Here is a 70,708-nt window from a genome sequence, read left to right as displayed (position 1 = left end):
CTCCCGTCGTCGCTCCTGACTCACCTGCTGCAGCTCCGCCTCCATTCAACAATGACTAGTCCTAATGTGTGAAGGAACCCGAATGGAAACGTTGATGGAGTAGGTTTGGGTTTAGTGAGAATGAGAAGAGCTTGAGGGCTCATCTGTAATTGGCTTTCACAACTATGGGAACAGAGAATCAGACACTGTTCAAAAAGTTATTAGCAGGCAGGTTACAAGAGCACGTCCCAGAGTTGTTCAGCAGCTTTACCATCCGATATGTGACAAGCTCTTGTTGTGTATCCTTTTCCAAACCTGGATTGATTGGTCTGAGACCACAGAGGCTCTGCTGCTCACCCCCATGACACCCCAGATGCTGTAGTAACATTGTAGCTACACTGGAGTGACTTATTGTCTCGAGTGAGTGATACAATAATATGAGGTTGTCGTTCCTCAGAGCTACCGGATGAACCAAGAGGGAACCACGGTTCCACTTAAAAAGTGCTGGGGGAGAGCCAACGGGTGTTGTGCAATTCTTACAACTGACACACACACACACAGACACACACTTGCACATGCACATGCACACTCACCTCAGCCTCCCTTTAACGCAGCGTGGTTGCAGATTTCCCCTCACCCGCTGCTGCTGAAATGCCAGTCCCACTGGGGGAGCGGAGGGAGACAAGTGTGAGGGTGAGGGAGGGAGGGATGGGGGATGGGGGAGGAGAACTAAAGGACAGGGGGGAGGTGGGCGACGAGGAGACAAAAAGGACGTCAGGACCGACGGAGACTCAAGGTGACAGCGTCTGAGAAGAGCAATACACTCCCCCTCCCCGACTCCTCGTCCCCCACCCCCCCACCCCCGGCTCCCCTCACCCACTGCATCCCCTCACCCGCTGCATCCACTCACCCTCACCTACCATGACTTGATATTTTATTTCTCCAGCAAACTGGAGAAGCAGGTGTACAAAAAAAAGAAAAAGAAATGGACCAAACATGCCACCTAGTGGACATCCATTGTATAGCAGGGTGTCTTTATTATGCATGCCGACTGTACACACTCTTCTGTTATCGACCACACACTCACACGCACACACACACACACTGCAGATGCATGAACTGATGCAAATGAACATCCTCGTCATGAACCTCGCTTAATAACCACTTGATCCTTCAAACCTTTGCAGAAAAAAAACAACAAAAAAAAAACCTGTCCTCCGTGGCCTCCACGTTTACAAGGAAGAAAAACGATGAAAGAGACTCAACTTGGGATTGCTGCCTGAAATATATGCAGCACAAAAGCATCGTAAAACTCCAGGAACCCTGTGGACTGTGGAGGAGGCGACGAGCCGACCGGGATTTTGTTCTTGTTACGATGATGTTGTTTCCGATATTGTTGTTGTTTATTGCTGTGTCACGTGTCGTGCGGATTATGTTACACTTTTAGTTGCTCTGGTTTTGTTTTAACGCTTGTACAGTAATTCTACAGCAAATATGCTCCGATTGTCATGTTTAGTGCATGTCCAGGAACAACCAGCTGTTCACACGACACACTTGTCTGCAACTGAAAAACTGGGACTGTGACCCTGGTCCATATGCATCAGTTAGATCTCTTAGTCTGCACCGTAAAGCAGGAAGTGTCTGTTGGACATTTTTCTCACAGAGAGACATTGTGTATTTTTGATATATTGAAAAGAGACACTAAAGCAGCAGGGAAGACAGGACTTGATGCAACTTCCGAGAGACTTCCATCCACTGAACAGATGGTTTTAATACATGCAGCAAATTCTTGCAATTCATTGGGGTGAAAAAAAAAAAAAGGTTTATGTCCGCATATCTGTATAAAGAAGTCTATATTATCTGTTCAAAGTTTTGAGGTTTGACTTTGTGTTCTCTCTTGTCGTCTATCGAAACTGGACTGCAGCGGCTAACAACGTGAAGTCACTTCCCCTGACTACTGTGTGCCATGATGTTTGCGATTGGGTGATTTGTAGAGGTCGCCTGATTGATTTGGCAAACGACCGTGGAGATCCACAAGGCTGCGTCCTGGGCCCTGAAATGATTCATTCATTGTCTATATAAATGATATATGTGAAGTCCTCACTGTCCTGAGTGGTATTTTGTTTTGCTCATGACGAGCAGCTACTGTGGTAGAATATGACTCGAAAGTGTTTCTTTTTTACAGTTTGACATGAAAAAATTATCATTACACAAAGGCAAAACAAAATTTATTAACTTTGCCCATAGAAAAATAAAAATACTAATGTATATGACCATCAGTGATATTGAAGTGGAACGAATAAATGAGCACTAAGTATCTAACTTGTTGACATCCTTGTTAATGTTGACAACCTAAAATCTGAATAAAATATCCAAAATAAGCAAATAGTGCCAAAGTATTGTTTGTTTTTATTTGTTTTAGTCGTTCCTGTTGGGAAAAGTGGAAGTTTAGTTTCACTTCGTTAGCTTTTGTTTTTTCAAAGTTAAATTAATTGATTTGCATGCAAATGTCTATGCAAACAATCACATGACAGCAACTCAATGTAGGGCAGCCAGATGATCCAGAAGAGCCACTACAGTCCAAACTGATTATCAGAATTCATAGAAAGGTGAAGTAAGTGTCTTTAAATGCAGCGCTTTGGTAAACATGAGGTTGCTTTTTTTTAAGCAGGAGAGCTGAAGCCAGAAACTAAAGTCTGGAAAAACAGAAGCAGAAGGATTTTTTTTTTTTTTTGTTCATGTCAACGCACTAACCAACGCAAATAAAGTTTTAATAAACCTTTTGGATGGTTGGCAGCTCCTGACGCAGCAGCAACAACCTGATGTCATCACTGCATTTTGCTTTTTCTTTCTTTTTCTTCTTCTTTCCCTCAACATATTTTCTTTTTTTTTTTTTTTTACATGGAAAGAAACAAGGAACAACATCTGGCAAGAACGTGTGCTGTGTTTTTTAAAAGGAGACTCGAACAAACCTGGTTTTGTGGGACTTTGGGTAATAGGTCAGAGAGGCTTAGCTCAGGGAAACTTTGGGCAAATATAAACGAGGCCTTCAAGCTTGAGAAAGAAAAAAACACACACTCATTGCTCAAAAAGAAAAAAGTTTGAGCAGCTTGAAGGCCGGCGGCGGAGCAGCGAGATCGTAACATTTTTTACCAGCAAGCCCCCCCCCCCAACGTTGAGAGGCCATCGGTTGATTGGTGCAGAGCGGCAGTGACAGCTCGGCCTGATGGAACCAACGACAAGAAAAAAAAACAAAACACTGTGGCTGGGAGGGAGACGTCAGTGTGAGGTTTAATTTAAAAGGTTTCAATAAAAGCGGCCGTATTGGTGGCCGACAGCGACAATGTGGCCTTTCTGTCTTCACACTTACCTCAGCGTCGAGCCGCCGCGTGAAGAAAAAAAAAAACAAAAAGGCGTCTTGTTGTTGTTGTTGTTATGGCGTCACGGGCCGAGAGTGACGCGCCGAGGAGGAGAGAAAACACGACCCTGCTGACTCCCTGAAGTGAGTCCGAACTTCCAGAATGTAAGAGTTCACAGTTTATTCGAACTGAACTGTATACATACACCACTGACTTTATATGTTATCATGTATCTATACCAAGTGCAGAAAATGGTCCAGACTTTCAATCACGGTTAAAAACTTGAAGGAATATTTCACTTTCAAACTGTTTTTTATTTATCTATTTGTGCATATCTGCTTACAGTCATGTAAAGACAGTTTAACTACTTGATTTAGAATTTCGATATCAGCTATATAAAGTCCCAACCTCAAACGAAACTAGAAAATAGAAAAATAGAAACTAATATAATTTGAGACTTCACGTTAGACTCACGTAAACCAGGTACCCCTTTTTTTAGTAAGTCATTTCATTTTATCAATGTATCACATCAACCGCAATATTGGTGGTGTATTCTAGGAAGTAGACACACCACATACACTGCGCTCCGATTAGTTATGCAGTTACTCCAATTCGCGAAGCATCAGCTCTAGCTAATTTAACTAAAGAGCCGACGAAGAGTTCAGCTTGAAAGTGAAATATCCCTTTAATCCTAACAATATTTATTGAATTACCCATCATGTGAGCAGTGACTGATCAGAAGCCTCCTAAATCAACATGCAAAACTGCGCCTTGACTTAGTCCCTGCGGCCACAGTGTTCAGCAGGTCCGAGGCGTCGATGTATGCTGATGACGCTCTTGGTTAACACTCAGTTTAACAGCAGCTGGACAGGGACGTGAGCTCCGCCCTCCGCTGAACCCCTGCTTCCATCAGCGGCGCCGTTCGAGTGTCACTCGACTCTGCTTCCTTCCTTCCACTCGCAAACTGATTGTCCTCAGCCAGAGTTCTTGACAAGAGCCTCCCGTCCTCCTCGACTGTGAGAACCTCTGTTTCCCGACCAGGGCAGGGCAGCAATTTAAAACCATTAAAGCAGAACGTGGCCAACGTTGTGTCCTCACCGCTATTAGAGGAGCACACACACACACACACACACACACACACACACACACACATATGCGCGCACGGGAGGATATTTAATAAGTGTGTTTCTGGAGAGCGAATCAAGGCGAGTCTTTGTTCTGTGTGTCTGTAAAGGGTTTGTGTTGGGAGCACCGATCCAGTACTTGGACGCTGGATGCTCTCAGCGGAGTGCGGCAGCAGCCCAGTAACGGGGCGGCTTCAACACTGTAGCCTCTGTCCTGGAGAAAATAATTACAATAATAATAATCATTATAATAGCTGCAGCATCTGGGATGTCAGAAACGCTGGAAAACAAAGGAAGTGACGAGTGAAGTCGCGATCATGCTGCTCCGCTGAGAAACATCCCGGGTTTTATGGGTAGAAAAGAAAGAAAAAACTATTGACTTTTTTTGTGACTTTGTTGGATCTTTAAGGATCAAAAACCTTCAACCCACATGTGGAGTTCTGGTCAAACTGAGGGGCTTTATATTTTTTCAGCAGAAGGAAAACAATAATGGGGTGAAAAATGAGACTTAGTGACCGTAAAAGAAGAAAGTTCCCATTTTATACCCATATACCAACGCCTGGTTTGGGGTGCGGTCACTAACCTGGGAGAGGTATGACAGCACTTTGTGATGTCACAAATGAAAACTCTCAGGCGTGATGAAATAACCGACCATAGTGATCACACACAATGTCAGGAAAAAAGAAAGTAAAATATTTGCATAATATGTGAGTTTTAATATGTCACATAAAAAAATTGAAATCCCAACAGCTAACAGAAGTAGCTCAGCTAACCTAACCGGGTACATGTCACAGCTAATGCGAAACCACTTACTGCCAAACCCCTGAAACCATCACAACAACTGTGTAACTACACCTTCAGAGAAATTATGATTCAGAGAAAAGCGCAAGTGTTTGTTTTGAGTGGCAATAAATGCCGGAATCCTCGGCGGCCGCTGACGTCAGAGCCTCTGCGGGACCTTGAGAGGCGGGCGATTACCTCTGACCTCGGCCTGCTTTTATGGGATAAACAAATGCAAAAGAACAGAGGAGAGAACAAACACGCGAGAGACAGTAGGTCGGTCAAATTCTACATTGAAACCAACGGGAAGTCACAACCAGGAGGGGGCGCCAGAAAGGTTCAGCAGTCCCTGACTAATGTCAAAAGAAGAAGTTTTCTTTTCACAAAGGGTTACCTCCTTGATACCTCTCCCGGGTTAGTGACCACACCCCCTGCCTGGGTTGTCGCCTCTGCCTTCCAGGACAGCCTTTGGATTAGGCCGATCCTCAAGTTCTTGCGGGATTGAAGGAAAGATCTGAATATAATGTGATGGAAGACCTTTAAAGGGTAACAATGTAATATTTGTAGATTTCGAGAAGAAACGGTGACATCAAGTGGTTTTATTTTAGGTTCCAGCGCTCACCCTCTCAACCTACCTCTCCCGCGCTTGCCAGGGAACTACGGTGGCCTACACACACAAACCTGGGCACCTTGTCCACCTTCTTCTTCATTGGTTTATGTGAGGACGTGAGTGTTCACCCTAAATACGAAACGCCTTGTCAGGCGGTATAGTTTGTCCACACTGGCTTCCTTAGAAATATGGTGGTGCAAGTTGGCAGTTAACTGGCAGCAGGACCCTTGCTATATGTATATACCTTTGTAAAAATAAGAACCGTTCTATGGGTAGGAAAACCAAATTACTTTTATTCTACTGCAAGTGTACACATTTGTTAATATATTTATAGGCAGTGAATGAAGCTTTTACTAATATATCATGAATCAGGCCAAATATTACAAATGGGACTTTTAAGATATAGATGGATGTAGTTAGTATAGATATAGTTTTAACATTTTTCCAAGATTTTAAAACTTGGCTGGCCTGGCGTGGTTTGGACATGAAAATATGTTAAAACTAATTTAAATTTCAAATTTTTATCATTTATTTTGATCTCTTTTTGTTCCTCCTCTCCTCCCTGTGTCCCAGTTGTTCGTTTTGTTGACTCCTCTCCATCTGTTGGTCCCAATGGAGCGGCTGAACAGGAAGTGACACGACAAACAAACAAACAACTTGTGTTTTCATCAAATGGAACTCCGAAGCCGCAGTAATGCCAGTGCAGCGCTGGGGCCCGAGCGAAGGCGATACTGAACCGTGTGGACTCTGTTCGCCACCTTGTGCGTCACTGGCACAAAGTCCCGGTTCATTAACCTTACTCTTTTTTTCCTCTCTCTCTCTCTCTCTCTCGCTCTCTCTCTCGCTCACTGTTTAACCTTGAAAACACTACCTGCCGTCCCTCCTGACCTGAGTTTGCTGCCTGTTGCTTCACTTTTTAGCACGTGTTGGCGATTCCACGCAGATCAATTATTATCTCTAAAGTGAAGGATGTACGTGATCCTTAATCAGAAGTGAAAAAAACATGACATTCTGAAATAACTGCAAAAATTCTCAAATGACATTGTGTTTCGACTGCATGCGCTGAGGATTTTACACATGACTTAATCTTGCGCAGTTTGCAAAAATCAGGATGACAGTCCTGTGTCATGGATTTTTCTCCGAAAAAAGATTTAGTTTTATTACTTTGTTGGAGTTTGTTATTGGTATTGGTCTAATTGTCATTTCAATCATGTAATCTATCAATCTGTATCCATCTAAAAAGTGGAAAAGCTTAAATCAGGATTTATGACGACAAGAAGTAATGTTATTTTTGTTGTTTAATGCTTAAATTAGCTTGTTTGACTTCGCAAAAAGCCCTTTCAACTTAAAATGAATATAAATCCCTGCTTCTGAATAACTTGTCTTTGGGTAAATACTATTCTCAGGAAACGTCTCAGACCTGTGCTGGGAATCCTCCAGAGTTCCCAGACAACACAGCAACGCTGCTTCAGATCTCCCCTTTAATAACAAAGTGTGCGCAGCACTGTGCGAGTGATTTTTATACCCAGGAATGAGAGTCGGCATGTGGGCAAAAGGCGACAACGCCTAATCCATCAAATAGGCTGAGACCTGTGGGTGTAACTCAAAGCCAGTTAAGCTGTCTAAGAAGTGCATTAGACGCAGGTAGAGCAGAGAGCGCTGCTGGCAGGTTTTTGTTTTTTTTTTGCATCTGTTGGACGATAATTTATGGGGATATTTAATATCACAAAAATAATTTTGGAGGCAAAGAGTTAAAAAGAACAAACAAACAAAAACCAAATAGTGAAGGTCCGGTGAATTTGTTCTGAACCGCTTTTTTTTTTTTTTTTTTTTTGTGATTCAACTCAAAAATCAACCGGCAGAAATACGCGACACGGTTTTGTTTATCATCGCGGTGCTGTCGTTCAGCCACAGCCTCGTCCCAATCACCCAGTGAACTGCTGCCACTTCCTGTTTACTGGGTGAGGCTTTAAGGCTGCAGGGATCCTGGACGGCTGCTGAGGCTAAAGCTGGTTACAGGCTCAACGCTCACTACCAGAAAAAAAAAAAGAAAAAAAAAAGTTACGAGCAGTTGGAAGGCCGTAAACAAGACTGTGTGTCACTGGAAATGTTCTGCACTTCTTTTCTTTTTAATCTACAAATTTAGTCGAAATCATTGGTTTGGATCAGAAACTTGGACTGTTGTAGAAGTTCCCTTTCTCATTCCTCAATTTTAGTGGCTCTCTAAATGGAACAGGCTTGAAAAATGCACCTGAGATGCAGGCATTTTTTATTGGATTCACCTCGTTCTTTCCCCCCATGCATTTTGCATCATCTGAGGAACATAAATCAATCCGATCCATTAGGCCCATCTGGCTCTTACATAATGCATCATATGCCTAAACGTACGTGAGCCGAGCGGCTCCGAAACCAATTAGAAGAAAAAGAGCCTCTGTGGACTTTGGAGAGACTCGGCGAGCGAGTAATCACTCTAAGCCCCGACATTTCCTCATAATATATCATCCAATTAGGGCTTAAATATAAATCTGGAGACTTGCTGGGAATTGCTCTGGCGCTCGCTAGCGGCTGCAGGATATCAGCTGAGTTACACTGCGAACAAGGTGCATATTGAGATGTGCAAAAGATGTGAATACAGGGAAGTGTTGACGGACTGCTTTAAAAAAAGAGAGGGAGAGAGAGAGAGAGAGAGAGCGAGAGAGCGAGAGAGAGAAAAAAAACCCTCCTGAACAGCAGGGGCAGCGTTACAGGAACAGTGTCTGATTCCCGGCCGCTATCAGATCTTTTGCTTAATGAGACGCGAGGTTTAATTTTGTGGGGAGAGGCGGCGCAGAGAAAACATATTTATGACAAATTTGACGTGTGGCCAGTAGAAAACCTTCTCAATGAAGGCTTTATGTCCTTGAAATGCATTTTTTTTTCTCCACATATCACTACACAGACACACACTTGAATATGAAAGAGAAATTAGTCTTCTGAGGAGCCGATCTGCCGAAACACTTTTTAAAGTGGCTCAACGGTTGAATTTCCGTGAAGGGTTTTCAATTTACATTTTGAGGGACGTTGACATGGGAGAATTTTTAGCAAAAGCAAAATTTGGAAAAACAAAACTCTCTCTAAAAAGTCTGCTCATGGGCTCGGAGTTGTTTTTTACCCTTTTTTTTTGGAAACAGCTGCATTGACAAGCATAGGTGTTTCTTCTGCAGATTGGAATTGTCTCACAGCTTCATCAGATCTGAGTCTCAGTGTCGCCCCCTGCTGTTCATCAGCTTTTCATGGCCTCCTTTGCGATAACATAAATAATTAAGTCGAAAGAATTCCAATTTCAGAATGTTAGCATCCTTTTAAACTGGACTGCTGGTTGTTTTGCACGTAGGCCAGCAGATGTAATACAAGGGTATACGCATATACGACAACCAAAAGACGCTTTCGCAACAAATATTGACTCAGTCAAGTTTAATCCGTCTGTCTTTTAAGAACATGCAAGAGATTTAAACCAGCGTCTTGGCAACAACCCGACGGTGACTCAGCAGCCACGGATGCGTTTTAGCCAGAGCTGGATCAGACATGCAGCCATCTCGTTGTTTAGTTTGGGATCAGCGGACCGACGCAGCAGAAAGTCGAGCTGGCTCGAGAAGACGACAAAGTCAGTGCTCCATGTTCAACGTCTGAAATTGGCGTATTTTAGAAAACTTTGATGTTCTAGTCCAGAAATCAAAGAACAATCAAGGAAACCCACATAAATGTTGAAAACTTTGTAACTTTCAATTGATATTAGTCTTGAGTAGTTACATTTTTTTGTGTCAGAGAAGCGGTAGTTTGATTGCTGGTTTCTACGTTCTGGCATTTCATCGGTTGTTGACACAGAAGAAAGACCGCAGGTCAGTTGTGTCGTCTGGCCACCAGTGGGCACTATCTGATATTTCGCATCAAAAACAGCCAGCGACTCTCCTCTGGCCCGGCCCGGTCCAGCCCGGCTGAAACCCTCCCAGTGTTTACAAGCCGTGTCAGAGTGGACCGCTTGTCCAAGCGCACAACGCTGAGGGTTCTGATCTTAAATCTGCAGGCAAATCAAATTAGGCCGCAGTCAACGAAGCGGCCGGCGGTCCGGCCGAGCTGTTTATACGAGGCCCGAGCTAAACTGTCGCCAACGTTGTTCTGGACTCGTGTAAACAGGCGGCTGAATGGCCGCCCTCATCGGCCCGGCTCAGGCTCCCATTCAGGGAGGTTCACGTGCCGCAGCCGCTAGAAAACAGGTTTTTATGTGTGTTTTAAAAGAAAATACGTCGCGGCAGCATGCAAACCTGCGATAGGCTAACGAGACAAGTTACGAGTGTGACCATCTGGGATTAGGACAGGTGTCGTTTTTTAACGAGGGTTGATTTGTTGTTGTTGCACTGTCGGATTAGGACGCTTCCAGACAAACACAATCAGAACCAAATCCAAGAGGACAACCCAGCGCTTGATCACCTGTTTAGCTCGCCAAGTCAAACGTCTGCGACTCTGTGTTGAACTTTCTGTGGCCTGGCAGTCGGATGCAGTGGCCTTGTTTTTCTTCGGCTTTAGAAATCAATGCATATTTTTTTTTTTTTTTGGGTCACAAGCAGCGGATGAGAAACTGGGACATTCTGTATGAGAGGAAGGAGCTCCTCAGACACAGCTTCTCCGCAGTAACACAGCTGAAGCAGCTACACAGATGCAGATAATGAACGGGACAAACAGACATGTTATGGTAGGCACAAATGTGGCTATAATTTTAACGTTATGCTTTTTATCCTTTATTATGTTTGTGACCGTGTTATTACGACACACACACGCACGCACACACACACACACACACACACACACACACACACACACACACACACACAAATCAATATCATAATATCCCAAATGTCGATCCATTATTGACATTATTTTTTGTAGAAGTCCCACAATTGTTATTTCCCTACAATCGACTCATGCAGGTACACACACACACACACACACACACATACATACTCGCTCTCTCTTTTTCTTACTACTTAACCCCCCCCCTGACCCGCCCCCTCTCTCCCCCCCTGGGCCAATCGCAGCACAGCGAGCAGGCGAGCCTTCATGGTCCTGCCTCTCTAATTTGCCTGCTATAACTCGGGACTCATGTGACGGTTGAACGAATTAGCGAGGCGTCAGAGTGTGTTGGATGGAGTGCGTGTGTGCGTGTGTGTATGCGTGTGCGCGCGTGTGTGTCAGGCAGATTGACAGGGTGTGCGTATGACAGAGGGAGAGAGAGAGTGAGAGAAAGAGAAAGAGAGAGAGAGAGAGAGAGAGAGAGAGAGAGAGAGAGAGAGAGAGAGAGCGGAGGCGCAAAGCGATGCAAGCAGCGCGTCCTCGCGGAGTTTCTCTGCTGCCTTTACGCACGATGACGCACTGACAGTCCAACCCGAGCAGCAGCGGAGCGGGATTTTGGATTCCTCTTTCTGTCCAGGTGAGTGTGAGAGTGTATGCGCGTGCGCCGAGTTGTGTTTGTTTCTTTGTTGTTTGTTGGATTGACGCCGGGGCTCCTTGACAGTCAAATCACGCGTTTAAAAGCGTCATCGTGCGGAAACTTTACCCAGACTTTACTCTGGGAGCGCACAGCGGGCTCCGCGGCTTCCACGTCGCCGCAGGGTTGCCACGACGCCAAGGCGCTCGCTGCTTCGGTCGCGCGCCAAACTCTCCGGCAAACTTTAGAACGCGTGCCCGTGTGTTTCCATGCGCCCGCGGGGTTTTGGCACGCTCAGAGGTAGGTGGCGATGGGGATGGGGCTCCAAGAGCCCCGCGCCCCGACGTGTCACATGATGTTGTCATCATTAGCCGCCGTGTTTTCGGTCCAGTTCTGACCCTCAAACGTCACGTTACATAACAGGACCGAAAACACAGCAGGAGCAGCAGCCGTGGGGACATCCCATAATTATCAGCCTATGCTCTCCATCCTCCAGTGAGACACGTTAAATGAAAAAAAGGGGGGGGGAAAAAAGAAAGAAAGAAAAAAAACTTAATGTAAATAATTAATGTTGTATTATGATTCTGAAGATCACCTGTTGCTGCACCGGGATTTCTCAAGGTTTAAATACAGATGTTCAGCAGTAGAGGGCGCTCCCCTCGGGCCAGTTTCTCTTCTTGAGCTTTTTTTTACACATATGGTCTTTTATTCCTCCGGTCCCCTCCCTCCGCTGCACGGTTTAAAGAGGATTTCTAAACGCAATGTTTTATAGCTCAGGGCCACTCAGGGTGTCAGAAGCCATCTGACAACCCAGCATGCAGCTCTCTGTTTGTAATCTGCACAAAGGTGGTTGCATTGCATAGTTTGTTTAAAAATAGACGCAATGCAATCCCTGCTGAGATGTGCAGCTCTCATGCTGATTTCCATCATAACCTTCGGCATCGTAAGTGGCCTGCAGGAGGAATTACAAAAAAAAGGAAAAAAAAAGCTGGTAGCATTCGCTTTTTCTCCGATAGGAGAAGAACACGTCACCCAATGACACCACGACCATGTGGCTTCAATGCTACACGTGGTGAGAAACTGGAACCCCTGATTCCACATGGTCAGCGTGAAGTCTGAGCCGGCAGCTGCAGCAGTACACACACACACACGCAGTCTTGAAATTCCACATCCTTCACAGCGATTCGACTCCTTTTGAAGTGCCGCCTGCTGTAGCGGCACTCAGAGAAGCAGCAGGTGTAGCGAGGACGCACCGAACCCTTGCCCACACTGTCAATTTTTTACTCAATCCTCTTGTTTTGCTTTTGCGTCACTGAAGTTCAAACGTCAGACCGTCTGCTGTTAAACATTAACCCCCTGCAGAGAGACTCTGTCACAGTTTCTCATCTGTTCGGCACTAGTTGACCAACTCAGGTGCCACTGGGCACCTCGACAATTTCCTCACAATTCATGACCTTGTTTGTCTCTCGCAGGCAGGATAAAGTGCGACATTGCCTCTCGCCGAACAAAGATCCCATTGAAACGTCCTCTGAGCAGCGCAGGGTCCGGCTGCCATCCACCTGCCCAGGAATGGTGGACCACTTGAGGCTCGGCGAGGAGAGCTTCCTGTACTACACTGACTCACCGGAGTCGGACTACACTGCCCATGGAGACGTGTCACCGGGCACCGCCGTGTCTGACTCGTGTGGCTATGACCGTCACTACCATCACCACCACCATCCATACCAGGGGGCCACCCTCTCCTCTTCCGCCCGCTTCTCTGAGGATGACTTGAGCAACTCGTCCAGCCCGTGTTCCTCTGTCTGCTCCAGCCCTGACTCGCCAACGCTCCGGCACATTCTGGCTTCCGGCTATGAGAGCAGGGGTGGCAGCGGAAGCTCCAGCTCCTCGGGCGGGGAGAGCCAGGACAGCCTGCTGGACCTCATCCTTTCACAGTCCTCCCTGGCCACATCGCTGAACTCAAACTCTGGCAGTAGCACTTTGTCCTCGCCATTTTCCCAATCTTCCTCGTCCTTATCGTTCCCACTTCTACCCATGGGCCTCGCTTGGGAATCCAAGAAGAGTGCCGCCCAGCTGCAGCTGCAGCACGTGGCCAAAGAGGACTGCTACAAGTTCCCGGCCTTTCTGGATGAGATGCAGGACCCCTCAGCGGTGCTCTTTCATCCCACCCTGGAAGAGATTGAAGAGTTTCTGGAGGAGAACATGTTGGCGTCGGTCAAGAGGGATGAGGACGGCAGCGACGAGGGCATGTCCACCACATCAGAGGAACCCGAGGGGGAAAGTCTGAGGACGTTAGCGGGAGAGCTTGTGCCGTCGCCGTCGAAGAGTTCGGATCAGACTGTGCCTGTGTCCCCTCCCTCTCCGCTGTCCTGCACAGAGACCAAAAGTTTGCTGAATTGCGAATCTGACTTGGATGGCTCTGGCAGCAGCCCTGCAGCGGGCCCTGCTTCTTGCAGCAGTGGAGCAGAGGGGATTAAGCAGGAAGACTGCGGTTCACCTTCACCAGCAGCGACCGGCGTGCCGGTCATCCTACAAATCCAGCCCGTACAAATAAAACAGGAGCCCAACCAAAGTGCCGGAGCAGATGCTTCCTCCCAGCAGAACCAGCAAAGTGAATCCCAGCAGAGCCAGCAGGGCTCGTCGGACATCAAAATCGCCCAGCTCCTGGTCAACATCCAGGGCCAGACCTTTGCCTTGGTGCCTCAGCTTCTCTCCCCGGCAAACATTGCAGACGGTGGCAGGAAAAACCTGGCCGTGGCCGCCTCCAAGTTTGTCCGGATTGCACCAGTGCCCATCGCTGCCAAACCCAACGGTCATGGGGACGTCGGTGGACTAGGCGGGAGTTCGTCTGCGGGTGTCCTGGCTGGTGGGGGCCAGAGATACCAGAAGAGCACGGTGGCGGACCTCATCAAGATGCACAAGTGCTCCTTTCCGGGCTGCAATAAAATGTACACCAAGAGCAGCCACCTCAAAGCCCACCTGCGGAGGCACACGGGGGAGAAGCCCTTTGCTTGTACGTGGCCTGGCTGCGGATGGAGGTGAGGAGAAACCAAAGTGTTTTTGTTTTTTTTCGTGTAAATGAAATCACTATTGTGCAGGAAGACCTGACAGCCATTGACTAAATAGGAGTCAACTGGGAAACCCTAAATAGATCACAGGCCAAATGAACGAGGGGTATATCTGTGGCATCAATTGACACCATTGTATGTTTATCTGCTAACTCAGCTGGTATTGGATGCCACGGCCTCATAAATGTGCACTTGCCGAAACTTTTGATACGTCTGTGTCGTCTGCGTAGCGGGAGGTCTTTTCATTGTTCACATTACATTGTTTTACTGGAGAGAAGAAGGTTTCACGGGGACATGGACAAGCATAAAACACACGGTGAGATAATAGCAGATAGAGGTTCAACTCAGAAAGCTCGACAGATAGCAGAGGGCACATCCTCGGAGGGTTAGGTATAACTGCCGTCGAGTGTTTGCAAAAAGCGATTATTTGTCCTGTTCCTCGGCTGCGTCCTCGCTATCTGTGTATCCTTGTATACCACGTTAACTTTAGTTGCAGATTAGATAGAGCACAGAGTGTTTGAAGCTCGCAGACTTTGGCCCCTTTGGGCTGTGTCGCCCCCCTCATTTTGTTTGCTCACTGTCTGCAAACTATCTCACCACAAACTGCAACGCTTTTTTTTTTTTTTTTTTTTGCATTATTGCAGAATCAGGTGCAAAGTTTTGCCGCCGTTGAACTTGAGACACACCTCCGGACCTACGAAATTTGTCTGATGATCGGCGCTTGCATCTGAGTTCAAACTCTTCTGACTGAGAGGCATGCATAAGCTTTTTGATCCATAGCTCTTGTGTCAGTGTCAGTGAGTGTGTGTGTGTGTGTGTGTGTCTCAGTCCATACATGGCCGGAGGCAGGGGTTAAGTTAGGGCAAGTGTCACCCTGAAGGTTGCAGCGTGCCATTCTTGGCAATGGGTGCATGAGAATGATGCAGTCTCTATAAGTTTGACTCTGATCTGCCACAGCTTCGTTGCACCTTTTCCAGAGTTCTACACGCCCGACCGCTTCGTGTTTCTTTCACAGTCACAGCGTGCCGGGGCAAACATCCAAGAACAACCTGGGTGTCGACTTACGGTGCACACCAATGACTCAGGTGTTATGTAATACAGTCTTGATGTATGGAAAAGTTACATTACCATTCTGTTTTGCAGAAAGAAAAGGGAAGTTAGAAAAGTAAATGTAATGGATTCACAGCACATATTGTGTTGCTGCCATTGAGCAGTTTCCAGTGGTGAAAGGTATAATTTTGCACTTGGGAAATGCTTCTTGCCAAATATTAGCAGAGATTTATTGGAGTTGAGAGTTTCCTACCTGAAAAGGCAGAACTCGTCTAGGAAAAAATAAGCTTATTTCAGCCTACAACGCGTACTTGTACTATTTTAGGGTTTTAAAAGTGGAGTATTTCATTCTGTCCCGTATTTATAAGACTATAGCTTAGTGTTTCAATATTTTTTTTAAGCAGAAAAAAAGCCACAGTTACAAGCAAACTCATTCACCTGCAGATCATTTTGAGAACTTATATATTCTTATATAACATACACATGGTTTGATATTTGGGTCGGTAATATTTATTTTCTTCATTTCTTAAAAACACAATGGTATCTAAAACAATTGAATACGAAACAATGTTTTACTATACCTAACAGTCATTTAATGTGAAAGCTTTTTTTGTAACTATTAGAAAAAATAGTTGTCTTAAAATGTTTCCAGTTCTACGCTTTGCTCTTTATCCGGAGCGCCTCACCTATGACTGTCAAACTTGTACACTATAGAATCCATGTGCTGCCTGCTTAACCTCACCTCCCTCCCCCTTGGCTCCCCCCACGGGGTTGAGTGGCAGTTCCCTGGCTGGACTCCAAGCCAGGCACCTTTGTGTTTCTCGGCCAAACTCTTTTCACCGAGCCGACGTCTCCATCCTCCTTCCTCTGCAGCGGTCGAGCGTTTCACGGTCGGTCACGCACTCGTGTACAGATCGGAACGCGGTACTATTTTTTTTGGCACCGCTTAAAACCCCAGAAGAGTTTAAATGCAGCGGCACGGCAGCGACATGTGTGGACTGGACATCTGTCATCGGTGACTAGTTGCCCTTGTCACCTGACACATTTATTGGCAGCGGCTGTCCGGCGATAGGGAGAGTTATTGTCTGAGCTGAGGGGTCATGGCAGTTCTGTCTGTCAGTTCTCAGGAAACACCCTTTTATTTTCCGTTTACTGTACTCTGAGTGGCGTAGAGGAGCTCAGACAGGTTGTAGGAAACCAGAGCTACAGTAAGTCAAACAGATCTCGTCACTTGTCGTTTGCAAAGAACTCCCAATTTAGCGCTAATGCCGCCTAAAGAGCCCCGTATGGTTGCTTGCACAAACCCTTTCATGCACTTGATGAGTGGTTTTCACGCACCGCTGTCATTTCCACAAGTGGGACAGAACAGAAACTAAACAGCTCAAAAGACACAAAGGGAAACAGAGATTCGCTTGGTTAATGTCTTTGTTACTGTAGCTTCTCCAGGTGTGTTGGCAACCCTGATAGCCCCACCTGTCAAAGTTGTTTTCACTAGATCCGCGTTTGCTGCGAGCCAGCGTTTAGGGACAAGACAGAACAAAGCCTGCATGTGTGTGTTTTCCCACATTAACTCACACTTAATGTTGCGGCCACGCCAAGCTGCGCCCCAGGGGACTCGAGGTGCGATACCCACGGACTTCAAAGGGATTGGATGCCAGAAAAAAAAAAAGCCAGAACAGCTCTCCACCCTGTAAACTCCGCGACCTCGTCCGGCCGGAGATGTATGGAGGCGAGTGAACATTCTTCAAGGTAGATTTTGAAGGGGGAGGATGGAAATCGAATCGTTAGCACACACGACCAGTCTTACCCAAGAGATGTGTTTCTGACGAACACTTGTCGAGACGGCCTCCCCCAAAGTGCAGCATGACACGTCCTGGCAACGGCCCAGGTTGGGTAAGACCAAAGGGCTGTTGCACGATTTGCATCGTGCCCTGGCTTCATGCTGAGACAGGAAGGCTACAGCGGAGCGACATGTATACCCTCCGGGATGTGATTCATTCAAACTGCACAACCGTATCGTCAAAAGGCACTGCGACAAAGTGTGCATGCAGTTCTTTTGGTTTGTATTTTTATTGACAGCTATATAGACGGAAGAAATATGGTTGGTAGTTTGACAATTTAGTAGTCTGTCAGCTGAACTAGTATTTGCATACTAGTTCTGAGACTGAGCCACACTTTTCAAGTACCCGTTGTACCTTGTGATGGCTTTTTCCCACAAACTTTTGCTTTTGCTAAAAGAGTTGCAAATCACCTGCTATGCTCTATTCTTGGATTGGAACTATGGTCGACACCTGCTCTTGTGACTTTGCACTCAAACGATGAACAAGACCTGAGAGAGAACTCCTGCCAGTCCTTCCTTGTATCAACCAGAGCTTCTGCAATACTGCCATCTGCCTCCCTGGCTTACCCAAGTCCACCAAGCTCAACTATCCTATTGAAGCTCAAACGCAGCCAGATGTGACCTGTTCTGTACCACAAGGATCCATGCATCTGCCCTTGCAAGTGCAACAACTACCGACCCTCCGAGTGCTTTACTATGGCTGGTGACTCAAGGCACCCGCAGCTGCCTGAACTTTACGTTCAAGCGCTGAAAGTATTTTGACAAGCTCCTCTCACAGCGATCAAAGATTCGAAGGGCGCTGAGGTAGCGTGAAACTCCACTGTCACACAGAGCTGCCATAGGCATGAGTTGTCAGAACTTCAGCAGTAAATCTATTTTCAGCCTGCTGTTGCATGGCTTTGTGTTGAGGGAGGTGTCCTTGTGATGTTGCCAACAGCATTTGGCTTCTACAAACAATGTGTTTTAATACATTCCCAAAGGGTTGGGCGTGAAAATGTGTTTTAAAAAAAAAAGAAAAAAAAAAAAGTGTGTAGCTCAATAAAACAACAACGCAGTCGTGTGAGAGGTGTTGTGTGTCATTGACACTCTGGGAATAAGCGTAATATTGTATTACAATGAGGCTTTAGTATTTTTCCTCTTTGATGTCGTAAATCCGACAGGTTTTTGAAATTGTTTCAAAGTATGTGATAATTGGCACTTAACGGAAACCAATGTTTACCCTGAACAGTAAAAGTGATAAGTTAAATGGATTGACTCTGAGTTGATGAAGAGATCATCGTGGAAATGTAGTGATTCTTCCTGTTGTAGATGATACAGTTTTGGCTCCGTAAGCCTCCTGTCTCACTTTTATTAGACCTCGTTAAAATGACGAACGGGGCCGTGTTGTGTAATCCACGTCAAGCGAGGAAACGGTCTGAAATAACTCTGAGTGACGTTTATACGTCCGTGTGAATTATCACCTTCATGCCGCCTGGCCGCCGCTGGAACTGGAACTCAAACTGCGCTGGCAAATCGGCCTGTGTTACAGATTCACTGATCTTAACAGCTTAGCTAATATACACCAGTACATGACACACACACACAGACAGACAGGTAGAAGAACTACTTTATCATCTACTTCACCATTATATTCAGGCTAGCAGAAGTCTACGGAGTGCAGCGGGACGGGAATCGAGCCGGCGAGGATTCGCAGCGCTTCTTTGCCGAGCTAAACTAGCATTTAGCGTTGCACCTCTCAGGCGGACGCATGTGTAACTTATGATACATGCATGCATTTTTAACCACGGAATTATCCTTTTCAATATGGCTCTTTAGAACTTTCACAGTTTCTTACGTTAATTTTTTTTAAATATAGTTTATTCACATTTATGTTCATCTCATTCAGCATCAAAATGTCCTTATGATAAACAGTGACGGTATTACTATTGATAGAAAACTAAACAGATACTCAGCTCTACTAAGCTACTACTAAGCTTACTCGAGCAGACATGAGAAAGATTGTTTTCCAATATGGCTTCTTTTTTTATTACATTCTGTTTTATTTGCTGTTCTATTTACTTTTTAAAAATAATTTTACAATATTTTTGACATGAAACAAAAGATCACATTTATAACTGCTCTAAGAAGACTAGGCTATGCAAAGAGATCACTTGCACAGTCAGATTTGTTAGTTATCTTGAAAGTTCCTTTTCTGATTTCCATGTCCTCATGTAAGAATGACACACAGTCATCGTCGTCTTCATCACTAACGAGTAACGTGGTCTGTCCTCCCCGCAGGTTCTCCCGCTCGGACGAGCTGTCCCGCCACCGCCGCTCCCACTCCGGGGTCAAGCCGTACCAGTGCATCGTCTGCGAGAAGAAGTTTGCCCGCAGCGATCACCTGTCCAAGCACCTCAAAGTCCACCGCTTTCCGCGAAGCAGCAGGACGAGCCGCTCTGCAAACTGACTGCCGTGAACTTCCCACTCATCGCCCTGGCGGGCGGCGGCGGCGTGAGTGGGAGGGGCTGTGAAAAGAGACAGCGTGACACTGTTGGCGGAAAAAAAAAAAAAAAAGAAGAAATTTCCCCCAAAAAAAGGCCCGGTTAAAAAAAGGGCCTGCCATACGTACGTCCACGGTACTGTGATAATTTATTGGGTGGTGAGGATGACAAAAGGAAAAACTTAACGGTTTGGGAGCCGCAGAGAGACAAAACTGTTACTTGACACAAACGCCCTGACGGGGTGGAATAAGCTTCTTCTTTTTCTTCGTCTTCTTCTTCTTGTTGATGAAAACTTTGAACAGTTTCTCTTCTCTTTTTTTTTTTTTTTTTTGTCCGATTCAGATTTAACTGGAAGAATTATTTGCTATTCAGAGTATTTTTACACGTTGATGTGTGCTTTGTATTTTGTCGTCCATTGGAGTCCAGAGCCTTATATGAATAAAAGAAAACATTATCAAGGGGTCTGCTACTAATTCAACCCGTCTACCAGGAGCCACATGTTGTTTTAAGGTGTGTGTGTGTGTGTGTGTGTGTTCAGCAGCTGTGATGAGGCCTTTTCCTTGAACGGTTTGTGCACAGCAGACATTCCTCTGGCTCTGTGTCTCAGGCACGGAAGAAACGTGTGTCCAATTACGGCAACATTGGGGTCATTATGTAATTTGCACTGGCACGCGTGAGAAACGTCCGCAGGTCTTCCCATAAAGCCGAAGAATTCACCGTGTCTCCTGCAGCCCTGTTGTGTTGTGTTGTGTTCTCTCTCGCTCTTCAGCTGTGACACCAAAAAAAAAAAAAAACTGTGTTTTTTGTTTCGTGCAGCTTTTTCCAAAATTAGGTTCATGTTCAGCTTTCCCTCACAGGAGAAGTCATTCACATAAGAAGTCATAGTCATGTTATAAAACATTAGATGAAAAATTTGTTTTTTTTTTTTTTTTTTTTTTTTTACAAGCTTCTATTATGATGCATAGAGCATAATGCAAGAAATACTGTGCAAAGTTTCAGCATTCATTTTTTTCAAGTTTTTGTCCCACAGGATTTCAGAATTTCAGTCTTTCGCCGCCTCAAGATTCAAAAACTCACGTTTTTGCTTTTTCCAAGGCAACTTTCATTTCATTTCAAAATTCACTTAAAATTTCTAAAAGGAAACTCTACCTGCCACAACCCGGCAGACACTAGACCAGACCAAAGACAAGTGCGAAGCATAAAACACAGCGGATCATTGAGTCGAATTAAATATTTATCTAAAAGGGAATCACGCGGCTACGCTCTCCAAACACATCCAACCTGTCCAGCCAATGTTTACCATTAGCGGACGTGGATCATTTCAAAAGCAAACTGTCCCATCAGAAAATGTATTGACATCAGGCGGGCATGTCATTAATGATTTGCACAACTTCTTTTGAGCCAAATAACAACATTGGCAGCTGAACCTCCTGTTAGGAGTTTGTCAAAAACCATGAGAGTGTTGACGTCGACCGTCAACACTCTTCACCGTCGGTCACAGTGAGCCTTTCTGCGAAATTGGTGCTGTCAAACCAAATCAGCCGTGAATGCAAACAGAGACAGACGGCTGTTTCTCTCTGAAACGTCCACAGACGGAAGCGCAAAACTTTCCTGCTCGATTTGAGGGAAAAGAAAAACAAGGAAGAAGAGAATCAGGGAGTGCGTAGATGTCTCCCTTCCTGTCACACAATCAGGTAACTTTGTCAATGGGCTCATGAGTCAGTCCAGGAATGTATGTAAATACTGTTGGTGCGTTTGAGTGTCGATTTCTATCAAAGTTTTATTTTTTAAATATTCAGAAAAGTATGTAAAAAAAAACAATATAATTTTTTTCGATATGTTTTTTTTTTAGGGATTTTTTTGGGGTTGAATCTCCAGCACGCTCACAACTCACTGACTTGTGACGAGGAGTCGGTCAAAATACTTTTTATTGTTGCTCCTGTTAAGGCGTCATATACATTTACGTACAATAAAAATTCTGCAACATGAACTTTTCTTGATTTTTTTTTTCTTTTCAGTTTTGTCCCACAGAAACGTTCCTTCCATTCCAACTGAACCTGAAGTGAAGCTTCGCCTCTTTCTTACTGACCCGTTCAGACGGCTGTGCATGTTTCTGCTGCTGCTGAGTCACGCCATCGGCTCTGGATGTGCATCGCCCCGCTGATTTACGGCCGCAGCGAGCTCTAACTCGACACATCGGGACGTCAACCTCGCTGCGCTGGCTGCTCCTCCCATGTTTTAGCTCTCGCTCGAGGTTCCTTTCCTCCCCCCCCCTCCCCCAGCTCCTGTCCACACACTCTGGATCCCAGGGACCAGTCACTTACATGACTGGAAACCGGATACGCCGCGGTGATCCGGCGGCAGCAGCGCACACGCAGCGTGTGGAGACACGTGGCGTCGACGCATATACGACTCGCCTGAGTCATTTGATCCCGTCACTAAAAGTGACAGCTGAGTGTTTCCGGGATTATTGGCTAACGTTGATAATTGTCAGTGCAAATGAATGCAAAGACCGTTGATTAAAACCATCTGGCTGGCAGCCGGAGCCGAAATCCTGAAAAGTTCCAATTTGAATCATTTGATGCCGAACAGAATTTTGACCTTGACTAATCAGCATGTTTTTTTTGTTTTTTTTCTTGAAAGGCTCAAAAGTCAAGAGCTCCGTTCTGGGATTTTCCTGGGGAACGAAACCGAGCGTAACGGTGTGACGCCATGGCCAGAACTTGATGTCGAGCACGACATTCTTGCAGGTTTCGTTTGGAAAAAAAAACAAAATCTGGATCGGATTCATTTTCAGCTGGTCTCGTTGTGACCAGAACAATCGAGAAAGAGGCCGAAATGAGGAAGTAGCTAGCAAGCTAGCTTGTGAACGACGTCAGCACGGACGCTAAGAAAGCAGCTGTTGTCGGGATGGGATGGTGACATGGACCCACTGTTGGAACCGACTGCTTTTAATGGCAGGAAAGAAGAAGTGGGATTAACTGAAGTTGCTGCTGCTTTACAAGATTTTTATTTGTGAAATATCTCTCACGCGTATATTTAAAACATTCCCACTGACGTCGCAAATGCGAGAACATTACTATTATTCCTATTACGAACACATTTACATTGTGTGTGAGATCCGTAAATTGTGTCCTGATTGTAGGAGAAGTGGCCAGCAATCTGCTGATACGTCAGCAAGTTTTCGTTAACGTTAAAACGTCACATTGGATTCAGCACTGGTGAGGCAAAGGGGTGGACACTTGGTTCACTATAATATATATGTTTGCATAACACCGACCGGGTATTGTAGAAACAAAATAAAATCACATGTTAAAGTCGTGGTGGGAGGGCGGCGCTCAAAGTGTCTCCAGCTGCGCGTCTTCGTCTTCGTCTCCTTTCGCAGCAGCGGAAACAGACGAAGGTCAGAAAGCGACAAACTGCAGCAGCTCCTGCGCCACTCGTCTGACATGTGGCATCAGATTGTGAGCGTTACGCAACTGTGTCGACAACCAACCCTGGGCCAAGTGTGCACCACTGTTTGTGTGTGTGTGTGTGTGTGTGTGTGTGCGCGCGCATGTGTGTATGAAACTCATGAGTTGAGCGAACAAACAAGCTCCTGGGGCAACATCGTTGCTATTATGTTATGACGCAGTCTATTTTTTTGCTGACTAAAAAAAAAAAAATTGATTGGGCACCGGTCGCAGTTCTGTACAGCCCCGCACATCTATGCACACACACACACACACACACACACACACACACACACACACACACACATGCACTGAATGTGCTAGATGGGTCTCCTGGGTACAGCAAAATGCCAGCTCAGTTCATTCGAGTAAATCACCAACTTAGTTTACACACACACACACACACACAGACACACACACACGGAAGGGATGGGGCACAAACTCAACACAGACACCAAAAGACGCCATGCACAGTTTAGTGCACATCAGGATCCCACGTGTAAACACTTGGCAGATTATAAAGTGTTGTGCGTGTGCAACACACACACACACACACACACACGCACACACACACGTGCGATCCTTCTTTTCATCAACAATGGGAGCCAAACGTTCAGACAGCAGTCCCAACAATTAGACTATTCATGCTTTTTTGGGGGGGAGGGGCGGCCCACTGCTCTCTTACATAATCGACAGCGTCTCCAGGCTGATAGCTGACGAGCGCCATGTTTAGAGCCGACGCTAATGTAGTTGAAGCAGTAGTAGCAGCAGTCATAGTAGTAGTAGTAGTGGTAGTCATCGTATTTGTAGCATAATAAGTTATAAGTTACGAGCAACAATAAAAGAGAAAAACAACCTTGAGTGATTTTGTCTTTGTTCTTTCTTCAATGAAAAATAAAATCCCCCCAAGTCTCGACAAAACTTGTATTTTCCTCAGTCGTTAAAAAATGAACCTGAGCGGTTGAGAAAGCCTGTCGTGACTTTGTGCAGGACGTTGGCGAGATGGTGTTTTAGAATTGAGGGGGGAAATGACGGGGAAAAAAAAACAAAGCAAATTTTCCAAGTGAAAGACAAAGTTGTCAGTTGTTTCTTGTCAGAATCGTTTCACATCGTCATCATCATCATCATCATCATCATCATCATCATCAGCGAGCCTTTTGTTGCTCTTTGCCTCTTATGACACACCAACTTTTCCATCTCTGTTGAATGTGTGAAAAGTTTCATTCCGACATTTAATCTTTAAACATTGAACCTTTTTACATTGTGCAGATTTCAGGGTTTTCCGTGATTTTTTTTTTGCATGGAAATGAGCAATAAACAATGAGAAAATAAAGCAGCAGAGTGGAAACCCGTTGAAGTGTTTTGCAAAGGTTACGCTGCTGGCTCAACACGGCGGGAAAAAGAACAAAAAAAAAAAACAACCAAAAACAAGTTATTTTCAGAAGCGAACTAACCTTCAGCTCAGTTTCTTTACTCAGCGAAAAAAAATATCGGGATTGGAAAAGTAGCTCATTGATCCCATGTGAAATTCGTACACAAACCCTCCGCTGGTGTGCTAGAAAAAACACAAAAAATAATCCCACTCGTTTTTGTGTTCCTTTTTTTCATGACACTCTGAATCTTGACAACAGGATTAGGAGGCTTCTCGCTAGTATAAACAGACATCCATTACCTGCTAATGTGGGATGGCAACGTTTCCCTAGCTGGCTGCGGCAGTTTGTCCGAGCTGGGATTTGCTTTGGTTTTCCATGAAGGAGCGATGAAGGGAAGCTCGGGCCGGGGAGGAACTGCAGATGACGGCTTGACCTTCGCACAAATTACAAAATCCTGGCAGATCCGCTTGAAAAAGCTCCCATACACATTGTTTTCAGTGGACAGGAGTAAAACTAGACCAGTCCGAATCCTCGAAGAGGAAAGAAAGTGAGCTACGGCCATGGTTTTGTTGCAACTTAATAACAGGAAGCTCCCGGTAGCTTATCAGCGTGGACGCTGCATGCCAAGATTGCGGTGGCAACATTTACAGTAGAAGAATACAATATCTTCATTGTCATTGTGCGTTTTACAACGAAATTAAAAGTGCTACCCTTGATGGTGTTCAGTCATACGCCATAAAAAAAAAAAATAAATAAAAAAACACAGTACTGAACATCAGGATCCACTTGAGGTTTCTGCATTTTAGAAAAAAAGTTTCTCCTGCAGTTCCTCACCCTGCTCCTGCTCCAGGCCACGTCCACGTGGATGCATCTCTGTCATGATGTGATGCCGTTCAAACAAAGCATTCCTAAAACATGTCTTATATTACTTTGTCATTGGTTTCCTGCTGGAGCCAATAGGAAGCCTCGCACGATTACCAACCAACTCCACTGGCAGGATGAAAACAGGGACAACAGTTCTTTGACGGTTCATCCAATCACTTCCAAATCCTAAATTTCTGATTTTTTTTTCCTACTTCTAATGAATTTCCCACTTTGAAACAAATGGTCATGTGAAAGGTTCTACCACATTCCCCCTATTGAGGCTCAACACTGGGCTCCTGTGTTGCTGGTGATGCATCTGCCGCCACCGTGTTTGTTTACCCCCTCCTGTCAGTTGCATGTGTGCGTGCGTGAGCGAGTGTGCGTGCGCACGCGCACGTGTGTTTTTGTGCCTAACAAACGTCACCATCTGTTTAACATTTCGAGCTGTTACCAGTGACTTACGGTAAAGACTCGGTAGAGAGCAGAGAGCAGAGAGACATTTAATCACTTTGCACCTCCTCCACTCTCTCTCTCTCCCTCTCTCTCTCTCTCTCTCTCTCTCTCTCTCTCAGCCACTCTCCTCCAGTGTCTCTCGACCCGGTGCGTTCCGCTTCATTAGAATCACCTCCCTGGCTGTCAGGGAGCGGCCGGGCAGGAGGCCAGTGAGGCCGACGGCTCATGAGGTTAGGGTTGGAGCGTGACCAGCTGGCCTCGGCCAAACTCTTTCAAAGCTCTCTCTCTCACTCTCTCTGTCTCTCCCTGTCTCTCTTTTAACTACACATGGTCGTCTCAGCGGGGACAGGACAAATTACGCTCTTATTAAAAATGATCTGTCGACCACAGCTATACACGCTGGTTGGGCAATTTGAAAGACCTGCCGCTTGGTTTGCTTTTGTGTTTTCAATCACTTTGCCTTATTTTTACGTTAAGGAGCAAAAAGCACAATCTAAGCCTGAAAGTCCGTTGTCTTTTTTTGTTTTTTTGTTTCATCTCTCCCAAGTCAGTGACCTCACGCCCATTGTTTTAGTCCAACGCAAAACAAGTAAAAGGTTCCGCCAAGAGCAGAAGGTTGTAAACAGAGGGCTAAATATGTTGTTTACCAGAGAAGCTACAAGTAATCACTGTATAAGGACATTCCTCTAGTGATTCGAATACGAAGCAATTACTGTTTTAACTCAGGCCTTCACTCATTCAGTGCAACAGGGCTCCAAACGATAACGCTCGGAGGGAACCTCCCCTCTGGCCACAGCGGTGCGAGTGCCCAAAATTTTAATGCCGTTAATTGCGCCCGCTGATTGATTGTTGATGTTTGCGGGCAGAGAAGTTACTGCCGGGGCCGCTGGGGAAGCTGCAGGCCGGGTTTGGTCTTACGTAATCCGCTGAATGTGTCTGCGCACGCAGAGGGAGCGCGCACTTGGATCTGGCTTGTGTGCAGTATGTACATGTGTATATGTGTGTGTATACACATATATATATATGAACTCCTGTACATGGGAGCTATATAAAAAGCAGCCCACTGGCCAGGCTCCCACCTTCTCACCGCTCGGTATTTACAGGCTGGCAGCTGCTCTGCGGTCGCGATCCACTCGTCCGCGCTCGCTGGAAGGCCGAGACGGCAAACAGAGAGAAGAAACGTGACGCCGCCCTTGTGTCTGCCGGCCGCGGATGCGCAGACGATGGAGATGTGTGGTACGCCGCTGTGTTTGCGGCATAAAAAAAGCGAAGCTAAAACACGCCCGTTTATTTTGTTTGCCTTGCTTGTTCTTAGTTTCTCTCAATTTCGTGAAGATTTAAAGTCGAAAGAAAAACTTGAACGGAAGAAGAAAAGACAGCGTGCGGTCGCAGGTTTTCCACTAACGTGACGAGTGGACGCAATTAGACTTGACAGGAACGCTCGACTCTGGCCACAGACGTGTCATGTGAGCGAGCTGCTTTTAGCGCGGCTGCTGGAGCGCAGACACACAAAAAAGCAGACAAAAACCAAATGACACGGTAATGTGACATACAGGCTAAAAGTGAAGGTCACAGAGGTCATGAATCCTGCCGGTTTTACTGATCCACCGTCACGGAACCACAGTATGTTCGTGCCCCGAGGCTCAAGGCAGGAAGTGCGTTTATGTTTTCCCGAGGTGGAAGTCACGCGTGTGACCCTCGACCTCTGGGCACGTTCCCGTCTTGATGGCGGTGCTTTGCATGCTTTCAAAGAGGCTGGAACCCAGAAACACAATGAGATCCGGTAATCTGGTCCAGAACTTATAAGAAGTCTTCAGAGGAACCACAGTAAAATCAAATTTAAAGGCAGTTGCAAATTAAAATATTTTTTCAATTTCAAAATCCTAATTCAGATTGAGCACCTGATATTTCCGAGATTAAACGATATATCAGTTCTTTTTGGCCATTAAAGGCAAGTTTGCTTTTTTTTAGGCTCTATACACGTGAAACTCACAGATTTAACAGAGAATTTACTTTTTTCCGGCGTTTGGTTCAAAATATCAATATCGCTCCTTCTCAAACCTTTATCGTCATCGCCATGTGTTGCAAAATCCACTTTTTAAAAGGCCCTGGCGTCAGAGGTCTGCACTTTATTTTTTTTCCTGGCTGACTTGGTTCACGTTCATGCGTCATCGGAGTGCGATGGAAAAAAAAAAAACAACAACAACAAAAAAACAAAAAAAAAATGGGCCCCAACACAAGCTTCTTTCATGGAACGACTCGGGAAGTAGAGTTTCCCTGTGTGAGAGTGAGTGAGTGGGTGCGTAGGTGTGTAAGAGAGGGAGAGAGAGAGGGAGAGAGAGAGAGAGAGAGAGAGAGAGAGAGAGCTGCACCTTCCTACACGTGAAGTCGGCAGTCCTGCTCTCACTCTCTCTCTCTCTCTCACTCTCACACACACGCACGCACACACAAACTTGTGGGGGGTAGTAGGAAGAGAGCTTTCTGCCTAATGGGTCTCATCTGGTGGGCTTGAAGCGGCTCCTGTTACACCCCCTCCGTCATTTACTGTAAACTGGTGAGTACGTTACGGTGAAATTTAGTGCCATTTCCTGCAGAGTGCCTCTGGAAATCCCTCTAAAAGGAACCATCCCGCTGTGTTTATCTCTTATTTTAAAGCAGACAGCCAGAGGCCTGCCGACGATCCAAATTCATAAACACCGACGCTCGCGGTGGGACGCGGCCGTCTCTGGCGGCCCGGGATTCGTTTTTTTCTTTCTGTCCGACAAATTTTTGCCAAAGCCATAATCCGCCACGCCAGATGGAATGTGTCGCAAATGCATTTATTTTACATCTCCAGCTTGTAAAAGGAGTCTAAACGTTGTGGAAGGGAGCCTTGCTGTCCATCACGTCCAACGAGGGCCGATCAGATTTCTTCACCCCCAGTGGGACCAGTTGGTAGCAGGGCAACACTGTGGCGCCAGAACCTGAACTGCCTCCAGAGCCAGTCGAGAGTCGAGAGAGAAATAGGAAAAAAAAAAAAAAAAGCCTCGAGTGTCATTCTTTGTTCTTCTTTTAAAGTGGACGGAGGGTAGTTTCACGACCCCCAATAAGAGAAATTCCACCCCGCAAAAACACAAAACAGTCCAAGTCTTAAACGCGGGACACTCAATTAACGAGCGGCAGAGGGCGACGGGTTTTACACCCCAACAAACCTGATAGCAGAGTCTGTGGTGTTGTGTGTGCCGAGCTGCGGGACCTCCTGCACGAGGCCAGCCGGAGAGGAGTGATGGAAGAGAGGGGTGTGGGGGTTACAGTGTAGCTAGACTGGGTGGTCCAGGTCCTGACCAGGTCAACACAGAATTGACCGTGTGTCGCAGCCTGCTTGTGTTAAAAAACCCGAAAGCTCATCCAAACTTGGCTGATACGGAGGATTTTCAGCTATTGAGGATTTTGTATTTGTGAGCGCTTTTGTGTTCTTTGTCAGGTATGTTATGTTGTCTGGTTTTTTTTCCGCTGGTGTCCTGGCAGATCTGTAGGATCGGTTATCACTTCTTGCAAAGGATTTGAGGAGTTGAAGCCGTAGTTTGGACCGGTGACTGGGTCGACATTAAAACAGGGTAATTGGATGTTTTCCATTGGTAAGAAAGTCATCTGCTCTGCCTCGTGTTGAAGAAATATGGGAAAACATTAGCATGCTAACCACTTCCCTTTCCCTCCATTGCCTTGATTTTTACGTTTTCATGTATTCATGATTATACCCATATTTCACGGCAAATGAATATATCGTTTTCGACTGACTCCATTTGTTGACTTTGGATCAAGTTTTTGCCATTTTTTACTCTATAGTGAACTTTTAGCTACAATAAAACCCTTCCCGAGCTATTCCTTGTTATACACGATGACCACTTACCAAAAATCCAAAAATCTATGCTCTTATGATTTGCCTATAAACAAATCCAGCAGCATCCAGAACCAAACTTTACCGTGCAGAAATCCAAACGCGACCCTCTCAGTGCCCTCTGAAGCGTGTTTCTTAAGAGACTAGAGGAGAAGCACGCCACAGTCTTGTCTATAATGCGCCTCTCAAAGTTCTCCACCCGACCCGAACAACCAAAGGCACACTTGTGTTGAGACTGTGTGGTTGGGCTGCTGCCCATGAGTGGACAGGCCTTAATTGATGTGTTTATTGACTGTAATTCAGCCCAGGGGGAAGTAACAGAAAATTGCAGTAATGAAGGTTATTATCAGCATATCAAATTTGGTCAGTTTAATTAGGAGTCAATCGCCTAGGAAACTTTATATGAACATACAAATACGGTATCCGAGTATAGCGTACTTGAAAGCGAAGACACACTGGCACAAAAAAAAAAAAAGCACACAGGAGCTGGTGTAGGTGGGTTAACCTCCGCGTTCAGCAGGCTGCAGGGTGATTTGGAGCAAAAAATGCATGTACATATATATATATAGACATGGAGTAACGACGAGGTCGACCTGCAGGAGCTATTTCTGCACCTAGACATGAGTCCACAACAGGCCTCTTTAAGCAAGAAGCTCTGAGGGAGGAAAATAGAAAAATTCTCTGTGCAGGACTTTGTGAATCCGCCCATGTGTTTATCTACTTCTGGAAGCTTATCAGGCCACTGGTAGCTCAAACATCCAGAGCGGGAAGAGGGTAAACACCAGGCCCTGGCTGTCAGCTCAGGGGCTTGGGGGGGGCAACATCTGAAGACTGCAAACTCTAACGTCAGACTTAGCGAATGGAAAAACGTCAAAGTCAGCAGACCTGGCGGCCGGGGGGTGACGGTGCTGCTGCCTGGAGGTTCAGGTTCCCTTCCTGGCTTCGTCCTTGGAAAAAAAGGACTCTTCAAGTTGGAATTTGGACTTGCCAATTCAGTCCACACCGGTTGGTGTTTCACTTCACGGTTCGACCCAAATATTTGCTCGATCAATCCATCAGGCGATCAATCAAACTTTATGTGAAGAGCCCTAAAGCGCATCCAGGTCGCTCACAATCAAAAAGAGAAAGCAACAGACTGTCGTGTGCTTTGAGCAGTCGGGGTAAATCATGGAAAGAGGAATCAGACAGAGACAGAGAGTGACAGTGGGAATATAAACCGTGATGTTCACAGGTCGTAGTTCTGGTTGAACCAGAACCAGAGCCGGTTCAACCGGTAATTGTTTTTCTCCCGGCTTCAACCTTAAGCAGAGATAAGCGGGAGAGGCTAACCCCCGCATGGCACTGGAGGCGTGTTGTGTTCAACCAAAAAGCTCCACTCACACCGGAAGAAACACTTTTTCTGAGCGAGCTGCTGAGCTGAACAGAGTGTGTGTTTAGTGTGTGTGTACATGACAGTGAGGTGATGACAACCTGGCAGAGCTCCGGCCAACATGCTGGCGGTCATATGATAAAATCTGATCCGTGTGTGTGTGTGTGTGTGTGTGTGTGTGTGTGTGTGCGTGTGTTGTTTTGCTTGTGTGAGCGTGTGTGCGTGTGTGTCCAGATACGGATCCACCACTCAGGGCTGCACCACTGGGAGCCAATAACGTAACGTGACGTGATGTAACATTTCTTAGCAGCTACAGATGCCAGAACCCTGATGGCGACTTCTTCCTCAAAGCTTCGCCTCTTTCCGCACCCTCTTAGAAAAATCCTTCACCAACAGCCGGAGCCGGCATTCAACGCAGGCGGTTTTCTTTTACTTTTAGGCTCATTTCGCGCTACGCTTCATGTCATCACATCGTAGGAAACCTCGGTTTTCCTCCGGCCGACCTTCTCAGCGTGATGTTGTTCACATTTGAAACTCGTTTCTCTCCGCCAGCATCTTTTCCGATTTGACGGAAACAGAACAATTTCATTTGGTTATTTTTCACAGTTATTGCCCAGTATCATAACATCTGCACGTCAGCTCCCGATCATCGGTTGACTTGTGGTCGCTGCTTCTCTCACGTTTTGATACCACCCCAAAAATGCTTTTTGTCTCCAGTTTTCCAGCTGGCTGAAAGCAGACAAATTGATATCACTGGAATTCTGAGGCCATCATTCTAACAAACAATAAAAACATATTTGGACTAAAGTATTTCTTTCAGAGAACATTGATGGGGGCCGAGTCCGAGTCATTCTGACCCCAATTTGGTGACAGCCGTTACACTGTGTAAACAAGTCTCATTTAGTTTTGTTTAAATTTAGAAGTCTGATTTGTTTTTTGTCTATAAGTTCACAGAAATGCATGTCCAAAACTTGTTTTTCCATCTTCCAGTACAACTTCTAGTATCTATTGAACACTTTGTGGGGAGCTGTGATTCCGTTTAGTTTCCTTTAAATTAGAAAATTTGAGGAAGAAAGAAAATAAAACTCTAGAAAATAAGTCAAATATCACAGTACAAAATAGCATACATTTAAGTCATCTCCTACTTTCCCTGACAATTTCATCTGGAATGGGATGTCACTCGTCTGTTCCGACTCCTCCGAGGTTACTGGAAACCACTTTCAGGGTCTTGTCAGTGCTCCTGGGATGTGGATGGAAAAGCTGCCGGGCTGCACTGACAAGCCAGTCCGGTGGTGGAAAACATTTTGGGCACTCTGGCTTGTGCAAAGAGTTGCTCCCGAGAGATAAATCAGCCGCTTTCGTAACTTGCGCGCAGGGCTATAGATACTTCCTCCCACCCACACGCGATCGCCGCTGTATAGGTTTGTTTCTTTCCATCGTCTATTTGCAGTTCAAGTTTAACAGCGCTGCTTCACCAGAGCGCCGGTCTAAAACGTCCCGTAAAGAAAAATAAAGAAAAGGACAGAAAAAGGTGTAAAATCCTCATAAAAGCTGCAGTCCGGGGAAAGCCGTGCACCAAGTCCAGAGCAGGTCGGGTCGTGACAACCACGCCACCAGCGTCCCGCCGAGCGCGTTACAAAAATTCCCTGAACTGAATTTTGTAATTGTGTTCTCTGCTTGAGGTCAGCGGCAGACTGGTGCGGTCTGCTGGCAGCTGGGCCACCCAGGTTGACTGGTAATCACCAGGGCCAGACGGCTTCCGTCTGATTAGGGAGAAAGTGGAAGGCGAAAGATGTTGGACGATGTTTGCTGACAGAGTGGCCAGGATGCATCAACATGTGACGTCACTGCACTGGCGTCCAAAACTGATTTGCATTCATCAGTGATTGAAATAGTCAATTTAGATCAATGTTTGCGCCAAACTTTGTCAAATCAAAGACGGTGAAATGAAGACAACAGTAATACAATGTTTTTATTTATTTATTTATTTTTCTGTGACAGGCCGCAAGGAAAAATCACCATCTGTAGGTTGTGATTTATAAGAGCTTCCCGCCAGGTTATCTGGAATTGCGTTCGGCCTGCGCAGGGGAAAAAAAAAAAATCAATTTCGACTGAGATCTTGGAGGGGAAAAGCATGACTTACATACAGCACATGCACCTAAATTGACAAAACAATGAACAGCTACTGGTTTTTCAACTTTTTTATCTAAAAAATCGTCATGGAATGTGAATAAGTTACATTAAAGAGTATAAGCATGAACCCAGGCAAAACAGGATATTTCTCTACAAAGAACAAATATCAAAGCTAATGATATCAGCCAGTAAACTTCCCGATATTATCCCACTCCCAACTTCTCAATATTCGTAAAGCAAATTCAAAACGTAAAAAAGTCGTACTGGTGAAAAACCTCCGAAGCGGCTGTGGGGCCGGCCGTCCTCCCCGGAGCGTGGACCCCGGCTCTGGGACGGGATCCAGGACTTGACTGGGACTGATTAGAAAGTCATCACCTCCTCGTCTCTAAAACAGCCTGTGGGCTCGCACAAGCGCGGCCGTTCCACTCATTAAAAAAAAAAAAAACACAGCAGTAAATTACGTTCTGAACCGGCGCCATAACAGAAAAACACACAAATGTTGTTCTCAGTTCTCGGCTCTCCTGTCATTATTTTACCATATACATTCAGCCATCTGTTTTCCATTTGCGTTGCGCGGAGGATATGCTGATTGTGTGCTCCTCTCAGCCAAGTTTTTTTTTTTTTTAATTCCTCCTTCCGCCTTTGTTTTTTCTTTTTGCCATTTTCCAGTCCGTTTGGTACGGCGACAGTGTTTAGCTGCTGCCGCTATGCTGCCATCGCCACCTTGCCCCCTCCCATGGCAGAGGAAGCACTCATCAGAACAATCAGATTGGTTCATGATTTCCTACATGAGTTCCTCAAGTGCTCTGACCTCTCCAGGGAAGGAACGGCTCATTAGACTGAATGGACTGAAAATGAAATCCACTGTTGATTGACATGCATGGTCCGTCCCGCCCTCCTCCAGAAACTCTGCAACTCCAGAACATTCGGGTATCTCGTGCAAAAAGCAGAATGAACAAACAAAGAAGAAACAAATGGGACTTGGAACAACACCAAGTACAGCTGGTGCTATACACCAGCGGCTAGTTAAGTGCATCTGGACCTCGAGACTCTCTGACTCATTTGGTGCGGCGACAAAGGAGCCTGTTAGGTGTCAACGAATCACTGGATTCTTCTGGACTCATTTGGATGAGTGAACAGCTGGAAAGTTGAGTTCACCGCCATGTACCAGACATTGCACACTTGCAATTTTTTTGTTTTTTGTTTGTCTGTTTGAAGCGCGTAAGCCTGCAATATAGCGCAAAATGACTGTGTGTGTGTGTGTGTGCGCGCATGCCGAGACCTTCAACTTTTTTCTTCCCGCCAGACTAACAGCAGGTCCAAACGATTTCCTAATGTCATATGTGGAAAACTTGGCCCGGACTCCTGTTTGCTCTTTCCTTAAACAAATGTTAGGCTATGCCTGCTCTTATGTAACCGAGCTGCAAGACCTGCAGTCAGGACGCCGCGTTCAAAGTGTAAAAAAAAACTTTACCCAGAATGCTCTCTGCTGTCCATCGAAATGAAAGGCACTAAACAAACCGGCATTAGCATAAAGAGGGAGAAATAGAAAAATCTTTGGCTACTATGACTTTTCCCACTTTTTGTTCTATTTCTAAACATCATCTCTTGTACTGTTCAATTTTTATTTAAATTTGGTTTTATTTTGGCGGGAGGAGTCAGGGTGGGTGAAAGGTCGAGACATGAGGCATCTGCAGACAGTGTCTGTCTTCACCCATCTCAGAGGCTTTAAGACCAAAGTGGGTTTGAAAGAAAAAGAATGTTCTGTATCCCAATTGCAGTTTTTTTTTTATTCTTTTTTTTTCCAATAAAAAAACGAATGCTGAAATTAGAGCGTCCCGTCTGGATGTTCGACCTGCTGCCCCAGAAATCCTTTTAACTTGATGTGCAAATGTGATTTGAATGGTCTTCTTTGCTGGGCCTTTGGCTGTGGCCGTCTTACAAATTAGATTATTGGTGTTGCTGTTAACTCAGAGACTCGACAGAAAGCAGTCTGTGAGCACAAGAATTACGTCAATGTAAAGCCAGAGGCAGCACAGAACTTTGGTGGGGAACCTGGCGCAGCAGAAAGGATGCATTTCAGTGATAATTTGAGAAATATGACAATCTCAAGTCTCTTGAGAAGCGAAAAATCGGTGAAAGTCACCGTTGGCTACAGCTTTTATTTCTTCTCTGGCCGTCTTCAAGAAACCCCCCCCCCCAAAAAAAAACAAAAACGTGACAGTGTTTGAAGTGGACGCGTTTCGTTTCTTCGACTGTTTACACACACCCACACACACACACACAAAACGCTGTGGTTTATTCAGGACCAACCCCACATACACAGTCTTGGTGGTGGAAATACTCGCTTGTGTTCCAAATGCAGATCGAGCTGTGCTTGAAAACAAGAACCCAACAAACGGCCCATTATATTCCAGAGAAGTTTTTTTTTCTTTTTTTCCCCTCCATTTCTTTCTTTTTAAAAGTGCTGCACCCAGCTGTTTTTGATCATTGGCTCCTGAAATATATGTTTGCGGCTCTCTCTTGCTATTATATTTTTTATAGATGTATGCTTTCAGCACCTACAAGATGTTGGCTGAGACGTTGGGAGAGTCAGAGAGCGGCGAGTGATGTGAGTTATGGACTTTGACCAAAGCCATCGCTCAAGCTCAAAATAATGAAAACCTTCGGGGGGATGTTTACCAGCTGCACTGCATCTGTTGCCCAGTTTTGTTCCTGCTGCAAGATAAACATTCAAATAACAATTAACGTTGTTAATGAGTCCTAAAGAAGAAAAAAAAGAAAAGAAAATCATCAATATCATCAGTCTGGCTCCAAACATTTTCCCATTTTCCCCGCTGCTAATTTTCTAGGAACAAATGTGCAACCATTGCATCATCAGTGCAATCAGTTCAAGATAGTAAACTTCCAACCCTTCAGACGGGAACCTCCAATTTATCTCCCTCATCCCTTTGCTCTCTTTTTCAGGAATACTTCGAATTTATCTGAGGCACCCGGAGTATTCGGAGAGGAAAGGCTAAAACTTCTAACCTTGTCACAGACTCACAGTCTTCCCTGATGCCAACCATTTGTCCCAAATGATGGCTCTGAGGGTAATCCGACAGGGTATATTCTCCAAACTGAGCCCTTCTGATCCCTCCAATAAGCTTTCAGGTTAATCCCGTTCACTTGCGCTTTACTCTTTGTTTAGATCAGGTTTGGCAAACTATAAAAACAAAAACAACAACAAGCATCTTAAGTGAATCCTTGGAGATGATAAATCACACAAGAGGGACTGCGTAAAGAGATTTGATCGTCAGAACATCCTCGCTTCGCCGCCCCAAGGCTTTCCTGGATTTACTCTCCTCAGACATTCTCGGTCTTCATATATCACAACGGGTTTTTGATTGCCTCCTGTCCCCGAGCCAAGGGTTGAGGGTGAGTGGGGCCGAGCGGTTGACCACGACCGGCTCTGGCCAAGCAGTTGTAATGTTATAACAACCGCTGCATTCCTGGAGCGGCAAGCCAGGCTTGAAATGTTACTGCGGCACCCTGAGAGCCTCTACGAACAAAAAATAATAATTGACGTGATTCTGGCACAATCATGGCACTGCAGAACCTTCAGGACGCCGTCCGCATCTCCATCATACCATGAATGCATTCAGTGGGACCTTCATTACCCACCACACTGGGCTGCCAGAAGAGGAAGCCCTAAACCATCAAGTGGAAACAACCTCCTCCACTGTGCTGCCGTTTGTCTTGCACAATGTGTTTGCCACCAAAACTCCCCACCAGGTTCGGTTCCTATGAGGGGGAAAATGACAGACCGCAATCAGCAGGGAGCCAGAGCTGCTGATTGCCAGTCACAGCTTTTTGTAAACCACACAACCAAGATTTAACACTAGCACAGTCACTCCCCTTCGCCAGGTTGATTCTTTTTGGCTGGAAAGATGTTTTACTTTGAATGATTTCTTAATCTGCACAGCAACAAAGTTCCATGGGTTCGATCCCCAAGGGTTTGGATGTTCTCTCTGGGGTTCTTTCAGCTTCATCCCACCGTCCAAGGACATGCATGTCACATGCATGCCATAGGGGGCGAGTGTGAATGGTTTTTGCTCTCTTGATGTGGCCCTGCAATAAACTGGCGACTTGCCAAGGTTGTGACCCCGCCTTTCGCCCAAGAACAGCTTGGACTTCAGCAAAGAAATAATGATTTCATCATCATCATCATCATCATCATCATCTGCTTCTTCGTCTGATTTGGGGGTGAAAACAACAAACCTGGATCCAATTGTCAAAGATCACCCCTCGTATTTCTCCCACACAGGCTGCTCTATTTCTTTTGTTTTATTTTTTCCACCTAGTCAAGTGTATAATCAAATTACTCGCTAAGCCCTTTGAGGCCTCATCAGATTAAAGGCGTATTTGCAGGCCCACAAAAAGTACCGTTTGTGGTGTCCGCCGGCTGAAAGGCCTTCCGCTGGCTACGACACAAGAAGCCCCTTAATAACCTGAGATTTGAACTCAGTGACCCCTGTGGCTACATTTCCATCCAGCCTGATGTGCCAACCCCTCACAGCTTGTTGCCCAGTTGTCAAACAAACTAAAGTGGATTCATTACTGCTGCTGCTGCTGTTGGAACCAACCTCGCAGCATGGCGGCCCCGAAAAGTGGAGATCAGACGGTGGATTGTTTTCAGGAGACTTTGCTGAGGCCTTTCTTCTCGCTCTTCTTTTTTTGGGCTCCTCTGTGACACATTTTCCAGCAGCGAAGGAGTTCTTTGTCGATTTGCTGCTGTAAAACCTTACTTAATCTGCTTTACACGCAAACAAGGCGTAATTTCATGCATCTGCATTTGCATGGAAGCTGGATTCCTTCTAACAGCCGATTCAAATGAATCACCTCTGGATCTGGCTCTGGATCTGAACTGTGCTGGCCCCCCACACCCTCCCCCCCTTTTTTTTTTAAACCTCCTCAATTGGCTTTAGTTTCCTTTCGCGTCGTCCAGATCTGATACTGGAGCCTTGACATTAGACACACTGTCAGAGAGCTGGCAGACACACAACGGCACTCTGTGCCGGTTCTGAGCCTGCTACAAATCCCACTTCACGTCGTATCACTACCGGGTTCCAGCTGCAACAGATCATCAAATTGGTCGCATCTACGTTGGCGACAAATACACACAGTTGTGTCTTTCCAACTTTATCCCTCTGCCTTCACATCATCCCGAAACATCTCGATCCCGTTGGCCAAGTCCTTCTCTCTGGCCACACACTTGGTCTATTCAGCCACGTCTAATTTAATCTCTCTCTCTCTTCTGTTTTTTTGTATAATTGTTACAGCAATGTGATGTGCCAAGTGCTTGTTTGAATTGGACGGAATTTTTACTGGTGGGTTCGCACTAATAGATAGGCCATGTCCCCTTCCCGGTTGGAGGTATCTAATCCTGCGCCCACTCACGACTTTAAGCATGACATTAGAAAAAAAGAGCTTGAACAGATTTGTTTTTTCACTCGTTTGGAAAAACAAACATTGTTTCGGTTTTAGATTTGATAGCAATGTGTTGGTTTTTAATGAAGAAAGGACTCAGTGTTAACGGAGGCTGCAGGATTTGGAGTTTGTTTTTTTTTTTGGCTGCAGTCTTCGGACAATACCCCTTCAGTACAATTGCAACTTCATCTGAACTTGAATTGAAATTCGCATTAAAATTTATTTTTTTTTTAAAAAGTAGTCTTGGAGGAAACTTTGTGATCTCGTTGATATTGAGGATGTGATTTTTGGTTGCATCTACCATTTTTGCTGCCACAAAAGAAGCAAAAGAAGCACGTCTTGAGTCTCCAGGGTTGATTGTGTGAAGCTGTAAATTCACAAATTGTGTGTCTGTTACACTTTTGCGATATGCCTCAGGCCTGGAAACACCGCCTCAAAACTTTTGCACAATACTTGAAAGTTTTTTTTCAAATTGAGGCTTTTCCATTCCCAGTTTATTTTGGGGGTTTTTAAGCAAGTACCAAGAGAGCCATTTTCTTTCAGTACCACCAGGTTGTTTTAAGTCTTAAAGGTGCTTATGGCCAACACCATCATCAAATCTACAGGTCAGTGACTACGACGCCACACTTTCATTTGAAGAAAGACTTTTTGTTCCATCTTTCCACCACTTCTAAAGGGCAGACGCCGCTGGATGTTACTGGTCATTGGGGATCATCGACATACACATGCACCATCTGCACAATACGCACCTTTGTCTGCTGGTAAATTCTTCCCCCAGCCTCTCAGATGGTACTTTCATCTGGAACGTAAGCTTCCACTTTAGAGAGGCCTGGGATAGTGTTTGACTGTCTGGGCATACGCACTCAGGTCGTCAGTGCTGGAATGTACAGAAATGGAGACTTGAGCGTCGGGCATTCAAGAAGGAGAGGCAAGGCAGAAACCCACAAGCTTTAATCCACGTGTGCATCCGCATCCACATGCAGCGGTGGAAAATAAAGACAAGTGCTTTAAACACAACCACATGCCGGGAGTCGACGCTGTGTGCGCGCGTGTTTCTGCATGGCATGTTTGTGAGTTTGCGCTACCTCATCCGATCGTGCATTTGATTCTGGAGAAAGACTTTGAAAAAACTCTGGTCTTATTATGCCTCTGATGATTGACGGTCCGGACCAATTACAGGAGTGATTAGACTGAACTTGGCCGAGGCATAATGCTTTTCTTGCCTGCTGAAAGCCAACAAGAAACACAGAGCCAGAGTGTTTGTCCGCTGCGCTGCTCGCACCACTTACAGAGTGATGCTTGTTACAATGCACAACAGTTCTGCAGGAGGATTATGTAAGAAGAAGTCGTATCGCCGGTCAGAAAATGTGTTTTTCCAGAAACTGTTTCTCCTTATCCAAGATTCCTGGGCAGAATTTTGGGGCTGTCTTCCTCAGCGGTTGTAGTAAATTTGTGTGCACATTTGTGGTTGTCTTCTCTTCTTTCATATCCAGTATCAGAATCCGAAAAAATATCCCACATCTCCATCCAGAACCACAATGGATGCATTAAAAAAAATTGCATCCAGCACATCTTACTAGGCAGCGATCTTTGTTTGATGTATCTGGCCATCAATCCATCATCTACCCAGTCCAGGATCATGCATGTATATGTATATGTATAAGAGCTGTATATAGAATAGTTGTCATATTGTGTGCTAAAAGAAAGCTATTTTGTTCATCCTCAAACCTACAGGTTGTTGGTCTTTAATAAAATGCATTCTTTTTTTGCTTTTGTAGTAAGAAGAAAAAAAGGTGGCTTCCCCATACAATCTGTTGGCACTGTGGAGATGTTCTGCACCAATCTGTGGAACACAATTGAAAAAAATAAAATAAAATTGCACTATACCAGCAACAAGGAGCCAAAGTGCTTTTTTTGAAATCTGACCTGCATGACTTGAACTGCACTTTCAATAGATGTTATTGGTCGTGAGGGGGCGGTTTCACACGTGTGCATGCACACACACACACACACACACACACACACACACACACACACCATACCGTACTATACTGTGCTATATACACACTATACTACACACATCCTAAGGAACGTGTTTGCATTCCGATCAGTGTGAGACCGCAGCACCTCCATAATAACACGTGTTGACTGATGTTTGGGAGGCTCCACCACGAGCAGCTGCAGGTCTGTGACAAGCTGCACTGCAGGAATGACTTTGGGTTTGCGATCCATAGATACTCAGCTATCATTAGAGATTTTATGTCCGAATAATATAGCAAAGAAAGCTATTCTGTTTGTTTACCAGTTGTCAAAACCAACTGAGTAATCGGCTGTTGCATGTCTTTGCTTTCCTCTATTACAGCTAAATGTATGGGGAAAGCAAAGTTAACGGGGCTAATGAATCAATGAACTACCAGTGTGGTATCAAAACGTGATTGATTTCTAAGAAACACAGTCAGAAACACAAGGAATCATCTGCTGTGCCTCATAATGACTCACCACTTTACCTTTTTTTTTTTTTTATTGGACTTCAGTGTGTTGCCAGTACAATAACATTAAAAAAAAAAAGAGAGAAACTTTTATTGATGCTTTTATCAAAAGAAATCTGGTTTAATCATTTCTGAGTAAGATGGGGAGTGAATCTAGCCATGTGTCGTTACGGCCCACAGGCTCCTTCTGGAAGCATCCAGGATAAAAAAAAAAGGTAGAAGGTGACCTGGCTCCTACAGCCGCGCAATAAACACTGACCTCTTTTATTTCCTCCCGTCGGATGTCTTCGCTTTGATGTGTGTTTTCCGATGACTCACCGCTGGCAGGAAACCGAAAAGTAGCCACAATTGCAGCGCATTGCGTAATTTCTGTTGTACTCAAGCTAAAACAAGCAGATTCCCTGAACAAAAGCGCACACACGCTTGCGGGCATACACACACACATAGACTTTATGTTGAAGAATCAAGTATGCTTATTAAAACACCACTAAAAGGAGGTTTTGGAGCAAAATACAGCCGTTGTGATGGGTTTGTTTGTTTGTTTGTTTGTTTTTAATGAATTTTTTTGAGGTTCAGTTTTTTGTCGAAACTACATCATCACATTAAAGTGACCATCCAACATGAAAATTCAATTTTACACAACAAACACTCCAGGGTGACGTGCAGGTAGTTTGTGAATTCATTGTTTGGAAATCGTAAAAGGTGCAGGAATAGGAAACTGTGACCAGGTTTCACTCCAACAACACAAACACAAACCCGTACAGTTGGAACTGCTTGTTGTTGTTTTTCTTCCCCTCCGAGTCTCAGTTTTACAACCTGCACCGACTTCCTTTGCTCACAGCGGGAAGCTTTAAAATCAAAGACTTGGCTCACTTCATTGTACAAGAGCTGCTGCTGCTCGTTAGCCTCGCTTCTGAACCCTGAGCTCCCCGAAGATGTCGCCTTCATCCATCTAGAGCGGCCTTCCTGCTGGTGGAAGCGTTAACTCTGCAGCAAAAGTAGAAGGAGGCAATGCAGGACTTCTTATACTAGCTCACTATTTTGTGATGCTGAACCACCTTGTGACGTGTCGTGTAAAGCATCCACGTTAGCATGAGACATTGTTTAACCGCAAGCAGTGGCTAAAACTTTTCCGACTTTCTCCTCAAAGGAACCTGATTGGTCCTGATGGATTGGATTTTTTTTTTTACAGGTTGGATCTACAGAAAGTCAGGCTTTAAATCTAAGCCATCCAGTTGCCTTGCAGGACTATGTTGAGCGGACAAGACATGGCAAAAATGTGCAAAAAAAGTAATAGTTTTAATAAGCAAGTAAAATGTCATATAGAAGAAGAATTTCAGGGAATAACTTCCAAAATTTTAATTCTGTTGTCATTACTGATGCTTAAGAACATACGACTTATAGCTAATAACTATATTACTGAAACTAATACAATAATAACGGTGCCTGACTTAACTTCAACAAAATAATCCTTGAATAGAAGACAGAATTTGAGCTACCGTATATATGTGGTGTGACGCGACCTCGAGCCATGAGGCTAATTTGGTTACGTGCATGTGACCAGTGGAAACTCCAACATCACTTTGACACATTCATTTGTGTGATTTGTGGCATGCATTTGCGGTGTGTGTGTGTGTGTGTGTGTGTGTGTGTGTGTGTGTGTGTTAAATTAGACACCATGGTGGCCAGATAGTAAATGTAGTATTTCACTAACCATGAAATCAAAATAATCCTGACTATCTCCTCAGTGTGATGCCCACCAAATATTCCATGTTCAGAGAATTAAGTTTAGAAAAAGGTAAAAATGTGAGTTGCAGGACAGCTGGGACAGTGTGTTTGTGTTTAAGCATGGTCGTGGTGTGTACTTCAAAGAAAATAACGCACTTCACTGTCAGCTTCTCAGCAGGCAGGAAGCGTCCACTGACCCCTCTCACGCGACCTCGCTAACCCCGTCACTTTCAGCGTCTCCACAGATGCTGCAGCTCTCAGTGGCCCGATGACCTCCGTGACCTCCTTCTGACTCTGACCCTGGAAGCCACAAACTTTTCAAAGTGCAGAATTGGATCGGTGGTCCCGAGGTATTAATAGTATTTCCATTAGCTCGGTTGGAATCTGTTGAAAAAGAAATAGAACAGAACATTTTTATGACCATGGCTTACCAATCTGGTTCAGTAGACACAGTTGGAGGGGAATGAGTCAGTGTTGGGTGCTTTTATAACCAACTAGTCATGAATGAGAAGCTCAATGCCGGAAAAGTCATTTTGATATTTTGCTGTTTGAAATCTTTTCAAAGACAACCAAAACTTTTACATTTTAGCTCATGATGACGGAAATCCAAAAATAGGCTGTCTAATCCAAAAAACACAATATAACAAACAAGACAGACTTTCTCATTAAAGATCAAAGCTGTCTTTCATTAAAGAAAAAAAAGATCATTTACAATTAGCAAAACTACAATTAGCATTAATGTGGTTTAAATGATACAGGTGTGTAACAACAATTTTCAAGATTACATTTTTTGTTTTCTTTGCGCTTACCTCTCTCTTATAGGACTTGCTAGTGTGAGAGCAGGGGTGCACTGACAGGGAACCCGGAATAACTGGTGCGTGTGTGTGTGTGTGTGTGTGTGTGTGTGTGTGTGTGTGTGTGTGTGTGTGTGTGTGTGTGTGTGTGTGTGTGTGTGTGTGTTAATATCCTCCGGCTAAGGTGTTGGCTTGGCACGCTCAACAGCTCTGCGCGGGGCCCCAGCCATCAGCAGGATCATGCGATCCCCCCCGTCACACACACACACACACACACACACACACACACACCCCTCCACCTGACTTCACTTTAACAAAAATAATCTTTGAATAAATAACAATTAAAATTGTGTTATCTAGAATAGAAGACTAAATAAGCGCTACCGTACATGTGTGGTGTGACGTGACCTCGAGCCATGTGGCTAATTTGGTTACGTGCATGTGACCACTCTCAACAGCTCTGCGCGGGGCCCCAGCCATCAGCAGGATTATGCAACCTACCCCCTCCCCCTCCCCCGTCCCGGTACCTGACATAACTTTTAACAAAATACCCCCCCCCCCCCCCCCCCCCCGCCCCCAACGCTTCCAATGCGAACGTGACAGCAGCTTATCAGCAGATGTGGCATCTGTAAACACTCAGCAAAGTCGGGCCGCGTAATCACCCAGAGGCGTCCGTGTGGAACTGCAGCGTGGACGGCGGGCGCAATAGGCTGCGTGGCCTCCGACGAGGCGGGGACACGTCTTGTCTGAGGCACTTCACTGACTGGACAAAGTCATAAATCAGCGTTAGCAGCATTGGAGGGAGTACATTTGGAGGATGCGTACATTTGTAGCACGGCTGACATGGTTTGTTCAGCAAAAAACGTTTCAACTAAGCCCATTTCACTGGACCTGCACAAAAAAACAAAAAAAAAAAATCTACAGCAGCATCTCAACCCTATTGACCACACAGCAGTTTTTTTTGTTGCTTTTTTAGTTTTCACTTAACTTATCCACTGACATTTTCCCCCATGTTCAGCCTCCTCTGTGCGTTGTCCGAAGTGCAACGAACATGAGGTTTAAGTCCAAGTACAATCTGAGACCACGAGGAATTGCAACAGGTGAAGTGCACAGTTGGTGGTGATCAGTGCGTGCGTGTGTGTGTGTGTGTGTGTGTGTGTGTGTGTGTGTATGTTTGCACGTCTGCGGGTCCATTACCGCTGGTATCAGGAAGCCGACAGCTGACCAGGACAGCGGTGCTCCAAGTCTCACAGATTCGGGATGACACCTCCAAAACTGAACCACGCTGGGGTTCCAATACTGCACATCTGACACCTACATTACACAGAGGGTTCTTCACCTATGACATTTAACATGCAAAGCACATTGGGTATGCGGTTTCACGTTAAAGACCAAAGAGTGTGTAAAGTAACTCTGTGCAAGAAGAACTGATTGATTAGGTGTTAAAACATGACCCTGGATGGATGCACCACGATCCTAGAAGACACTGAAGGACTGACTGACTAAATGACTGACTAAATGACTGACTGACTGACTGACTGAAGGAGCTGCTGCGATAGCGTGGCAACACTGGACAGGGGCATTTTATTTATAGCAACATGACAAGTTTCCATGAGTTAGTTTTCCAGCAGGCAGGCCAGGAGTGCAGGAGAGAACGCGGCTATCTGTCAACCCCAGGCGCTTATCATCACACACGTACCGACGTGACCGTGTCAGCAGCGGATTACAGAGCAACGTATGGAGCGCTCCGACTCGCCGTGGACGCACTCAACACACTCACACTCTCAACCCCTGAACCGTATCCAAGGTGGAGGGAGTCATCCTTTACGTCCTTTAGAGATTCCAGTAAGCATTGGGTTGGAAGGCAGCTGCTAGCGACCTGGGCCCCAGAATTAGACTTTTTCAGCACCACTCCTGTGGTCAATCCATAGAAAACCAGCATTGTCCACTGAATCTCACAGATAGATTATTGGTTTGTAGGTCCATCTTCGCACCGGTTGATTGGTTTAACGGTCAGACGCACACTGGATCTCCTCCCACCCGGCAAGTCGCGTTTTTTTTGTACTCATGTCCTGAAACCCATTCCAGCAGGGGATGGATCTTCTTTTTTATCGTAATCGTGAGAATAATTGCTTTTATTGGTCCCCTTGGGGAAATCATTTTTCTGCATTTGACCCATCCTATTCATGGTTAACCTCGGCTATACCTACTAGGGCCAGTGGCCTTGCCGTTAATGCATAGATTAGATAGGTATTCTTCACACTAGTCCTACGTCCACTCAACTTTACGAGTGCCGGTGTGGTCGAGGTCTTGTGAACGAGCTCAGGTGCGATCGTTGCGGCTCAGTCTCGCCAAACCACGCTTCTTTAAGACACTTCCTCGACTTTCCAGCGCCCGGCATCACGGGTTTGGGAATCCAACAATATATCTGCGTTGTCCACCGCCACCACTGCGTAAAGGCGTTAATGAGGTGCTGAAAATGCCACGGCTCGCGCAGCTGGGCCGCTCCCAAAGCCAAGCCACAAAACGTGCACTATGCAATCACACACTGAGAGGTAGAGGAGGAGGAGGAGGAGGAGGAGGAGGAGTGGGAGGGAAAAAACAGGAACGCATAAGAATATAAGAGAGGCAATTTTAGTCTTTCCTGCTTTTCATTATGGTTAATATGGGTCGAACATAAACAGCGAGGCCCTGTAAAGCAGGTTTCCATAACCTCCAGGGGCCTTCCACCTCTGAATGGTGGGAGAGAAGACTCTGCGGCTCCAGTTACCGGAGACTCCAGAACCAGAAGCAGGTCTCGAGGCCGGTCCTGGTTGGGTAGATCCTTGGCACAGACCACCGGGAGTTGGATCCCCGCCGAGCTTGAATGCACCTGAGAGCTGCCGGTCCCCACTGCCAGCCTGCCTGAGTTTCCTGAAAATCGCCCTTCAGATTTGTTCACTTTAATGTCTTGAGCCATTTTTTCACAGTTTTTGTTTGTTTGTTTGTTTTTTATTTCAGCCTCCAGGAGTGAGTCAACGGTCTGAGTTCTGCTATGCATGTTGGTTTGCTTGTTTGTTTTGTCTTTTTTAATCTGCACTGTAATGTGCAGGTGTAGGTTAGAAGAAGACTTTTACAGTAACGACAGTGATCGTTAAGCTCCCTCTTTTGAAACAACACTGCCACCTGGTGGATAAAAGGGGACCTGCACTCATTAAAGCAGAAATTCAAGGTTAACTTGGCACTCAGTCGTCTGTAGACAGTTAATTACCATTTAAATACACTTTTTTTTCACAGCTTGATCTGTAGGGACTGTAGTGTTATACTTCTAAGTCAACTTGTTGTCCCACCTCAGAGCATTTAATAGATTTTTTTGGAAAGGCATAGCTCAGTTTAAAGGATTTGTTTTGGTTTAGTGCAGCGCAAGAACATTGTAAAACAATATGTGTAAATCAAGCTTTAACATATGAAATATATTACACTGGGAATCCATTAAACATACCCTTGGCTTGTGCGTCAAGTTTGTAGTTTGGCCCTTGAACCGTTGATCTTTCATCTGCATTGCAGTGCACCAACACTGGGGCAAGAGATGAAATTTGTGCAGGGTCAGTTAATCAAATCAGGAATACGTGGAATCTAGACCAAATTATCAATTTGTAACTATATATATATCTATATATATATATATAGATATAGATATAGATATAGATATAGATATAGATATATACATAGGTTCTGGAAATGTAAAGTTTAATATATATATATATATATATATATATATATATATATATATATATATATATATATATATATATATATATATATATATATATATACATATATCTGATAATCAAGCTTCTTCACAGCAGCGAGGAGGTGGTGGTGCCATCCACGGTACTGATTTAGCCCCAGGACGTGACCTGATATGCTTTCCGTGAAGGAAGGCATTCACACCTTCTTCATATCAACTATATGCTAATAAAAAAAAAAGGGGAGATTTGTATTTCATCACACAACACTGAGGCATCCGTGATGACATAACCAATAAATGTCAGGGCAGACCAGCCTGGTGTGCTGTAGATACACAATCACACAGTCACACATGTGGGCCTCTGGAAATAAGACTGGAGAGAGAGCTCCGTTGCCAGTTCCACCCTCAGGGAAAGTTATTGCAAGTAAGTTTTTAACTGGGAGTGATTAGCAGTTTCAGTAAACGTTCAAGTACATAAAACCAAAAAGTTTGCAGAGCACAAGGCAGGCAGTTTTCGAGGAAGTGCAACGTGGAAAACAGGCAAAGGAAGCTTTTTTTGAAATCCGCTGCACTGTGTAAATCAAGTAAAAAGTCTTGCGGCCACTTCTTTCCATGAAACGACAAAGACAAGTTGTCAGGTTGTCGAGGCTGCTGGCTACGGCTGTTGCCACGCAGAGATGGACAGAGACAGGAGCGCCGCAGATATCATTATCTGCCAATGCCATGAAATTCAAGATGTTGCCCTGGGACGCATGCCACGCACCAGCCTGCGCTTTCAGTCCATGCACGCGCGCACACACACACACACACACACACACACACACACACACACACACACACACACACACACACACACGCACATTTTTAGCTTCATGCACAGACATACTGTACATTCACAAGGCAAGAGCACATAGAGAGAGCAGGACACGCATGTGGCCCTAATATAGCTAAGACACACGCACACACACGCACACACACACACACACACACACACACACACACACACACACACACACACACACACACACACACACACCAGTTATTCCGGGTTCCCTGTCAGTGCACCCCTGCTCTCACACTAGCAAGTCCTATAAGAGAGAGGTAAGCGCAAAGAAAACAAAAAATGTAATCTTGTGTTTTGTGTGTTGTGACCTTTCAAAATGCAGATAAGCTGTATTTTTCTGTTAACAAATGTGTGTGTTTACCTAATTTCTGTCAGTTTATCTGTGTGAACAGAATAGTACCACGACTGGGGAGGAAACTGTGTATTAAAATACATAATAATAAGAGTAATACTTATCATCATTAGTATTATTTAACTTGTCTTATTCTTCAAATAACAATTAGCTAATAACATATGAGCTAATATGAATGTTTTGAGGGCATGAATATCTGGAAATTATGTCCTTTAAATGTATTTTGGTCATGTAATAAATAGCAAAAACATGTCGAGACCAAAAATAATAATAATAATAATAATAATAATAATAATAATAATAATAATAATAATAATAATAATAATAATAATAATAATAATAATAAAAATCAACTCAAACCGTGGCTGAGTGACTGAAACGTGTCAGAATAAATGCTACCGTGAATCCAGTTTCACTGTTCGCGCTGCGGGATTCTCCCTCGATGAGCACAACGAGCACGCGCAGAAGGTCCCTGTCGATGAAAGGGGGCGTGGTTACACGTGGCTATGATCCCCGCTCCAAAGTTTTTTGGTCCAATCAAAGAAGCGCCCTGCTGCGTAACCCGGGTAACGAGGCTTGTAGTATTATGGTCTGTACAGATGGCTGCCCGCCGGGCTTCGCTCCGTGTCAACACTGCGACTGCCCTTACGAGTTACTGTCCGCCTCTGACCGGGATTTAATGGACCCGCGGATACGTTCACACTGTCCGGGAGTTTTGCGGGAGTCTGTCGCGGCTTTTGTGCGTATTTAACGTGTTTAAACCTTCCAGTTGTTCGTTTTTAAGCGCGCCTGACATCCTACAATGAGCCGACATGGCTTCATTACACAGGACCCCATTTATACGTGTAACGACGCTGCAGTTTTTAAAAGTAAAACAATATATACAATAAATGAAAGCAAACATTGTCAGTATTACTAACAGCGTCTATTTGGACATAAACTGAAGCTACGTGCGTTCGTTTATTCCCCCCATGACAAAGGACAGTCATCTAACAGAAGGAGGTCTGACCTGCTTGCTAGCCGGATAGCAAAACATAGGATTGATACATAATTTTTATGTTAAATATTCCTCCACATCTTGATAGTGGTTGTGGGCATGAGGAACCCCGACTCACGTGTACGGCGCTTTGATTTAGGGACCGTCGACAAATTACCATCCCCGTACCACAATTGGACTATTACAGCTAAATACAGAGATAATTAATTGGTCGCCCTCCTTTATTAGTCTTTATATTGGTCTCTAATACTCAAATACAATTTCTCCAATTAGGGTTGCCACCTCCCAGAGTTACAAATCCGGTTTAATCCCACATTGGTGACTTTTCTCCTCTGTTATTGCAAGTGACTGATTTTGTAATTTGTTATTTAAAAAAAAAGAAATATCTGCATGGGTTTGTATTAAATTTAGTTAATTGAGAGGAAGGCTGTGGAAGATGTGCCTCGTTTCTTGTCAGGGAGGTACAGTAATAAAGAATTCATTTAAGATGTCTTTAAAAAATGAACAAACAAACAAACAAACAAAAAAAAAACCGGACCCACCCTCTTTCTCTGTCTCGCTCAGATTAAGCCAATAGTACCGTGCTCATCACGACCACCACCATGCCTGGTGAAGACAAACCAACGCAGCAGACCCGCCAGCGGAAGAAGGCCAAGAAGTCCCGCTCCAAGGGGAAGAGCCAAAGCTCCCGCCCAGGGCCTTCAGTCGATGGGCAGGGTGACCTGCTCGCACCGCCGCTGCTCCAGCCGGCCCCTAAAAAGGTGGTGGAGGAGAAGCGCAAAGAGCCCGAGGTCACAGTTGAGGAGGAGTCGTCTGTCGCCATCTGTCTTCAGGTGCTGCTCCCCTACCTGCTGGCCGGGATGGGGATGGTGATGGCCGGCATGGTGCTGGACTACGTGCAGGTGAGGGCGTCCGTCGGTCAGACAGTGCCTCAAAAATATTTTGCTTCTGTTCATCACTTTGGCATTTGCAGAAGTAATTCAGTCTTCATTTTAGTTTTCCATCTGTACAAGACAAAGCACAAGCCGGCAGGCGTCTTGCTTTTATTGGTAATTTCACCTAAAAAAAAAAAAAAAAAAGTCCTCTATTGAACAATGGGACTTCATCTACTAAAGCCATCAACAGTGAAATAGAAGCTGTGGAAATATTTCTAAACCTCTTGTGGTCCTCGCTCAACAACATGATTGAATTGTCTGTTTTTTTGATGACAGAGTTAAGCTAATCTAACTGGTTAAAATCAGACACAAGACAAGAAAATGATAATTTTGCCTCTGCTTATGAGTGTGACGTTTGAAGTATCATTTAAGATTGTGGCACTCTGTAGAAGGCCTGTCAATCAGTCCCACAGCTGTGGTGAATTGTCTCTGCGATTGGCACTTTTGCCAAAGCACGACACATGCTTTTGCATCGTTGCGCTTCGCAGGTCTTATTTGCTTCTCTTTTCATTTTAAGTGGGTACCTGTGGTGTCTGTCTGGCCTCTGTGGGACGCGCCCAGACACGCTTCAGTCTGCCTGCTGTCCACTGATAAACGCAGGTCGATCGTTGCGCGGCTATTTCCCTTTTTTCCTCCGTCTGTTCCCCTCGCCGCAGTATCTGTTCCAGCGCTGCAGAAAACTCAGTCACGAGTTTGGCTGCGCGCCATCTCCGAATGCCGCCGATCCGAACGTGACGGAAGGCAAGGAAGGACGAGGGGAATGCGTCACGTAACATCCGACAGTCTGAATGAACACAAGGCTGCACAGCAGCTCCATCAGCTTTTACCAGGGTTGGGAAATGTTATGCACAATTATGAAAATATGTTTCCGAGTAGTTCATCACCGATGGCACTAAATTCTTTTGCAGGCTTGCGGTTGATAGGTAGGTAGAGACTAAAACAATAGATCGAATCCAGCATAAGCTGTTTGAACACACAGAAGTTTGTAGGACAGTCAGGTTGTATACATTCATTCACACTCTTCATGAATTATTTATTGATGCTTTATTTATGAATAATTGATCATGAATGCTCTTAGACCAGTTTTCAAAATACTAGAGACAATGGAGGGAATAAACTTGTGTATGTCTAAAATATACATATATATATATATATATATATATATATATATATATATATATATATATATATATATATATATATATATACATATATACATACATATATATATTAATTTATCAGTGCCGGTTGCTTGAGCTTAAGTTCGATATTTTATATTCAGCCAATTGGATGGCTGCCACCAATGGAGATTTACGTGGCTGAGGTTTATAATTAGTGACTTTATTTGTTTTTTGTGCAGTGGCAGCTTCCCCTGTTGGGTCTTAAGTAGCAGCAAATCAAAAAGAAAAGAGAAGAATGTCTTTGACTAAACAACCAGTGCCGAGGTCTAATCTTTTATTCAATTTTTTAGTTCATGTTGTACCTTCCAGTATGTGGACAGAAATCAGTCCAAAAAAACCCTTTTTTGTCAAACATGGGACTTCAATAACCACAACCTGGAAACCATTTGAAACAAATGGTAATAATAAGGACAGTGAGATCTTGCTCCATTTCATTTGGGAGCAGGCTGACATTTCTCCAAATCTCACAAAAAAATAACAATATGAACAAAAGACACTGCAGCCCAGCTGTACAAGAGTTACGATGGAGAAGGGAAAGCCTCCGCCAGAAGCTCAGGTTAGATTGTACAAGACGTGACGTACCAAAATGTAAAGGCCCCACTAGAGGACAAACAGCCAGCAATACAGCAGGTGGAGTGGAGGTAGAGACGGATGGAGCGATGGACGGAGGGAGGGAGGGATAGAATGAGTCACCATGAACTGTAGATGGAGAGAGAGAGAGAGGGGGGAAACTGAAAAACTGAGAGATGCAGCGAGAGCAGCTGACACACACACACACACACACACAGACACACACGCACGCGCACACACAGAGGGCGAAGACGGGAAGTTGGATGAGAGAGGCTGACGCGCAGTGAGAAATAGAGCGAAGAGGAGGAGGAGGAGGAGCAGCAGCAGTCGCTCGTTTGAGTTTGCACGTCGGGCTCGGCAGACGGTCCCGCCTCCCCCTCTCTGCTGTGCTACGTCACAGCCGCGCAGAGCAGAGCGGAGGCAGCAGGACAACCCTGACTGACTGACTCCGGTGCTCCAGTCCAGCTCGGGAAGCCGGCGACCGCTGCTGCTGCTGCTGCTGCTGCTGCCGCTGCTGCTGCCGCTGCCGCCGGCACCGCCGCCGGTACAACTGCTGCATCCTCATCCTCTCACTGGACATTTATGGTCCGTCCCGGACAACCTTGGAGCCCCTTTTAGACTTGGAAATAAACAGAAGATGGATGCACAGAGATGTGAAGGTACGGCGCCCCCTCTCAACTCTCACCACCTCCTGGATTAATCCCACGTCTTTGAACGTCCGGCCGTCTGGCTGTTTTGTTTCGGCTGTCAATCAGCAGAGGAGGACCGCAACTCAGGTAGTCGAGGGAGAATTTTTTTTTTTTTGACTGGATCTCGATGATCGAGCCCCACGATTAAGTCCGTTCAGAAGACTCGGAAGTTTTCTGGAACGGATGTGGTGGGGGGAATCCTCGGAGTTCTTATTTTTTTAAGGCAATCGCCCGGGTCGGGGGGGGGGGACTCGACCTGCGTGTCTATTTTTAACTTTGTCACCCCTCCGCCCGCACCCACACCCCCGAAGAGGCAGGTGCATTAAGGGGGACCAACGGGGAGCGGCGGCGTTAATGAGCGCGCCGGCGTGGATGCCTCATCGCTGCTGACTCACCACCACCACCACCACCACCACCGGGCCCAGAGATGATACGGCCCAGCGGCCCTGCTGAGTCAAAAAGCTCTTTGTTTTGATTCCGCCCTGGTATACGGGGAGTTTTATCGGAAGACGAGAATAATGAAGTGGCTGTGTTGGTAGTTTACTCGATTTCTTCCTTCCCCCTGAGGGAGTTTGATCGACCAGCTAATGGCTTCACCTCCTATCTTCTTTGTCTTCTGTCTAGCTCGGACAGTCGAGAGCAGCGGTGTTCCCTGATTGGTTCACTCTGTCACTCGCCGTCAATGCGATCAGAAAAAAAACAATAAAACCCAAGAGATCCGGGCTTGTAGTCGTTGTTGGGAAGGCATCAGTGAAACCTAACCCAAGCCGGGGCCGCCACTGATTGTTTTTTTCTCCTTTGCGTCTTTTCCTTCTCTTCTTTGGATAAAAAACACTTCCTCTACCAACCCCAGCATGGGATAAGCGGCGGTGCTGCGGTTGCTGAACTAACCTCTCTCTCAACATGGTGGTGACCCGTCTGGAGCTAGAGCTGCGCTACCAGGACAAGAAGCTGCGCGGCGTGACCTGGAAGCTGACGCGGTCCGAGCATGGCTTCCTGCCGGAGAGCTCCTGGCTCATTGCCGCCCAGGTCATGGTGCCCTACCTGGTGTCGGGCCTGGGGATGGTCTCGGCCGGCATCGTCATGGACCTGATCAAAGTACGGCACCTGTACCCAGGACCCTGAGTACCTGGGTAGACCACTTTTGACCCATGCTAAGACAATTCACAAAGTTTGCACCTTTGAATAGTCTTGATTTGGGGCAGCTGTGGCTCAGTTGCTAGATTGGGCCACAAATTGCTGATCGAAGGGTTGGCGGTTCAAATCCCAGCTCCAACTGTCCACATGTTTGAATGTGTCCTTGGGCAAGACACTGCTCCCTAAATTGCTCCCAATGGGTGGCATCACCTTGCATGGCAGCAGCCACCCATTGGTGTATGAGTGTGTGAGTGAATGGGTGAATGAGAGGCCATTGTAAAGCCCCTTTGGAGTACCGTGAAGGTGCTGGAAATGTACCATGTACCATTTGTTTTCTTGTTGGTTCTGTTGAAAGTCTAATAAGAGTCACTGCAAACATATTTTTAAAACCCTGCTGCTGTGCTGTTTGTTGTGACCGTCACATCGCTTCCCCTGCTGCATCCACTTCTTTTATTTGCTCTTTCTAAATCACATTTGGATGTTAGCGCGAAAGTGGGTAGGGGTGTCTGAAAGGGCCGCCCCGGGATAAAAGAGAACAGTTGATGTAATTAGCAGCAGGATGAAAGGAAAAGGAGGCCGGCAGGGCAGGTAAGAGAAACCTGGCGATCCCCGACGGCCTCCCGATCGAAGAAAAAGAGGGACATTCTGCATCACAAAGTGCCGCCGCAGTCCAAGAACTGCAGTCTTTTATCATTCTTGCATCAGTCTTAGCCCGGAGTAGAAACATTTCAGCCTCTCCTTTTACCCTGTAATGTCAGTCAGGACGTCCAGCAGCAGCTTGCGAAGCATGACACAGGAAGTGGGACGTGCTCCTTCGTCGGTCGTGTCCAGGATGTCCCCCAGAATGTGTCACGCGCCATTTTTAAGCTCTAGTTACCACACCACCGCCGCCACCGCCAGATGGAAGGCTTCCAAGGGTCCGTGTTGTTCAGAACGAAATAGAAAGCTTTTGCTGTAAAAGGGGAGGCAAATCTCAGACGGTAGTCGGATGACTTTTGTGCTTCTTATTGCCTCGTGTGCTTGTGTTTAGCTACAGCCAGTGGCTTCCCATTGGTGCAGGTACGTTTTTCCCGTTTGGAGTCTCTGATCTCGAGGCCAGAGCCAGAGTGGGGTCAAACAAATCCACGTTGGCCAGCAGAGGAAAGTGAGAATACCAGCCTGGTATATTCAGATAAAACTATCCAGGGACTTTCAAGAGTCAGAAGCTGATTGAAAAGTAAATTCGAAGATCGACTAAAACACTTTATCTGAGATTGCTGCCCGTGAAGGTTAAAGAAATCTAGATTAGCATCAAACAGATGGATCCATACCTCTCCCACTTCCTCTTTACCGTTTTGCTCTTTCTCTGACAAATGTTCTCCTCTCTTTTTTTCTCCCCGTACTCTCCTCACCTCCCATCTGTAATTCCCACGCCGCCGCCGACGCCGTCCTCCTGCCCCACATCACTTCGGCTCCTCCTGCATGCAGCTGCGTGCCTTTCTTGCATGTGTTCGTGAGTCTATTTAAAGAGCCTGCCGAGCACGCCGGTCCTGCCGGTCCTCGGTCGGTACCCGTGAAAAACACTCCGAGGTGGACTCCGTCAACCTTGACGTCCGTAGCAAACCCGCTGAACCCTGCCGCGGCCGAGGATGCTCGGAGAAACGGGGGAAAGTAGGCCAGTGGGTTAGCGGGGAAGATGCGAGGCGCTTATTATAGCGCCGGTAGCGAGGCGTCGCGGTTCAGAGGGTTCGTCGGCGGACGTGCAGATGATGCTGACGACTCGTTAGGAACACTGAAGAAGAAGAAGAAGAAGAAGTAGGGACCAAATGGCAACGAAGTGAATTAATTTCTACTATGTGTGTGTGTGTGTGTGTGTGTGTGTGTGGAGCAGCAGTGGGAGGTGTTTCAGGTGATCACAGAGGCCTTCATCCTCGTCCCTGCGCTGGTCGGACTCAAGGGAAACCTGGAGATGACCCTGGCTGCTCGACTCTCCACCGCTGTAAGAAGGATGATCAGTTTGGTTTGTTTGGTTTTTTTTTTGCATCGGTGTCAGCTTTGCCGAAAGTCACATAACTTTAATCACCAAAAAAAAAACAAAAAAAAACTACATCATCTATAAATGTCCATTCTACATGATGTAACTTGCAATTCAGCATTTCAAATATGTATATGTTTGGGTGAACATATATATATTTGTGAATTCAATTTTTTTGCATGTCGGGTCCCCCCCCCCACTCCATCTGTCATCCTTTTGTAGCCGGTATTTTTCAGTCTTTATTCAGGCAAAGCCTGCAGAAACTGAGGCAGTGTTTTGTATTTTTTTGTTTTCATAGAATCTTTCATCAAACACAATGCGTGTTTAATTCATCCTTCATCGTGAATGATGGATGACCAAATAAACAAGGGGAAGGCTGCAGATTTTCTTTGTGCAAGACGAGCCATCCTCTCGTTTCCTCTCTTCCAGCCTGAAACAGAGAGCCTGAACCTGTGTGCATTTGTACCTTTATGAAACAGTTTTATTTCCCACGCTGTGGTTGTTTTTTAGGCCAATACTGGTCAAATGGATGATCCCAGTAAGCAGTGGACCATGGTGTGCAGCAACCTGGGACTTATACAGGTAAGACATACTGCGTGCGTGCGTGCATTGGGAAACGTCTATTAGTCAATTCATCAGAAGAGTATAATGCCTAAAATCTGCAAAACCTGTAAATCATTTTGAAAACTTTAAAATAAAGCTAATAAAGAATTTAAAAAAAATAGTCCATTGATTTTTCTTTCACTGACACTAGCTGAGTTTCCGTTACCCCTAGAGTTGCGCGAAACCTAAATATCGCAATAAAAAACAGCGGTAATGGAAACAGCAAAACTTTGAAAAACCTCAAATATCACTAAAACGTTTTTACGCTCTCATGAGGTGGTTTTTCAGATGTAGCCATATGGAGGTATATTGCAAAAGTGTCATGTCAACACTTTTTTTTCTCATTTACGGGGTCACATGACCAGTTCACTTCAAGTGAAAATGGCGCGGAGGAGGAGACGGAATATATACTTTTTTACAAGTAAATAAAGAGAAAAATATAGCAACCATTCTTGACAGCAAGAAAACGGAAACAAACAAAAAGCAAACGGGTTACTGCTTATGCACTTCACACCAGTCAATGAAAACACCTGCAAATGGCAACTGTACTTTTAAATTAAATTTTAGAAATATTGCTTTTATTTTGCGACAAACTGCAATGGAAACGCAGCCACTGTCTGTTTTTTTCGTGACCACAATGTGTTTTCCCGACCAGGTCCAGGCCACCGTGGTGGGCTTCCTGGCCGCCCTGGCCGCCGTGTGCTTAGGGGCCATTTCTCGAGGAGGGGTGGAGCTGGACCAGGCCGCCATCCTCTGCGCCAGCAGCATCACCACTGCCTTCGTAGCCGCCCTGTCGCTCGGTAGGTGACCCAGGAACGCCTGGGCTATTTTATATGAAACCCTCATAACTCCAGGCGCCTCTGGGGGAAACGCATTTTCTCGCACACACGGCCGAGGTCCAAATGTGCAGCTTTGCGTCTGTTTAGTGTCGTGTTTGGACACTGCGGACTCCAGTTTGCGCCGGGATATTTTTAACGTTAGCCAAAGCCTGCAATCTTTTCTGCGTTTTATGTCTATAAAATCGTCCCCAAAACCTCAATTTCCTGCGACGAGACTGAAGAAAACATCTGGTATTTTCGCCAAAATCCTTTCAGCTCTTTGACAACAGAGTAAATAAGGGTTGTAAAATTATCCAGAATGTTTTTGAATGTCATGTAATCATTCTTATCTTCCCACATCATCTTCAGCGTAATCCATAACTTAGCCATAAATGCCCTAGTGGAGCTGCAGGGGTGGAGGCTACTGAGCTTCCCGGTCTTGTTATTGATTTAAATCACGTCTCAACATTTTTCTTTAAAGCTGAACTCAGCCGCCAGCTACCGTCGTGTCTGTCCTCTGTGTGTCCTCTGTGGCGTAGCAGAGTCTTTGCTCCCAGTGTGTGAGGTCTCTCCCCCGCCGTCTCCGCAGGCCTGGTGATGATCGGCGTGATCGTCGGCTCCAGGAAGGTGGGGATCAACCCTGACAACGTGGCCACGCCCATCGCAGCCAGCCTGGGGGATTTGATCACGCTGTCCCTGCTGGCCGGGGTCAGCAGTACGCTCTACGAATACATAGGTGAAGGACGCTCAGGACAGCCAGTGTTCTCACTGTGGACGTCCCATCCGCCCGCTGCCTCAGAGTCTCAGAGAAACAGCCGCCCACACTCAAAGTCACGCCTACAGACTCTTTGGAGTTGCCAGTTAGTTGGAGCTTATGTGCGGCGCTGACCGCAACCCTCTGTCTGCACTGTGGGAGGAAGTCAGACTAACCCAGTGAACCTTCGCAGACACAGGGAGAAGCTCAGACCAAACATCAAAAAGGAAACATTTGGAGTGGCGTGCAACTGTGCTGGCAGTTTTACCACTAGATGGCAGTATAAGCATGTTATTTAATAGTAAGTCATAAGGACATATGTATATATATATATATATATGTATATATATATATACATATATATATATATGTATATATATATATATATATATACATATGTATATATATACATACATATGTGTCAAGTTGACAACCAGAACACAAGATGGTAGCAGAACCCCAGATGGCTCATCAGGTGTGTGTGTGTGTGTGTGTGTGTGTGTGTGTGTGCGTGTGTGGTGTCTAGTGCACCTCCCAGCTTCGTCCTGCAGGGGTCTCACTGCGCTTGCTGCTGCTCTCCTCCCACAGACATCTGGTACCTGCCGCCCCTGGTGTGCCTGCTCTTCCTGGCGCTCATCCCACTCTGGGTGCTGGTGGCCCAGCAGAACCCTCAGACCAGGGAGGTTCTCCGCTCCGGCTGGCAGCCCGTCATCGTGGCCATGTCCATAAGCAGGTGCGTCGTTCAGCGTCCTTGAACACCGGGTTTGAAAGCCAGTGAGGAAAAAAAAAAAAACTCGGAATCTCACTAACATGGCTCTGGCACCGCTCCCCTCCGCAGTGTCGGAGGCCTGATCCTGGACAAGACGGTGAGCGACCCCAACTTCAAGGGCATGGCCGTGTTCACGCCAGTCATCAACGGTAAGACTGTGATTTCTGGAAGCCGCTGTCCAGAATCTCATTCTTCATTTTTTGCAAGCTTTTATTACACGGATGTTGGACGGATTGCCAGGTTTTGTTATATTGCTGCGTTGCACCACACCATACCAAGTCTTTTATTTATAAGCATCATCATTTAGCGCGATAGACCTGATGTTGAGGTATTATCGCGTTTTATTTTACAAACCACTTGTGTTTGGTTTTGAGACAGTGTAAGAGCATGGTGACAGTATCGCACCGAAACGATACAATAAAAAGAGGGAAAAAAAGAGACAAAGACACGTCAACAAACAAACAACAAGGATGCTCCTCAGGATGTCAGGATATTGCTGAACATAAGACAGAGAGCGGAGGAGGCTTTGAAATAAATACATAAATGAAAGAGGGGCTGTGTGTGTGTGTGTGTGTGTGTGTGTGTGTGTGTGTGTGTGTGTGTGTGTGTGTGTGTGTGTGTGTGTGTGTGTGTGTGTGTGTGAGAATCGTAACGGTGTGATATCGCTCCACCCGGAGGAGCAGGAACACTCTGTCGACTCTGGGAAGGCGCTGCAGCCAAGCATGGACTGAAGGTGGCTGATGTCAACGTCCTCCATCCTCTCCTCCTCCTTATACATCTTGCTGGCGAGGTCACAACAAGCAACCCTAAGTCATTAAGCGGAGTGGGGGCGGGGGGTTAATCAGCAAGCGCAGCTGACAACTTCAGTCGCCGCACAGCGACAAAGGACGGCCGACGCGTCCACAATGTTTGCTTTCTTGTGCGGTATTAAAGTATTGACGGTAAGCGAGGCTGAAAACGTGCAGAGCTGCAGACGCTCCCCACTGGAACAGTGAGGTTAACTTCAGATGCAGCGGGACCTTCAGCCGAAGCATCAGCTGCTTTGATCGACCGCTTTTAGCTTTCCATTTTTGTCGTCTCAGTAGAAATTGTAGGTTGTTTTTTTTTTTCTTTTTTTGCGGGGGGTGGGGGGAGGGGGGACGACAGACGGAGCATGCTAGCTCGTTAAAAAAAAAAAAATGGTCAAACCAAAGCCTGCATCCAAGGAGAGTTCACGGCTCTGATGTGGCCGCGGGACAGTATTTCTGCATTCGGCAGTAAAAAAAAAAAAATAAAAAAAAAAAGTTTTCCGAACTGCTTGTTGGCCGGAGCTCAGTTTGAATCTGTGCTGTTCAGCTCAGCTGACACCAGTTTGACAGTGTCGTGTTGTGTTTCTGTCAGAAACAGGTGAAGGTGGATCAGCCGGTTTCAATTTGTCAAACCGCTGTTCTGTTTTTGTACCAATGCAGCCGATGATCAAAATAGAATTTCAGTCAAATCAAGGAATTATAATGATGAAAGCCGGTTGGAGGCCGACTGTGTTTGTCCCATTCACTGACCCATGTTAAGTTGAGTAGGGCACACGCGCCCACCGGAAAGTCTTCACTGTGTTCTCGGTGTTTATGAGGCTTGACCCTGACGGTCCGACAGCTGTTTCCAAACGGCCAAACCCACACACTCACACACTGTCCATGACATCATCGGCAAAGTTTCTCCTCTGCTCCCCGAAGCGGATGATCGAACCCGGTTTGGCTCGGGGTCCAGGTCGGTCTTCTCGGGAGGTGTTGCTCTCCGACTCGAGGTCTTGACCCGCCTGGTGCCTCCTGTCCCGTCTCTCTCTCTCTCTCTCTCCCTTGCACACAACAGGAGTGGGCGGGAACCTGGTGGCCATCCAGGCCAGTCGCATCTCCACCTACCTGCACTTCTGGTCCGTCCCGGGCGTGCTGCCCTTCAAGATGAAGGAGCACTGGCCCAATCCCTGCGTCACCTTCTTCTCCTCAGGTACGTACAAGCAGAGACCTGCAGGCTGGAATCTCGACACGCTTCAATTAAAAATGTTGACTTTCCGAGCGACGTGGCTCTCTGAAGCTGACCTCCTCGCCGCGTCCTCCGACCCCAACAGGTGTGAACTCCAAGTCGGCCCGGGTGCTGCTGCTGCTGGTGGTCCCGGGTCAGCTGGTCTTCCTCTACACCATCTCTCTGCTGCAGGGCCAGGAGGCCCCAGTCTCCGTAGCCTTCACCGTCTGCTACCTGTGCGCCGCTCTGATCCAGGTGGACCGTAAACATACACACACACACACACACACACACACACACACAAAGGGAGGTTTTCAAGATTGACGCTCAAGGTGTCAGACTAGAAACCCCGAACGAGATTTGAGAATTCCCTCAGAATTTATTTTGATAAAGTTGCTGCTGGGACTGGGATTGCAAACACATTTTGAAAAATATATTTTTTTGAATTTTAGTAGCTATTTATCCATCTTCCTCGTCATCTTGCCGCCTTTCAGTGGAATTTTGCCGTTTAATGACATTAACAGGGTTTTTTGGGGTTACGACCTAAATTTCCCCGACGAATAAAGGTTTATCTTATCTTATCTTATCTTATCTTATCTTATCTTACGAGGACTATGACAACAGAAATCACACCACCTATTTCATCACCAAAGATGTTAGAAACAGAAGAAATCCAACTAAATTCCAAAAGAAATCTGCCAAGGATGATCCACAACAGTCAACTCAATTTTGCATCTTTCCTCAAAGTCACCCGAAATGTTTGAGATTCTTCACTCATTGTCTTTGTCTACTTCTGCTTTCTTCAGCACTCCAGTAGTGGCTTCAGCAGGATGGCGATTAATTATTGGCCTGTGTAGTTGTTATTGTGAACAGGGAGCACACTGGCAGCCCTTAACAGCAGCTGACCTTTGCCCTCCAGGTGGCCATCCTCCTCTACGTCGCCGACCTCATCATCCGCCTGATGTGGAGGCGGAGCCTGGACCCGGACAACTTCTCCATCCCCTACCTGACGGCGCTGGGCGACCTGCTGGGCACCGGCTTCCTCGCCCTGTGCTTCCGCTCCGTCTCGCTGCTCCAGGCTGCAGGTCTCTGAGAGCCCGGAGAGGCTTTGCGCCATCGTCATTCCTCTTCACCCCCGTCTGACTTGGTCAATCCGGACCCATGAGGTCGCCTCGTCCATCGCCCCTCGTCCCGCAGGAGTGTGTAGCAACTCTTCATCTTCAGGGCGGCGAGGCCGAGCTGTCGGCCACCAAGGCTGACGTTGTCGTGCAGGGAACCCACTGGATTTTTATTTTTAATTCTTGTCAGTGTCGTGTGTCTAAAATTGTCCGTCTGAAGGTGTCTTTAATTTCACACTATTTCCAGAGTGTACGCTGTTATATTCTTTTCGAGGTACGTTCAACGGTCGCACGTGCAGGAAAAAGGCGGGAAACTTTGAAAGGAAACAAGTGCGGCCGTTTAGGATTTGAAGATACATTTGCTTGGTTTTTATCGATAAGCAGATCAATAAACGGCCCTTGGCATCGTATTGATGACGCGCCGGCAGCGAACCTCGTGCTAACTGTGCTAACTCAACAGGCGTCGGAAAGAAACTCCACCGTCTCTTTGATTTCCCACCGAAATCGGTCTTTTTAGGATTTCCTTTTATGCAGACGATGCTGCGTCTTCAATGTGTTTTTTTTGTCTTACAAACTAAATAGTCAGATTCATTTATTTTCTTCTTTTAATGACGTCGCGTCGACACAACCCTCAAACAAAATAGGAAATCACACAAAAGCCTGACTGTTGTTGTAGCAGTAATAATAATTATGTGTGTAAGATTTTCTTTAAACAAAACAAAAAAAAAAGTCATCACAAGTGACAAGACAGATCATAATGAAAACAAATTAAATAAATAGTGAAGAAATAAGTTTTGCTAAAAAAAAGAAATAATAATACTTGTTGGACGTAAGAGTTATTGTCATTTCGAAACACGTCCTCGCACCCTCATTGACGATCTGACGTTCACTGACTTTGTCTCCCTCAACACACTCACGAGTATAAATGTGGCTTGTGGCATCAGTATTTCGTCTGCACCGAAGTCTGAAGGAGTATTTCATGGCCAAAAGCTGTTAACTGTTTACCCCACGTTGTTTCACTTTCTGCGCGAGAAAAACAAGAAGTGTTTGTTTCCGGTCGGCACCAGAGGCTTGTGTTCCACTGTGACACTGTGAGAACGAGAACGCAGATAGCGAATGTATTTATAAAGGTTTTTTTTTTTTGAAAGGTACATCTTTGGTTTTTTTTGCAGCTTTTCATTTTGTAAAATTACAACTTGTGAATCAGATTCTGGTGTTTGTTACTTTTATTTTCTGTTGCTGTGTGTTACCGACAGCGGCCTTCTTGGGTTTTTGGTTTATTGACGTTTTCTTTCTATTGTGCTGACATGACGTTGTCTATATCAATATATTGACATCAATGTCATGATATATTCAATTCACAATGGTGAAGGTTCTGGGTATTTGTGAGTATTTACCCCCCAAAACGTCTTCTGGTACATTGAGATTAAAAGACAAATATGTATGTTATTATGAGAGAACAATCTTTGTTGAATCGAGATAATGAAATAATGAGCAAATTACCAGAAAACGTCAATATCGGAAAAACATCAGGCTGTTCTTAGCTTCAGTCGCACATTGATTTAATTTTCCCTTTGGTTTGTTGAAAGTTTTTTTTTTTTTTTTTAATGAGACAGTTTGGATACACCTACTGATCCCTGGTGGCCCGTTTAGCTCTCAGACCTTTTGTAGCAACTTTTTCATGCAGTTGAGTCTCCTAAGATGTTGCTCGTCTTCCTTTTTCTTCCTTCAGCAGCCTGACACGGCGACATGATCAACATGACAACGGTGCCATTTTAATAAAACTGCACTTTTTTTTTTGTTTTAGCTGCAGGTTCCAGTTGCCTTTGAAAAACTAATTTCAGCTGTGTCTTATTTTGGAACTGGTTTGTGTGCAACCGTGTAACTGTTAATCTTTTTTTTTTTTTTTTTTTTTGTTCACTCTTGTACTTGGGTGTTTAGAGCGCCTCCTTGTTGGGAAACACGCACTGCACCGACCTTCACGAGCTTCCAGCACCTGCAGAATTGTGTCTTTACGTGTCAAGTCGGAAAAATGTGTTAAAATGTAAAGTCGTGTTCTGGTCAAACTTGTAGTACCATGAAGTTATATTTTAATAAAAACTAGCAGTGAAATAAAAAAAAAAAAATTGTCGGTGAATGCGACATACAGAGTAGAAATATTGCGTTTCAAGGTTTTGTATTGTGCAAAAATTCCCTTTGCCACCTTCCGACAAAAATGAGTCGGAAAATGAAGTGGCAATTGCCTCTTTGTGATGTCGCAAAGGTCACAGATCCAGTTTACTGATAAAATATAGACTCCCTCATATTTGTCCCCTTCTAAAAAATGTGGGAGATCCAGCAGAACATCTGTTTTTTCGCTGGAGGCTGTAAACAGTGGACTAAATATGCAGCTTCCTGTAGATCTAGAGAGGTTGTTTGTCTTTTGTCTTAATCAATCGTACAAGTTTGTTTCATTGGAACCGGGATAAAAAAAAATTACAGGTCAGGAAATTTGACTGGATCAAAAACATTTCAGTTGTTTGACACGTTGCTGCACAGGTCGATGCCAAGAAAACGCGCAACAAGTGTGTAAGTTGACAACCAATGACTTCAAACCAGCAGACAGAAAATATCAAATCAATGGTTGAAGAAATAAAGAGCGACACGACGGCGATGCTGTGAGGGGAGGACAAACATATTTATGGAGATTTCAAGGCAAACAGGCTGCTCACACACCCCAACAAGTGCACTTCAGTGATCAAGTCGACATATTCACAGTTTGGTGTGTGACTGGACAGCCGGAGACTGGACGTCGGCCTAAGGCAGTGGGAGAAAAATCACAAAAACAAAACAAAAAAACGAGACATGTATTTTTGTGCCGCGTGTTATTAAGTCTGGATTTTTGGGGAAAAAACAATTATATATAAAAAAGAAAGTGTGATTGTGTGTGATTCTGGCAAGTCGCGTCTTTTGGAAAATGGTGGTTTGAAATCAGACGCAGCTCAGACATTAAGAGAAAAAAAACACAAAACAAAACAAAACAAAAAAAACCCTCTAATTCACGGCCGCCATCAAAAGAGCGGCGCGGAAATAATTTAAGGCCTGAATGAAAAGAGGAAGACGTGGTAATGACACGTCTCCGACACGTCACCACTCGCTGCTTATTGCACTTTTCAACGGCAGCACACACACACACGCGCACGCAGACAAGCACACACGTACACGTCAAAAAAAAATGAAAAAGCACGATAACAAAGATGAAACGCATGCACAAAATGTTTTTCAAACCTGTTTGACAAAAAGAACACAAAGCCCCAAACTTTTGCGCTTCTGTCGCGTCCGACTCGTTTTCGGGAGACAGAAAAGTCCCACAAAAGTTGCAAAATGATGACGTTGAACCTTCAAAAACAGAGTGTTGACGAGGCTCTAAGGTGGAGTGAGTTTTATAAACAGCCAGAGAATAAATAAGGTTTATTGGAATTTTTTTTTGGCTGAAGCTTCAAAATCACAGCGTTGAGGCTCCACAACAACGACAAAGTTGACAAAAGTATTTCAAAATCACGGATTTACAACACATGACGTTTAAAAATAATATATTAAAAAAAAAAAAACATTTTTGGAGTTACTGCTCGATGCTGCCAGACATTCTTCTCCCTTTTTTTCCCTTCATGTATTTTCCACAGTGGTTTAGGCGTTTTATATCTGACCAAAAAAAAAAAATCCCTTTCGAGAAATGTTTAAGTTCAGTTGCTGTGTATATGAAAGTTGGGAGTTTTTTTGATTTGTTAAATCTTTTAAACTGTCAAACTGTCTGAGACAATAAATATTTTGACACTCAAGTGTCAATAGGAATTGTGCTTTAACTGCTGATCTGCAAACTTCAAGCTAATGCTGCTGGTTTCACAGCCGCCACGTGGGCGAGGAGAACCTGCTCCTCCTCCTTGGTGTGAACTGGAAAAAAAAATGGTCGTGGAGCAAAGCATTAACTGCAGGGGGCGCCACACACACACACACTTACACACGCACACACACAATGGGGGGAGAACCATGTGTCAGGAAGCATTTGCCGTAAGTGTGAATGACAATCAGGCTTTTTCAAATTAAAAATAATAATAAAAAAAAAAAAAATTAAATCAATAAATACTGAGTTTCAGTCCGGACAGATTTCAGTCTCTGCTTCTGTTCCGCTAAACTTCTGCTTCTACACTGAAAATAAAACTCGGTCAAACCAACCTCGGTTTCATTTTCCGTCTCCGTGGAAGCGGAACTTCAAGTTTCTGTCGTTATGGCGACGGGCCACCGCTAGCGACTGTCACCCCAGGGCCAGGAAGTCCAAAAAAAAGTGCAAAGTGTTGAGAGCGCCAATCACGCAAGGCTAGGACTGGGTACCAAACTTGGATACATGTGTATGCTGAAATGCTGAAATGCTCCAATTCTATCAAAGATAAAACAGAATAAATTAATAATAATAATAACATTTTACTGTGCCAAATTGCAATGCATCCAAGAATGTAAATCTTAGCATCTGCGAGCCAATAACCATTTGACAGATCTATAGTGGGATTGGCTTTCACATTACAGAGACGTGAACTAAAGACACTCGTACACTTTTGTTGACATTAGAGTGAAAATTAGCATCATGCCAAAGATTCTAAAGTGGCTCCACTTCATTAAGGTGGATCAAAAGCAAAGGATGTACTGAAAAAAATGATGAAACAAACAAACTGGATTTGGAGGAAATCCTGATTTAAATCATCGGTAAAACTCTGTGCCGTGTGAGATACCATGTAAAAAAAAAAAATAATAATTGTTCTGGAACCGGTATCAAAGACAAGGTATCGAGACAAGGATACTGAGACCAAGTCATCAAAACCAAGGTATGGAAACCTAGCTATCAAAACCAAGGTATGGAAACCAAGGTATCTAAACCGAGGTATTTGGACCAAGGTATCAAAGGTCTCGAAATTTGGCCTCATCTCCAAAACTTTGTACTGGTACCCAGCCCTAAGCGCAGCGGCCGCTGTCCCTTCCTTTCCCGGCCCCTGCCCTCACCGAGTCCTGAGGTACTCCGGTGTGGAGTAGTTGAAGAGCAGGAAGTCCATACGGTACATGCTGAACAGCTTCCTCTGGTAGTACGGGCTGATGTGCTTGAAGAAGCGCGCCGCCATACTGCCGTCAGTCCGGGTGTTCTTGCCCGACGCCGGGAAGCGGACGGCGTCCTCCACGCCGGCCAGCCGCAGCACGGCCTGGGCGTCGGCCTGCAGCGACTCGTACTTGCCCACCACGTCGTAGTGGATGAGGCAGGGATGGCAGAGCGAGTGGACCCGCTCCCAGTGCTCGTTGAGCGGCTCCTCCTGCTTCGTGCGAGGGTCCACCAGGTAGCGCACGAACTCCCCGAAGGAGACGTCGTCGCCCCGCTCCAGGGCCTCCGGCGCCGGGTTGGGCCGGTGGCGGCGCACGATCTTGGTGCCGTAGCGCTTGTGGAAGGCCGTGTTGTAGCTGAGGGTGAACTTGTTGCGGTAGGCCGACACCAGGCGCTCGAAGGGCTCGCGCACAAAGACGAACTTGAGGTAGCTGCGCAGGCGGCGGTTGATCTCGGGAACCGAGAACTCAGAGAGCGCCCGCAGGTTCCCCGCCACGTGGGCCTGGTTGGCCGGGATGGCCAGCGGGTCGGAGTAGCGGCCGTCGCCGCCCAGGACCATGAGGACGCGCTTCCAGTTGGTGCAAGCCACCTGGGGGGGGGGATCCAATGAAAGAAGAGCTTGCTTTCAAAATCGCGTAAAACACAGAGTTCAGATTGACTTGATGTCCTGACTGATCAGTGCTGAAGAAACACGAGGAGTTTTTGGTCAAAGATTCGAGTATGATTTAGGATCTCTTTGGAGAGAAGGCTAGTAAAAAAAGTAAGTTAATAGTCCTTAGTAATTTCCCTTACCCCAAGAATTGAAATTGGTGATGCAAAACCTAAATATCGCAATAAAAAAGCTGGTATTGGAAACACCGAAATTTCGCAAAACCTCTCAAATATTGCTCAAAGGTTTTGACGATCTCATGAGGTGGTTCGGACGTATCAATATAGAGGTATATCGCAAAAGTGTAATGGAAACACTTTTTTCGCATTTACACGTCAACGGATGTGACGTGTGGGGTCACGTGACCAGTTCACTTCAAGTGAAAATGGCGCATTATGTTTGGACGGAGGAGATGGAATATTTTCTAGAAGTAATCAAAGAGAAAAATAAAGCAACCATTCTTGACAGCAAAGAAATGTAAAGAAAAGGACAAGATTTTACGAGAATTACGGGTTATGCGCTTCGCACCATTCAATGGAAACACCTAAACACCTACTTTGTCGAAATTTTCGAAATATTGTTTTTACTTTGCGAAAAAACGGTAATGCAAACGTGGCTATTGAGACAAGGTGAGGTACAATATAAGAAAGACTGACTGAGAATAATTTGGTCATTGGTCCTTCTGGGAAGCCCCAGAATTTCAACTCTCTTTCAGTTCCCCGGGGAGCCCCGCCCCCTCTCCACCCACCTTGGGCACGTAGCAGTAGATGAGGCTGTGCTTGTCGTCTACGATCAGGTGCTTGAGGTCGTCGGGCGACAGCACCTGTCGCTTGCTGCTGTGGCTCAGACACGCCTGCTCCAGCAGCTCCCGGCGGCCGTGGAGGGACCTCTGGGCGGCTGACAGCTCCGGCTGCCAGTGGGAGGAGCCACAGAGAAGGGAGGGCCCAAAGTGGGGGAAAAAGAAAAACAGAGAAACCATTGTTGTGGGTGACCAGCGTGATTGTAATGACTCAAGCTGTGCTGGTCCACTAGCCAGCTAGCTACGGTAGCATTTGAGGGCAGGAATTAAGAAGTCTTGAACTCTAGTAGTTTGGTCATCACAGAATTAGCTGCAGCTGGTTTGTGTTTTGTGTTGCTCTGCTCTGCTCTGTGTGCATGCACGTGTGTGTTCTCACCTGGTCTCCGTTGTAAAGAGCCTGCAGTGGACTCCTCCTGCTCTTCCTCGGCCCGCTGTACGCCGCCTTCACAACTGTTTCTGCCGATGAGAACGCAGCAGAAGAACTTGAGTGACATATTTAGCGGACGTAACTCACAGCACACAAACCCAGTCGGTGGGCCACCATCTGCTCTTTTTAAAAAGGATAAATATAGGTCAAAAAGGAAACTTCTTTTTAAACAGTGTGACGTGCTCTACCATGCTGTGGTATCAATTCCCCAGTTAAAAAAAAAAAAAAAAAAATGTTCACTCAGCAAACTGGGGTTGAAGGTTCGAGCCAACTTTCCGTCCTGCTCCAGTCTTTCCCTCGGTGACGTCATCGTCTCTCCCCTCGACTAAAGATTCCATAAGTACAGCGTGTTCCTTCCAAACGCTGCCGTCACCCTGACAGCAGTTCAAGCCTCATGGCCAGCCTCAGTCTCTGGTTGCACAGACCGTGACTGCGACTTTCATACCGTATTACTGCATTTGACCCATTTCCATTACCAGCCACTGACTTGCAGCACAGACCACTGGATGGAGATGATGCTTCTGCCTCTCACACCAGCTCAGACCGGTTGGTGGTCGCCTCTGTTTTGGGGGCCCGCGAGCCGCAGAGAAACGGCCTGTTTTGCAGGGTGACTGGACGGAATGTGGCGGAGAAGGAAAAGAGGAGTGGACGTATGGAATCCTGCTGTAAACCACCGCGTGGAAGGAATATAACCGTCGAGTTATAAAAGTCAAGATGTACAGAGTCCAGACATCCAGAGGCAGGGGTTGTTGGTTTGTTGGATTTTTTCTTCCTTGCCTTCCTGGATCCCGTCAAGTTAATGCAAATGAGTGTGTGGGTGTCGGTGGTTTCAGAATGAGAATCATAAAAGACTTGACAGCCTTCAAAGTCCTCAACTTCCTGTGGGAGAATCTGCCACATCACACAAACACTCACAGACAAAGATTTAAGCCCTGGAATCTTCCCTGGTTTTGAGTTGAACCTAATAAATTGGAAGCGCCGTTCACACGCTGCCTTCACTGACCGTCAGTGACTAGGTGCTCAGATGTTTACGCAGCAGGAAGGAGCTCAGCGAGACGCCGCCTCGACTTCCTGTCTGTCTGGGCTTCGTGACGATAACACGTGGCGGCGCGATAACGTGAGAATAATAACCAGAGGAGCAGCCAGACACTCCCAGGCAGCATCAGGTTAAAGGCCCTCAGTCCACAGCAGCATCACTGTTCAGATCTGAGGTTCCTCAGGAAGTCCGGCACCGGGTCACACGCCCCACTGTTTATACAGTGTCGTGTTTATATGATCACGTACTGTCAGGATGGAGAGGAAACAATTTGATTTGGGCTGATATCTGGAAGAAGTTCGAGTCAAATGCGGAGACCGTCTGCCGAGTGCAGTTGTCATCCTGACAGTGGAAGTCTAGAATTTAGACTTTTACCGTTCAAAAGTTGTTTTGAAGCTGTCGAGGAGGTGCGAGTCA

At 45.6% G+C, this 70,708-nt stretch overlaps 4 protein-coding genes and 1 long non-coding RNA gene across 9 annotated transcripts in view; 3 read left to right on the top strand and 2 right to left on the bottom strand.

Moving 5' to 3' along the window:
• The window catches only part of LOC142888377 (copine-9-like), a 45,834-nt gene extending 43,756 nt beyond the window's left edge, over positions 1-2,078 (top strand). The window contains exon 21 of the mRNA XM_076026619.1: positions 1-2,078. This exon is cut by the window's left edge and continues 324 nt beyond it. The gene's annotated coding sequence lies outside the window, so the exon portion shown is untranslated.
• Positions 2,079-12,734: 10,656 nt separating this feature from the next.
• LOC142888375 (Krueppel-like factor 15) lies at positions 12,735-20,209 on the top strand. The gene is made up of 2 exons (XM_076026618.1): positions 12,735-14,351; positions 19,549-20,209. The coding sequence occupies exons 1-2, from the start codon at positions 12,763-12,765 to the stop codon at positions 19,715-19,717; spliced, it is 1,758 nt and encodes a 585-aa protein (XP_075882733.1). The 5' UTR covers positions 12,735-12,762; the 3' UTR covers positions 19,718-20,209.
• A 21,075-nt stretch (positions 20,210-41,284) lies between these two features.
• LOC142888374 (uncharacterized) lies at positions 41,285-49,126 on the bottom strand. 2 transcript variants are annotated; one of them, XR_012926685.1, is made up of 4 exons: positions 44,950-47,386; positions 44,415-44,515; positions 43,115-43,342; positions 41,285-42,217 (listed from the first exon to the last, which is right to left on the bottom strand). It is a non-coding gene; the product is annotated as an uncharacterized LOC142888374 (long non-coding RNA). The 2 variants fall into 2 exon arrangements; XR_012926686.1 differs by lacking the exons at positions 44,415-44,515; positions 44,950-47,386 and adding an exon at positions 49,078-49,126.
• On the top strand, positions 48,427-64,150 carry LOC142888370 (solute carrier family 41 member 1-like). 4 transcript variants are annotated; one of them, XM_076026613.1, is made up of 11 exons: positions 48,427-48,583; positions 50,240-50,577; positions 56,058-56,165; positions 56,712-56,783; positions 57,460-57,604; positions 58,212-58,358; positions 58,965-59,109; positions 59,215-59,294; positions 60,991-61,125; positions 61,247-61,395; positions 62,060-64,150. In XM_076026613.1, the coding sequence occupies exons 2-11, from the start codon at positions 50,278-50,280 to the stop codon at positions 62,231-62,233; spliced, it is 1,455 nt and encodes a 484-aa protein (XP_075882728.1). In that variant the 5' UTR covers positions 48,427-48,583; positions 50,240-50,277; the 3' UTR covers positions 62,234-64,150. The 4 variants fall into 4 exon arrangements, with proteins under 4 accessions (XP_075882728.1, XP_075882726.1, XP_075882730.1 ...); XM_076026611.1 differs by lacking the exon at positions 48,427-48,583 and adding an exon at positions 49,263-49,417; XM_076026615.1 differs by lacking the exon at positions 48,427-48,583 and adding an exon at positions 53,979-54,148 and having other exon boundaries at positions 50,455-50,577.
• Positions 64,151-66,897: 2,747 nt separating this feature from the next.
• The window catches only part of LOC142888371 (carbohydrate sulfotransferase 11-like), an 11,094-nt gene continuing 7,283 nt past the window's right edge, over positions 66,898-70,708 (bottom strand). Inside the window, exons 2-4 of the mRNA XM_076026616.1 lie at positions 69,205-69,284; positions 68,778-68,939; positions 66,898-67,969 (exon numbers count right to left, since the gene is read on the bottom strand). Coding sequence (XP_075882731.1) covers positions 67,286-67,969; positions 68,778-68,939; positions 69,205-69,284 — 926 coding nt within the window. The 3' untranslated portion in view covers positions 66,898-67,285. The remainder of the gene's footprint in view (positions 67,970-68,777; positions 68,940-69,204; positions 69,285-70,708) is intronic.

Source organism: Nelusetta ayraudi, unplaced genomic scaffold, assembly GCF_046127955.1.
Source record: "Nelusetta ayraudi isolate G7.1 ecotype Tasmania unplaced genomic scaffold, CSIRO-AGI_Nayr_v1 ptg000019l, whole genome shotgun sequence".
Taxonomy (NCBI): domain Eukaryota; kingdom Metazoa; phylum Chordata; class Actinopteri; order Tetraodontiformes; family Monacanthidae; genus Nelusetta; species Nelusetta ayraudi.
Note: the sequence above shows the minus strand (reverse complement) of the source record. Positions and strands in the feature narration are given on the sequence as shown.

Coding starts and splice junctions, on each gene's coding strand:
- LOC142888375 (XM_076026618.1), top strand. CDS start 12,763: ATGACCTTGTTTGTCTCTCGCAGGCAGGATAAAGTGCGACATTGCCTC. Junction 14,352..19,548: donor TGGCCTGGCTGCGGATGGAG/GTGAGGAGAAAC, acceptor TCCTCCCCGCAG/GTTCTCCCGCTCGGACGAGC.
- LOC142888370 (XM_076026613.1), top strand. CDS start 50,278: ATGCCTGGTGAAGACAAACCAACGCAGCAGACCCGCCAGCGGAAGAAG. Junction 56,784..57,459: donor GCAACCTGGGACTTATACAG/GTAAGACATACT, acceptor TTTCCCGACCAG/GTCCAGGCCACCGTGGTGGG. Junction 58,359..58,964: donor TACGCTCTACGAATACATAG/GTGAAGGACGCT, acceptor CTCCTCCCACAG/ACATCTGGTACCTGCCGCCC.